The 72,089-nt window shown below is 38.2% G+C and overlaps 1 protein-coding gene across 6 annotated transcripts; it reads right to left on the bottom strand.

Moving 5' to 3' along the window:
* Positions 1–13,527: 13,527 nt before the first annotated feature.
* LOC131073241 (pentatricopeptide repeat-containing protein At1g62910) lies at positions 13,528–68,748 on the bottom strand. 6 transcript variants are annotated; one of them, XM_058009639.2, is made up of 4 exons: positions 68,603–68,728; positions 67,010–68,502; positions 19,582–19,700; positions 13,528–15,210 (listed from the first exon to the last, which is right to left on the bottom strand). In XM_058009639.2, the coding sequence occupies exons 1-2, from the start codon at positions 68,629–68,631 to the stop codon at positions 67,467–67,469; spliced, it is 1,065 nt and encodes a 354-aa protein (XP_057865622.1). In that variant the 5' UTR covers positions 68,632–68,728; the 3' UTR covers positions 13,528–15,210; positions 19,582–19,700; positions 67,010–67,466. The 6 variants fall into 6 exon arrangements, with proteins under 6 accessions (XP_057865622.1, XP_057865621.1, XP_057865623.1 ...); XM_058009638.2 differs by having other exon boundaries at positions 13,529–15,210; positions 19,604–19,700; XM_058009640.2 differs by lacking the exon at positions 13,528–15,210 and having other exon boundaries at positions 15,218–19,700; positions 67,010–68,488; positions 68,603–68,748.
* Between the last annotated feature and the right edge of the window lie 3,341 nt (positions 68,749–72,089).

Below are 72,089 nucleotides of genomic sequence, written 5' to 3'. Positions count from 1 at the left end.
AATTGAAAGAACAAAGCTTCAGAAAAATCTAGTTTGACTCAAGTATATGCTTTGCAGAACTAAACCTCCAACAAGACTACATAGAGCATTCTTGAAGTTGTTCGATTGCCATTGCAACTTGCGTGGTTAATTAATAAGTGATTACAAAATTTAGTTTTGTTTATGTCAACAATATCTGATTGGCACAACAGGGATGCCACTGTTGGATATGCTGGCCAAGTGACAATCAAGGTTTTCTGTCATGCCCTCGAACTGAAAACAGATCATAGACTACATTTATAAATAATGCTTAAGCGACTGAATGAATAGGGCCAACCCAGGGATACCACTGTCGGATATGCTTGTCAAGTGATAATCAAGATTTTCTGTCATGCCCCCGAACTAAAAACAGATCATAGGACTACATTTATAGATAGTGCTTAAGCGAATGAATGAATAGGGCCAACCCACAATCAAAAAGACTAAAAATGAAATACCAAGGGATTATCTATTTGAAAGGCGAACCAGGTTAAAGAAGTATGCCACTTGGAATGCAGCATTTGTTAATTGTAAGGCCTTGCCTTTAATCCAGCGAAGGAAACACAAAGGGCAGCGATTCATCCAAAAAAGGTCCAACATAATTGAAAGGGCAACGAATGGGTTTTGAAAAGGAATGATTAATTTAGAAGGGACGTTTCTCTTGTAGGAATTGTATCCCATGTAAAGGGTTGCACACTTGTGACTCTTCATCCCTTATGAGGATTATAAATAGGGCAGGTCTATTCAGCAGGAAGGCACCAACGAAGAATTCTGATTCTGAGTTTAATTCAGAAAAGTGCAGCCAATTTATAATATTGTAAAAACTGCTTGGTATGACATATGGTTGAACTTAATATTTATTTGCTTATAAATGTGTTTTGTTTTTTTTTAATAAGTAAATAGCTGCAGAGGGGCAGCACCCTTGTATTAATCAAAATAAGAGAATACAAGGCCTGATTCAGTGAGAGCGGTAGGGGGAAAGAACCAGGAAGAAAACCCCCTGCCCTAGCTCTATTCCTTAAACAAAAATACCAGCAATGGAGGCTGGATAAGTACAAAACATCAGATGCCAACCTCTGGAAGTAGCTAACAGAGGCCTTTAAACAAAAAAAACAATAACTAAAACAGAGAAACCGGAGAGAGAGGTGACAACCGGAGTCAAAGGGCGTTTTCAGAGTCAACATCCACAGGAGCATGAGCCGCATCCAGGACAATAGGGCATTCAGTGCCACAGTTCAAGTGAACCGTCGATTCTACCTTCTCCCTAGGGAGTCAGTAATCGTTTCGGAACCACTCCTCGCCAAGCCCAAACCCCCAGTCATTACCATCCACCAAATCTCCATTCTCCAGAATCCCAAATCCATTAGGATCCGCTAAGTCTTCGTCTCAAAGAAATTTTGCCCTCCATTCCAACGTGAAGCCGTTTTCAATGCCAGCCGCCTTAAGCAGAAATTCAATATTCCTGGAAATGGTAGGCCAAGTTGCTTGAAGAGCATCAAAGTCAACAGAGTTCACAATCACAAACTTCCTCACCTCCGCCCCGTTGCCCAAGGACATATAGTAATTTTGGGGAAGCGGAATTCTCAGGTTGGTATCAATATTCTCCAACGCAACATCAATTTCCCCCAACAAGCGATGTTTAAACATCATTTGAGTTAACAGCTTTGCTCTCTACTTGCTAGTTCCCATGTATATCACCATTGCAAGGAAAAAGGTCAGGATATCGACATTGGCTCTGTACCTATGATAAAGCCATAAGGAATTCCTTCCCCAGTATCCTTTTAAGGTTGTGAAGAATAAGAGGGTGTCGAGAGTAGAGGACCTCCTGCAGACGTCTGTCAGTGATTTCGCCCAGGAAGGCCATCTGTCGACAAGTAGCTTCAAGGAGAATTGGGGTCTCCATAGCAAGTCGCTGAGTAAAGAAAGCAAACGTTTGATGGAAAAATGAGGGCATTCCATTGTTAAATAGCAAGTCATCAACTAGGGGATACAACACCAGGCAAGTAGTTCATGCCAATTGAATACACACATGTGAAATGTCAGTGTCCAAACATCTTCTGAGCCAAAGCTCGTCAACTTAATGTCAATTGACTTTATCCATCAAGTAATTATAAGAAAATCTTGAAAGGATCTAGTCATAACTAGATATTAATTAAAGTACACTTATGTCCAATTGCCACAGGGCCCAAACCGGCACAGACCAATAATGACGGCAATGTGCCACATCTCGGGTGACGAAGAAACCTTAACAGGTGAACAAATCAATCGGTCGATCAATCCACCGAAAACCACGACCATTAGGTTAAGAAAGAATAAAGCGGCAACCAAGGAGGCAATGCACCGGTTTGCACCACAACCAATGGTTCAAACGGAGAGAAACTCAACCGAAAGGAGAAAGGAGAACGCAACCGGCAAGAAACTCAACCGGAGAGCACCCCCATCATTGAGATAGTCAAGATTCCATGTCAACCGGTGGAGGCAATAAACCAGTCAGCACCGTCACTGACCGACCAATCAAAGAAACATCATCTGGAAGGAGAAGACAGTCAGTAGAAACCACTACCGACAAACTCAACCGGAAAGCACCATTACTGGCAAGATAAACGGGCCATATCAACCGGTGGAAGTTCAAAAGAGGTAAAAAACTAGTCAGAAAGACCCAGTCAGAGAGCCAAGGGGGGGTCACCAACGGCTATTGCCAATTTAGAGAGTCTATCAGCCTCTCCATTACCTTCCCTATAGATGTGGCTAATTCGAAATTCATCAAAGGTGGCTAGCAGCACCAGATCGGTTGAAGCCACTGGTTAAGGCGCCAACTAGGGATGTTGTTACAGTGGACCGCATCAACCACATTTAATGAGTCTCCCTCCAGAGGAATTCTCTGCACCCCAAGCTCCTTCCCTAGCTGTAGTCCTCTTAAAGCCGCTCTGAATTCAGCTTCATTGTTAGTGGCAACTCCAATCTTTTTTAAGATTTCTTTTATACAGATACCATTGGAGTTCCTCAATATACACCCAATACCACTTTGACCCGGGTTTCCTGCAGAAGCACCACCAAAGTTTACCTTGCTCCACCCAGACTCTGGTGCTTCCCATTTCACACCCACTCTTGGATTGACCTAACCCACCAGGGTTCCCTTGCCAAAAAGCGGTGGAATGAGTAGATTTGGATGAGCCAGCTTAATCTTCCAATCCCAGTCTGTATACATATTTTTCTTTAATGATTTGGGTTGAGCAACCTCATTCAGGAGCTCAGTCAGGTGGTTCTCAATTTTCCCACATAGAGACATTAAGCTCATCTCTTTACCCTGGAAAATTCTGCGATTCCTTTCTTTCCAAATTTCCCAAATCAGAAGAGATGGTAAAATATTAAGCAAATCAGCAAAAATAGCCTTTCCTGCCGATTTAGGCCATTGCAAAAACCACTCATCCAACCCTGATGGGAAGGGGCCAAAGATTCTCAATTTTCCCATGAAATGCCACCAACAGTGGCTAGAGAACTTGGAGTGGAATAGTAGATGATCCGCAGTCTCTTCATGCTTTTGACATAAAATGCATCTGTTGGGTCCATTGATACCCATTGAATAGAGCCTTTCTTTAGTTAGGATCTTTTTTTGACAAGCCAACCAAGCAAAAGAGTCTACTTTGGGAAGGAGATGTCGTTGCCAAAAAAGATTAACAGGCCAATCTTTTTTATCTATAGCCGCTTCTTTCAATTTGTAACCAAAACATACTTTGTATTTACCATCAGAGGAACCACACCACCTAATAATGTCCTTTTCAGGGAAGGGAAAATAATCCTTTAGCTGAGAATGTTGGCAAACAAGTCTTTATGATGCTGATCCAAGTCCAAGGGATCCAAGGAGTTCCATTTCCACTTAGCAATACCATTTTCTTGGATAGGATAACCATAATCACAGACATTGTGCCCCCAAAGGTGACAAGTTTCTACCATAATAGGTTGCAGTGAAGGATTGAGACATAAGGCATCTTCACCGGGCCAAGAGTCAATCCAAAAAGAGGCATCCCTACCATTCCTGACATCCCAGGTAACTTGATCACTTATGATTTCCCTGCTATCCAAAATAGAATTCCAGATGGTCGAACCTCTGGGGGGGTTGTTTATAGTGAGAATCATTTTTGGCTCCAGGGAGTCCAGATATTTATGTTTTAGAAGCCTTGCCCATTTTTGTTTACCACCACTGCAAATTTCCCAAACCAATTTTGCACCCATTGCTAAATTCATAATCGAGATTTGTCGAATGTCAGCACCCCTTGCCTTTTTTGGTTGGCAGATCTTTTTCCAAGCTACCAAAGGAAATTTCCCTTTGTCATCCAAACCATTCCAAAGGAAATTTCTCATTATAGAGATCAATTCATCATCTTCAATTGCCATCGGTAATCTCAGACAAGCCATGGAAAAAACCGGTAGCGCAAAGCGGACCGATTTTATCATAGTGAGTTTCCCAGCAGAGGATAGCCACTTGCCTTTCCAAATTGCAAGCTTGGATTTGCACTTATCAATAAGATGCTTCCAATACTAAGTTCCGTTACTGCCAATGAAGAGGGGGATTCCAAGAAATTTCCCTGGGAAGTTTGCAACTCTGAGATTAAGAATCCTTGATAAGACACCTTGCAAGTTAATCGGAGTGTTGACAAAAAACACTTCAGATTTGTGCCAATTAATTTTCTGCCCGGAAGCCATACAGTAATCATCAAGGCAAGATTTAATTGTTCTTGCCTCCCTCCTACAAGCCGAACCAAACATAATGGTATCATCAGCAAACTGCAAGTGAGTCGTTTTTTCAACCCCTGTTGCCACATTGACTCCAATCCAACTATCATCTTGTTGAAGAGCTCTTATTGATCGACCTAAGGCTTTAGCCATTATGATAAACAAAAAATGTGACATTGTATCACTTTGTCGTATTCCTCTTGTCGAGGAAAAGAAGCCATGGGATGAGCCATTAACCAAAACGGAGAATTTTGGGGAAGATAGACAACTCGTGACCCATGTGATCCATTCCTTGCAAAAACCAAATTTATTTAGTACATCAAATAAGAAACCCTTGTCCACCATATCATAAGCTTTCAGAATATCCAGTTTTAAAATCATGCAGGAATCCTTGGTTTTCCAAGCCGTGTGAAGCGTTTCATGGGCAATGATAATGCCTTCCACAATGGATCTTCCAGGGGCAAAACCACTTTGTTCATCTGATATGATATGTTTAAGGAGGGGCTTCAATCTGTTGGCTATGATCTTAGTTACAATCTTATAGACCGTGTTGCATAAAGCAATGGGCCTAAAATCACTCATCTGTTGAGGGTTTTGCTTTTTCGGGATTAAAGTCAAAAAGGTGTGATTAATAGCACCTAACATAGTCATTTTCTTTCTTGATTCTTCTACTGCAAGATGTAGAGAGCGATGATATCCCAGAATTGTTGGAAAAAAGCAGCAGGGAAGCCATCAGGGCCAAGAGTCTTATCAGGTTTCAGCTGGAAGGTAATTTTCCTTACTTCATCAATTGAAATAGGATTGAAGAGAGTTGTATTTTGACTATCAGATATTATGGATGGGATTGAGTTAAGAATTCTGGCTCTTGCTTCATGATTGATCTAGTGACCACCATTCAATAAAGAATCAAAAAATCTTACAGCTTCTTGCGCAATGTCCTCATAGTTCCTAACAGTGTTTCCATCCGGTCTCATAATCTCCGATATTATGTTTCTATTGCGAATGGCAATGGCCGATCGGTGGAAGAATTTGGTGTTTCTGTCACCTTCCTTAAGCCATAACTCCCTTGATTTTTGACGCCAATGGATTTCCTCACAACGAAGGATTTCATGTAGATCAGATTTGAGAGTATTTTCTTTGTTAAATAAATCCTCATTCATTCCTAAAGTAATAACAGAATTGGTTATTTCGGTGGAAGAATTTGGTGTTTCTGTCACCTTCCTTAAGCCATAACTCCCTTGATTTTTGACGCCAATGGATTTCCTCACAACGAAGGATTTCATGTAGATCAGATTTGAGAGTATTTTCTTTGTTAAATAAATCCTCATTCATTCCTAAAGTAATAACAGAATTGGTTATTTCTTCCAACTCAACCTTAATTCTTAATTTCTCCATATGAATATTCTTGAAATGGCTCCTATTCCATTCTTTGATCTTAACCTTAATAATCTCAAATGGTTCCTTAGAACCGGTTCATTCCACCAAACAGATATAAGATCATATAGCTCAGGCACTATGAACCACATTTTCTCAAACCAGAAAGGAGTGCCTCCCTCCGCTTGTCCCATGGCGACCTCCAGACAGATTGGGTAGTGATCTTATCCAATAAGTGGGAGAATCGATGACTCTAATGCTAGATTTTGTCCTAGCCAATCACCAATAACAAGAAACCGGTCTAGCCATTCAGCAATATTAGTAAAACCCGATCTCCTGTTCGTCCATGTGAAAACTCCATTTTTAGGAACAATGTCTAGTAGGTGATTCTTCTCAACAAATTCCAAAAAGTCCTTCTGGGCCGTACCAATCCTCTGAATACCCCCACTTTTCTCAATGCCGAAAAGGATTGCATTGAAGTCCCCGACTACCACACAACTGCCCTCGGTAATACTGCTAAGTTTGATGGTTAAGAGATCCCAGAGAGCACGTTTATCACCAGCAGAAGATGGTCCGTACACATTACAAAGATTGAAATTATCATTCCGTTCGAGGATAGTTACCAAGCAATGTTGCCAATACTTATCTTCCCCAACAAGAGAGATCCTAACATTCATGGGATTCCAAATGATTCCCAAGCCACCAAAGGCTCCATCCGATTGCCTAAACAGACCATTCCACTGTTTTCAAACTCTCATTTTTGCATCAATCTCAGCCTTACTCCATTTAGTTTCTTGTAGTAGCCAAATATCTCCTTTGGTATCATCTATCTGGCGCTTAATAAAGCACCATTTGTCAGGGGCATTGATGCCTCTAACATTCCAAGATAAGAGTTTCATTGTTCCTGGGGAAGGGCATTTCCCTTCCCTAAATTAAGTTTGGTTTGGCCACTAGCAACACCAGCCATTGCTAGCATTATTTTTTTTTACTTGCGCCCCCGCACTCCTTTTGGCTTAAAATTTGGTTTGTCAATAGTTGAATCCGGCTTCCCAAAACCTTTTGTAGTATCCTCTAATATGAGATCAGAGCCAGGTTCAAAGTCTTCATCCCCCTCCGAGAAGGAAGACTCAATTTCACCATCTTCCAATTCAATACCTAGCGAGGAGCAAATCTTACCTCTCATCTCCCCCAGAGTACTATCCTCTATACCCTGCGTGTGAATTTTGCAATCTTCAATTACCAGCTGATTCCTAGGCACAAGAGGAGAGGATGGTAGCGAATCCACTAATTTGGATTCAATATCCACCTGTAAGGTTTTAGTCTTTTCCAGAAGCATGAGAAGATCTTGTTGGCTCTCTCTTTGACTAGAGGAGGGAAGAGCTATGTTCAAAGGAGTTGCCTCAGTCAATGGAATATTCTCATTATCATGAGTTTCGTTGCAAAAATCCTCCCCGGTATCGGTGGAGATAGGAGGTTCCGGTTCCAGATTTTCTTCAATATGAAATTGCATACAGGAATAACTTCTCTGTATCGTAGCCGAAACATCACAACCTATGCTGGTGTGATCCAAGGAGAAGCATTTAGGACAAATATGCAATTGATCTTCTCTATCAATCTTTTGGATCCAGATCTTCCCAGCACCAATAATTTTGACTTCATCGGGGATCTTGGTGATTTGATCTGTGCTAATGCAAATTCTGAGGAAGCTTCCCCATAATTTATCCTCCAAAATGTCATCAACCGATACAAATGTGCCAAGGTTTTCGCATATATCCTTAATGACATCAATGTGCCAGTAATCCGAGGGACAGTTGTAGAATCTTATCCATACCTTGCTATCCGATAATACATGAGTTCGGGGATTGAAATTGGGCTGCCAATCAATGATGTGAACTTCAATGCCATCCAAGATATATGGACCTTTGTTTTTAGCTTGCCATTTCTCCTCATTGCTCATAAATTCAATCATAAATAAATCATTTGGGAGAATATTGATGTTAATATCCTTTCCCCATTGTGCTCTACACCAGGATTCAAAGTTGTCCTTAACTCGTTTTCCCACCACCCCACTTGATGAAAAGGCAAAACTCAAGCAAACTCGACCTAGCAGAATTAATTTTATTTTCATCCAAAAAGATGGTAGGTCTTGAAGTTTTTCTTACCGGTTTAGGATGACGGGGTCGATGAGGGAGGAAGGTTCGTCTTCGGAAGTTAGGGTTTATCTCTCGGTCCAACCAAGGGTTCCAATTTTTAGGCTGGAAGTTAGATCTCCAAAACCTGGCGTGGTCTGCCCTTGAGTTATCTTGCCCGAAGCACCCATTCCGCATTTGGAAATTACCATGAGCTTTCGGAGGGACCAGATTGGGTTCAGTGTGAGAATTGCCTCTCTCAATTGCCGCGTCGGGGATGCTAGATTCAGGCGATGGTTGCTAGGTTCGGGGGAACTCGAAAGTAGGATGCTTGGCTTTGCGAAACCAACCTTTGTTATTCCAAATGAACCCATTTTCCTTCCATTTATGTGGGTCAATGGGGCACTGATTGCCACTTGAATACGGATTTCCATAATTCATCCGCGGTCTGGGATATCTGTTACCATGGAACATGTTTGCTTTCCCAAAATTAACTGGTTTCTGAGTGGGTTGCAAACTACCTATTTCAATGGGAAAGGCAATATCCGCTTCATCTCTCCATGATCCAACCTTCGTGGCCTGAGCGCCAGAACTTCGCACATCGGTAACCCTGCTCCTATCACCACTGTCGATCCTGCTGCCTTCAAACGCCGCCATTTCGCTCCTCACAATAAAATTTATCTTCAAAATTTAGTTCTTTGCTTATAAATGTGTTAAGAAGCTTTAATTTATTTGATTAAATTGCCAATTCATAAAGAAATATTAGTAATTATTTATTTGATTGGCTTTAGAAGGGAACATGAATACTGCTTTCTTCCATCATTCTGTGAAGGCTCATTGAAATAGAAGTTACGTTTTTTCTCTAATTAATTCTAAGGTATTTGCCTATCTTCTTCACAGGCCTTGTCTTGAGAGGCTAGACAGTTTTATTCTACTCCATTTTCTAAAGATTCTCCTCCTATGGAAGCTAAGGAAAATTGGCTTGTATCCCCTCCCAGGTCAATAATGAGATGAACGATTCCCTCATTCGTTCGCTATCTCTGTGTGCAGTAAACAAATGCTCTGAGCTTTGAACTCTACTTTCCTTGTTCTCATTCCTAAAAAAGATTGTGTTGACCATCTGGATTTCTTTAGGCCTACTGCTCTTTGTAATGTGGTGTACAAAATCATTACTAAATTGATTGCAGTGAGGCTCAAAGTTTGTTTCACTTCTTTGATCTCGGAGCAGCAAGGGGGTTTTGTGACTGGGAGACAAATTTTGGGTGGGGTTGTGGTTGCCTCCGAAGTCATTCACTCTATGGCGACTTCCAAAGAGAAATCTATGTTTATCAAATCAGATATGGCCAAAGCCTATGATAGGGTAAGTGGCGCTTTTTTGCAAAAAGTTATCCTTGCCTTTGGTTTTAGTTCAGAGTGGATCAGTTAGGTAATGATTGTGTTACCTCTTCATCTTTCTCTGTTATCATGAATGTTGAACCCTCTGAGCTCATTGGGGCTTCCAAGGGCCTTCACCAAGGAGATCCTCTTCCCCCCTATGTGTTTATTAGTAAGGCCAAGGGTCTAGGCAGATTTCTTGTGTCTCGGGTTTCCCAAGGCATGATTCACGGTTGGAGTTGGGGCAATGGATTGCCAAGGTTCTCTCATCTTCAGTTTGTTGATGACATTGCTCTTATGGGGATTGCTTGTCTTCAGGAAATTGAATCTTTTAGGCGAACGTTGGATACTTATCATACTGCTTTGGGCGAAAAAGTCAATGAACAAAAATCTTCTATCTTCTTTTTTAATACCCGTGAGGCTATTCAAAGGAGGATCTCTCATATTTTGTGGTTTCATATTGGTTCTCTTACCTTTATCTATCTAGGTATTCCTCTTATTGTTGTAGGCAACTCGGGGCTTCTTGGCAAAATTTTCTTGACAAGCTGCGTCAAAAGGTTACTCATTGGACTCATCATTGGTTTATGCTACTGCTAGAGTGACTCTTTTTCAATCTGTCATTCAGGCTCTTCCTATTTATAGGTGTTTTGTTCAGGCTGCTCCTATGTATTTCCTTAGGGAATTTGACGCTTTCTTGTAACAGTTTCTTTAGAGTGGTAATTTGTAGACTGTTAAGTGGAGTTTAGTGAAGTGGGATTCCTTGTATAGGCCAAGGAAAAAGGGGGACCTTGGTCTTCGTTCTGTTATTTTGAATGGGCAAGTTCTAGCTGCCAAGTTATATTGGCGTTGGTGTACTAGTCAGCACCAAATTTGGGTGTGTATTCTCACTCACAAGTATCTTAATGGTGTTAACTTTCTAGATATTCCTCGATACCCTTTAGAGGGAAGGGGCTCTATGATCTGGCATACTCTCAAGATGGGGGCTCAGTTGGTTAAGGATGGTATTTTTTTGGTTTGTAATTCAGAATCTAAGGCCCTCTTTTGGTTGGATTCTTGGGATGGTAATCCTCTTATCCTGACTATGTATCCGCACCTCCAACCCCTTTGTGATATTTTTACTGAGGTTGGTCGAGATAAGGTTGCACATTATAAGGTGGCTCATAATTTAGGTCAAGTTATTGGCTACAGATGGAAGCACTCTGGTGAATGGCCACCAAGTGGATCGGAGGAGCATAGGAAAGAGTTGGCCTGAATGCTTGCTTCTCATGAATGCAATTCTTTGGTTAGGCATGATGTCTTAGCTTAGGGTAGTGATTCGTCTGGTAAGTACTCTGTTTCCACAAGGTATGTGGAGCTTGATAGACAAATGTTTGGAGGCATGTAGGTTCCTTGGTGGAAACAGGTGTGGAACAAACTCTCTTGGCCCAAGTGTAACTTTTTCATGTGGTTGGTGATCCAAAATCAATGTCTTAACTGGGATAATTTGTGCAAACATGGGTTCCAAGGTCCCTTGATATTTATTTTGTGTTGTAATAGTGAGAGTGCTTTTCATCTCTTCTTCCATTGCTCCTTCTCTAAGGAAATCTGGCACTTCTGGTGGGGCGTGTGGAATCAGGCTTGTTGGCATGCTTCCTTGTTGGCTGAGTTTTTTGCTCGTTGGGGTAAGGCCCCAGTTAAGACTACTTTTCTTCAAATTGTCTAGGCTCTTGGACCTAGCTTCATTATCTGGCATATTTGGTTGGAGAGGAATTGAAAGATTTTTCAAGATGTCAAGATGGTTGTCCAACATTTGTGGTGGAAAATTCTTCATTCTCTTCGTGAAATTGTCTCAGCAAAGTGTGATTTGGCTGAACACGTGGATCCAAGAGATGTTTTTTGCAATCGCCTCAGTCTTCCTCTTCAGGGAAATGTTTTGAAGGTTGTTGGACAGGTCATGCATAATAGATGTCGACATCCTCTTCGGAAGATAAGCAGGGAGGGGCGTTAGTGCCCTCCTCCTCAAGGAGTTCTAAAAATCAACACAAATGGATCATCTCGTGGAAATCCTAGTCATGCTGGTATTGGTAGATTTGGGCGAGATAGCTCTGGAATTGTTCAATTTATCTTTTTTGTCTACAAGGGTTTGCATTCTAACAATTTGATGGAGGCTCTTCCCATTTTATATGTTGTGGAGCGTAATTGTGATCTAGGGTGGAGAAAGATCATCTGTGAATTTGGTTCTCAGGTAGTTGTGACTTTGTTGAACAGGTAAAGGTTAGATGATGTTTGTTGGCATCTAGCTTTGGTTATTAAACAAGTTTCCTTGGAATATGTGACTTTCTGTCATATCCCATGAGAATGGAATGGAGATGCGGATTGTTTGGCCAAATGGGCCTCTGATCAAATGCTCAATTGGAATATTGTAGATAAGGGACAATTATCCCCACATCTATCTCAAAAGTTGGACCAATTACTCAAGATTGACAGGGTTGTTTAATGTTTGTGCTCTGTATTTTTTTTGGTTTTGAATAAATTTTTACCCCTTTTAAGTGTCAATTTTCTCTAAGATTAATTGCAATTATATTATTTATTTATAGAATACACTTTGTAAATAAGTTGTATTGTTGAAATTGTTATTTTTGGGCAAAAATCAGGTATATCCCACAAGGGAACATCACATTTTATGTTCATCTTTAGTTCCTTGGGTATATGGCTAGACATAAAGTTTGGTGATTTTCAGTTTAGTTATACATATACGTCTGGATCTTGAGAATACTTATAATTAAAATCTGTTAGCTCTTCGTAGAGATTCTGCAAATATGTTTTTCTTTTAAATAAGCTCTAAAATGGTAAACTCTATTAGTCAGAAGCTAAATTTGAATAACAAACTAATATGTTATGTTCCAATTTGCAGGCCAAGGATTGTCATTACGTTAGAGACTCAATCAATTAGGCTATGATAGTATTTCAAAGACAAATCTTTATTTTTATTCTTTATCGTCCGCTCAGTGAAGTCAAAGTTTGTAGTCATAGGAAAGGAACATATATCTTTCTATAGATGAATTATATCTCTAAATCAATGGACAGAAAACTATAATTGAAAGTCCCAGTTTGTATCAAAATATTAACAAAAATTTATTCTGTACAGAATCTTATATGCAATAACCTAATTAGTTATTGTGATTCTTATTTTCATGAGCAGTTGAAAATCACCCTTGAAATAATTAATACAATTAGAATTTGGTGGCTATGGGCTGACTAGATTGTTGAACTCTGAAGACTACTAATGAATAAATAATGATGAGAACAAATAGTCAGATCAGTTCTAAGTTCTAACTGGACTGATAAAAAAGAGAGGGGCAAGCTTCAGAATTCCAAATGGTTTGATTTTAAATTAACATGATATCTGTAATGCCTTAATGGTTCTCAGCTATAGCACACTACTCTTGTGCATAAAGTTTGCAGATATATCTCTTAACCATTATGAAAAAGCAAGTCTGGCTATTCCTAGATAAGGCCATATGTAGCCTAGGGATGCATCTTAGCATCCTTATTTCATAGTTGACTCAATCGCTAGTTGCTGGCTGAAATAGTTATTTCATTGGCTTTCATCAACTACCATGCTCAGCTCAATTCCAATTAAACATAAAGGAGGGGTAAAAATTTATTAAAAACAAGAAGTACAAAGAAGGGGCATTACATAGCCCTATCAAGCTCAACTAAGTGAAGCAACTGTTGAGACAAATCTGGGGGTAACCGAGCCCAATACCCCACATTATGAATGTGATCAGAGACCCACTTGGCCAAACAATCAGCAACACCATTCCATTCTTTAGGAATGTAGGTAAAAGTAACAGACTCCAGAGAAGCACAGAGGTTGAGAATCTAATCAACAATCAAAGCCAAATGCCAACTAACCCCATCTAATTGCCGCCTATTCAACAAGTTGACCACAACCTGAGAATCAGACTCACATATGATCAACAGTAGCCAAAAATCACAATAAAAATTAGCCAGAATGTTAGTGTCACATATCAATTTGAGATAAGAATACAATGCCAAACAAAGGGACCCTTGAATCAGTATAACATTTCTTACCAATTCAAACTTTATCAATCATGATAGCATCAGTTACTTAATTTTAACAATCATGCACATGAGAACACGATAACACAATATTTACATGGAAACTCTTAAGGGAGAAAACCACGGCAAATTACTTGCTTGTATAACAATCTCTTACAAACTTCGTAGGCTTAACCTACCAGAGGCACCAACCCTTCATTCAATTTGTGAGAACTTTCACGCTAGAGGCATCAACCCCTCATTCAATTTGTCTTCACAAGATCTATAACTTTCTTCTTCAAACTGCTATAATTCCCTTCTCAAATTTGCCATAAATCTGATCATATATCTGTCATAAAGCGATCACCAACTCCTCTTGAAAATCTGCTATAATCGGCTCATTAGGTCTGCAAATGATCATATTATTCCCTCATAAATTTGAAAATAATATTCATATATTGCTCTTCCTTAGATCTGGTGTATATGCTTGATCTATTTACTTTCTTCACTAATACCACACATTTTTCACACACAATCTATATCTCTTTAAGAATGGAAATGACTCTTCAATAAGGAGGCAACTTTTACAAAGAGACAACTTTTCAAAGTTTATTTTCTCTAAAGAGATCGCTCCTGTTCTTTAATGCTTATTTAACTAATCAAATCGCACCTTTTCTTTAGCACAAATATACCTCTTAATGAATCAATGTCTGAAACTGACACTTGCTGCTTCTAACGAAACATTGCAACTCTTGTTAATGAGTCGGTTTGCATGTTTATTAACATAAACATGAACTGCCACCTTAATGTTTATAAACATATAGACCACCTTTGCTACATAGTCGGCCATCACATTTCTTAAACATAGAATCGGCTATCATTTATGTTTTTTCTAATGAAGTCAGCTACCATATTTATGTCTTTTCTAATCAAACTGCTGCATCAAAGTTGCTGATGTCTTTAGTTTCATGAAGTCGACCATTCAATATTACTGCATATATCAGGTTCAAGACCGATGTACATGCATCACTGACAAACTTTTCAACAATGTCAACGGATATATTTCAATATGTTGCTGCAAAGGACGACCACAGAGCCATCCTTAGCAATGAATTTATAGAAGGCCAAATTGAGTGCCAGCAGCAATTTGCACATTGTATAATCCAAGATATTGATTTACAGAAAAACACATAATAAGTTAATAACCATGGTTAAAGATAACAGTATTGCAGTCAATTTTGAATATTGTGCGTACAAATGAAAGAAGGCAGCCATCTCCAAACATTTGTACACAGTTTCTTCCAGAAGATGTTCTGTCTTCAATCATTATTGCAAAACATTAAAGTCTCTAATCAAACGAATTAACTTCGTACATTACTTTAAAATCCAAATTTGAAATGTAGAATTTTGCACCAGCTTCTGGTCCTGAAGGCAAACCAAGAGCTGTCATGCTATTCTCAAACATGTCATGTTGCCAAATGATATCCTTGGCAAGGCTAAATTACTACATTTGCAACCCACAGATAACACAGTGATCCTACAAAACCAAAATAGTAAGACACTAGAAAAGATATATTAAGATCATTAAGAGATCAAAAAGAAACCTACTGCTAAGCATAATAACACAGCTGAACTGTCTTAAACAATCGGAATATACAGAAAACACTACACAATTTCATTTAACGAAAAAATTATATTGCATTGACACAATTCTACAAAACAAAGATGAAACAAAATACCACTACCGAACCAGATGGTCACATATAAGGATGTAATGGAACAAACAAATAGCATAATAGGGATTGGAAAATGATTGAATTTTAAGAACAAAGATACAAAAAAATATGATGCCATCACTAGAAAAGGAGTCTCCCATATTGTAATATTTAACTAGCAATTGCACCTTGGTGTGCAATGGGTACACCGAAGAGGTATAGATTCATGGAAGGTCAAATATGAAATATTTTGGTCTATATATTGCATAAATTTGTGTAGTACATGAGGTCAATTGGTACGATCTTTGAATATAGAAGATAATTAGGTTCCCTTACCGACAAGCTCGTGTTATTTTTGCAATAAGGAGAGATGGGGAGAGAGAGGAGAGACTAGTATAGAAAAAGGGAGAGATAGGGATAAAAAGAGGAAGATGTAGAGGGGGAAGAGCAAGAGGTGGGGGTAAGGAGATAGAGATAGAGAGGAAGATGTAGAGGGGGGAGAGCAAGAGGTGGGGGTAAGTCGATAGAGATAGAGAGGAAGATAGATATGGAGATGGAGAGGAGAGGAGTGGAGTGGGTGAGGGGGAGAGAGGGGGGGAGAGAGAGAGAGAGAGAGAGAGAGAGAGAGAGAGAGAGGTACATAGATAAAGATAGAGATAGGAAGCGATATATATATATAGATAGTTATAGGGAGGGAAAGATGTAGAGGTGGAGAGATGGAAAATAATGAGGTGGAGAGAGAGGGAGTGTTGGAAGAAGACATATGGAGAGAGATAAAGAGGAAAAGCAATATAAATATATAAGTATAGGAAGAGGAAGATGGAGAGGGGGAGACATGTATAGAGATAAACAAGGATAAGGGAAGATAGAGGTAGATAGGGTGGTAGGAGATAGAAAGAGGAAAAGAAATATGTAGAGGTAGAGAGAGGTCTAGAAGGTGAATAAAAAAAAATTACTCTATTTTTTGCATACATTTGTACAATACATGTGATTAGTTGTTAGGCCATCAGCTTGTATGTTCTTTGTGCAACAAAGGTGTTAATGGAGAATTGATAGCTTCAAATCAGTTATGGATCGACTTATAAGGATCTAAACATTAATTAAAAACTTTTGAATCGGGAAGACAATCATGCTCCATTAGTAGCAAACTCATGTTATGTTTGCAATGGGGAGAGAGGGAGAGATAGGGATAGGAGGGGGGAGAGATTGGGGGTGCAAGATAGAGAGAAAGCAAGAGGGGTAAGGAGACAAAGATAAATGGAATGATAGAGATGGAGATGGAGATGGTGACACAGACTAAGATAGAGATGAGAGGGAGAGATAAAGAGAGAGAGGAGAGAGGAAAACATAGAGATAGAAGAAATAAATATATAGAGATAGTGAGTGATATATTGAGGTAGAGAGATATGGAGAGAACAAGATAAAGACATAGAAAGAGATGGAAGAATGGATATGGAGAGATAGAGAAGCAAATAGATATAGAGAGATAGAGCAAGAGAGGAAGAGGGAGACAAATACATAGAGAGATAGAGGGAGAGATAATTATAAAGATAGAGAGATAGAGAGGGTGAAATAAAGAGGAGGGGGGAAAGATAGAGAAAGATATAGAGAGAGAGGGAGAGGGAGAAGGAGATAGATAAAAAGAGACAAACAAAGAGAATAGAACAAATGTCTATGTGCTCCCAATTTCTCTCTCATTTGATTTCTACAGTATTTCAGATAGGTAATCCAAATGGATGTGGTATTTAACTGCCAGCTTCAAAAATTGAATAGAAAATGTATAATTTCTAGAGGAGATAAGAACTGAATCAATCAAATCTACAATGTAGATTTACTCCCATGGGAATGCATTGCAAGTACACCATTGATGTGGTTTGCACATCCACTTGCAAAGAGATGAACGGGGCGACACCATTAAACACTTGAAGTGAATCAAAGAGAAGAAAGAGGATTTTGAATTGTGGAATCAACTGACATCACATTGTGGCCTCCCAAATCTAGTATATAATTTTGAAGATTGTACTTGATCCACAAATTTTGTTGAGCGATGATTCTCATCTCCACAAGAACCAAATCGAAATTTCTCAATGTGAAGCAATATACCTCTTTGATATACTTCTTTTGATACATTTAAATAAATCACATTGTATATCAAGATAAAAGAAAAATATAAATAAATTTTTTAAAATAAAATAAAAATACTCTAATCAACTCACTCAAGATTTATTAATAAATATATTTTCAGAATAATAATATAAACAATAATCATAAAAAAATTATAAACTATGACTAAATGTTTGACTTATCTATGTTTTGGAACAATTGTTGCTAAATAACGCGCCTTGCCCTATTAGCAAGATTTTTTATTTTAATAAAATTCTAGCATACTGATTTAAGGGGAAAAGATCAAATGCATAATGAAACATCTTTGTAAGTTAAATTAAATTCCAAAATTGTTGCTAAATAATGCACCTTGTCCTATTAGCAAGATTTTTTATTTTAATAAAATTCTAGCATACTGATTTAAGGGGAAAAGATCAAATGCATAATGAAACATCTTTGTAAGTTAAATTAAAGTATAATCGCCTCCCATTTAAGAGTAATGTAGACTATATAGAGTTAAGCTTTTTGTAAGTTAAATTAAAGTTTAACCGCCTCTGATTTATGAGAAAAGTAGACTATATAGGGAAACTTCGGTGGCCCTTGATGTACGTCTATATCAAATACTTGTTTCTCATACTAAATTTAATATCATTTAGGATTAAGCCATTATTACATGCGGTTTAAATACGGTGGTGGGTGCACAGTGGAGCGCAATTTCAGTTTGTGACATGTCTACAACCTTCTTGTGCAATTTATTTGATATGAACTGTATTGTCATAATAGAGCCCGCCTTCCACTGTTAATGGGGAGTCACGCCGAATTGAAAAGAAGAGTAATGCGTGTGACTTGTGGAAGCTATGAGATGCCCATCGAGAAGATGTGACGCTTGCCGGAAAGTCATAGCAGAGATAGAAAGATCCTTTTGAAAATAAAGACCCACTTACATGTATTAGAGCGTTTGACGGACGAACCACAAGGGAGCGAATCGGTGGCCCAAATCAATTTAATCGTCTTGCATCTCTTTTCAACGAAGTTCAGCCGTTGATCTAACAAGTTAGCTTGCACAACTTCATATAAGGAACACCTTCAGTGTAATTACGCATCCAAGAAATGTATGTTACTAGTACCTCTTTCCCAAGCTTGTAATAGAATATAGCCAATCACAACATTATCATCTGAAGAATTTATACTCCCCAATCTTGAGAGATTCACAACATTATCATATGAAGAAATTATACTCCCCAATCCTAAAAATACTCATGTGCCTCAAAAATGTACATAGATTTTCCCTGCCCAGAACTATTATGGAGTATGTGCAGGGAAGCCATTTGAGGATTTCAAATTTATATAGGGTTCCATGGGTGGGAGTGTCCTTGCAAGGAAACAATCTTGCCATGCAGATTGAGTAGAACCACAAAGTTTCCCTTAAATCCTTACTCATAAAACTGAATTCATTCAGGGATGAAGGCTGTAGAATGAAATACAGGGATATACTAATAGGAGTATTGATATAAGGAAAGTCAAGAACTTGTCCATTATCCATGGATCCCAACAGAGATCAGTTCCCACATTTCTACAGTCTCATACATAGACTTCTACACAATCAATTCCTCGATGCTTCCATTCACTTTTCTCCAATAAAGATGTAAAGAAAAAGACCTGATGGGGTTGACACTAGCCAACTAACAAGTAGCTACAGTTCCTATTCCCACAGCGAACACCAATATGATTCGAGTTCCCTGAAAATATTGATCTAGATCATGGTGTGCCTAGTGGATGTTTATCTTATTCCATTTTTAACTACAAAATAAAATTATAAAGCATACCATACCTATTTAATATCCCACTATATCTCAGAAAACAATTGGAATACTTGCACAAGATAAGTTTTCACTACTTGAAGGGAGATGCAAAACTAGGCATCAACTACTTGAGGACATATGAACAAGTTGACGTATCTTCAATAAACAATTTTGCAGACCTGTATCAATACCATTAAGAGATGAAGTGGAAGAGACAACAAGTTGGAAGAAACAACTATGCATAGGTAAACCAGAAGAAATAGGGAAATTGTTGGATGAGCAGATTACCAAGGCCAGATTTGTGACTTACAAACAAATTGAATATGTCTGGCATGCTCTTGCTCTTGTTTACATCTGCAATGAGCCTACAATTTCCTGCTGTTATCATAAGTAGTTCTATCTTCATCCTGTTACAATAGACCAAGTGGATGTTTAAATATACTATCTCTAGCCACTACCACTCATCATTTTCACTTTTTATTTTTTATTGTTTTTGCAAAAACAAAAAAAAGTGCATTTTCTGAATGCTTGTAAACTGAAACAATGTAGGATACTAATAGCTACAGAAAATGTCAATAACTTGAACAGCATGAACATAAAATAATTCTCCAATTTTATTCATCCATGAATCTCTGCTACGTTGAAATTGGATGGGAGTAAGTGCTGTGAAAAGTAGAATAGTCCCACAATAATACTGACAACCTGGTGATCAGATCCAATATCTTCCCTGTACCAGCTCTGTCTTCGGTAATAATACAGCAGGATTTCTAATTGGTAAATATTGTTGGCAGCAATCAGTTAAACTGTTGTCTCAATCAACTCCAATGCTGTGATCAGACATGTGACTATTCAATATGGGCTGTGACCAAGTGTAGTTCATCCCATAGGTGGCATAGTACATGAGTACTCGCCCTTTCTTTTTGGTGGCTGATAACTCGCTAAGTACTCACCGAGCCCATGAGGAAAACTCATCGGACATGAATCTATCCATTTTTTACCATTTTTTTGCATTTTTGTTTTAATTTTTCCATCTCTGACATTGAGTTACAAAAATTTATGAAAACAGTGTGCACCATGAGGTCTATAAAGTTTTGAAGGTCTTCATTTGGGCTTGGTGGTAGGGGCTCTGCTCCTCAACCAATAGGAAATTTGCTAGGGGCCACTGCCTCCGGACTCCATGAGGGGTTCTGCCCCCAAACTCTACTAGGGGCACTACCCCCAAACCCCCATGAAGCTGTGAGATATGGAGCCAAAAAATACTAACTTGAATGCTTCCACTTTCCAACATGTTACACTTGAGTTCAAAAAGTGAGCACACTTTTAATTGTCGGCTACCTATTGTATCAGGATTACATATGATGATGCAAATTTGTACTCGATTTGTATTCAAATTAATCAAACTTAATAGAAAACATTTTTGTATTCATTTATGGACTCATTGGATACATTTTATTATTGAATTTTGAAAAAACCAAATATGTTTTTAAAGAAATTTAAGCAATTTTTAAGTTGCCAAATTTTTTTCCGAGTTTTTGTTGACTCACAACTTTTGGGTCTGTTGAGTTTTCGCCTAGTCAGAGTCTACCAACTATTGTTCATCTAATCAAAGTTCTAAGGCTGCGATGAGTCCAAATGATACTGTTGGGAATGCATCAAGTTCTGAAATTTCTGGATTAGACTAAAGTAGAAATTAATCAAATCTCCACAATTGTGATTTCCATGTGAAATCACTCCAAGGAATTGTGGGTTTTCATCCTCCAATTCCAAACTTAGAAGGTTTTTGTCCTCAAGTTAATTGAACCAAAGTCATTGCTCCAATGAGGAGAAAATATAAGAAAATAGATTAGTTCATCAATATTAAAGCCTCGTTGATTGGCCTCTCTTAAATAGAGTTTACCTTGAATTTTCTACATGATGTTTGATTGATATTTGAGAGGAATTATTTAAAATAAACTATAATTATAAGAAACCTCGAAGCACTCTTTATTATAAATTCATTTTATAATATCATTCAAGCAGACCCGTTTTGTGAGATTATGATCCTTTTAATTTATTATTATAATCTCATTTCCATAAGGTGAAATTCCCAAGGCACATGGGAAATGTATTATGGGTATTTAACTTGACTTATTTTTAAAGAGGCAACATTATAGTCTACCTTTCTCAAGATTGCTTGTCCCCAAGCAATTGGAACTAGGGTGCTTTATAATTTCTTCCCCACTTGATTAAATATTTCTAGAGTTACCAAGATCCCAAATCAATCTTGAAGATTTGTATGTCCATCCAATGTGCTTGACTAAAAGCTATGTTACTGGGTACTACTGATAAAGCCTGGGTCCTAGTAAGGGTACGGTCCAAGTACGGGTATGACCCTAGGTATGGCTAGGGTACTTCTTGAGTGCTCGGGTTTGTCTATGAGTCCTTCTGTGAAAGACCCACAGCAAACCAAGTGCCCAGGCAATACTATGGGTCATACCTAGGCATAGTTTGGATACATTAAAACCTCAGTTTCACTCTTCATCATTTTGAGTATGCCATTTCCTTTATCCATCCAATCCTAGCTGTATCATAAATTTGTAACAGCATTTTATATCAAAATATGCCAAGAAGCAAGCAATTAAATCATTTCAGATGCATTTGTGAATCGTACCTGTGAACACAACATTAGTAAACTTTATATCAGCATTAATGAGATTGATTTCAGTTGATTTACATTGTGCATATGTAGCAGCTGTTTGTTAATGTTTTGTGAAATCACTTTCCTTGTATTGTTAATGATTTGGCATTTTATCAAATGTTTGCAAAATGATATTGAACCAGCTTCTGCACTTGACACAGGTAGTGGGAGTGGCAACCAATTGATTGTGGTTCAAATGAAACTAAACCAAATGTTGATGTTGACCTTGATGCTTCTGATGAAGAAGAATATGGATATTAAATATTGATTATAGTTTGAATTTTCATTGTGTAATGACATTTTAAGACTCCCATGTATTTTCATTTTTGCATACTATGAATATGAGGTATTAAAATATTATATTTTTTGGCAATTATGAGTATCATTGTTCTTATAATTTATATTTTTGAACATACATGCATATATATTCATACTCATACCCAAGAAGGAAATAAATTGACATACCATATAATAACCCTTACGTGCATTTTTATATCAGAATTACCAAAATAACAATAACCCAACTCAGATTTGCAAATTATAATAAACAGTGAAATCAGGAATACCGAAAATTCCACTATTTAGCCTGTAAACACTAAACTTCATAGGAACTCAAATAGAAGATTCTACAGAAATTTTGGCATTATAAAGGACTGCAAAATGATGTTTATAACAGTCTACAAATCTTTCATGAAACTTTACAAAATAGACTCCAAAAACAGAGCTCAAAAGCTACACAAACTCACTGTAAAACCCAAAAACACTCTTCAAAATTCCCATAAAGTTATTTTCAGAAAATATATCTGTTAACACTACTCCAAAAACAGCAAAATATGCTGCTATCACAACAAACCAATTTGGAAATAAACTAAGAACTGACACACACAAAACCATTACAAACTCCTGCAAAACAAGACACACAAAGTAGCTCTTTGATGCACAACTGCAACCCCTGAATGTGATTGCCACTGGAGACTTGTAAACACACTGCAAGCAAGTCTCTATCTCCCTGGTTTATCAGCCTGGAAGATTACTCCTTCAATGGTTTCTCAGCCTTTGAAGAAGAACAGCAATAACCTATTGAAATGACAAGTGAATGAAACACAAATAGCCAAAAACTAATTAAATGACGAACACATTCAAATTTCATTTTGCCTCCAAATCCCACACCAAGAATGGGAAGATGCTTGCATGCAAGAAATGTAACTCCATTTGCCATTTGTCCATTATCTTCTAACATTCTCTTCCAAAAAGTGCCACTCGTCTAAAATTGTCTTCTACCATTACATGCCTTCCCAAAGATAAATATGCTCTTTCCAAAAACCACGCCATATTTTGGCATTTAATATTTGTTCTAACACACACACTATAGGAAACCCCTAACTAGTATGACCATCTAACTAGAAGTGTATCTGGTTCATGTGAATTGACGATTGCATGCTAAATGTGACGCCACCTTGGCCAAGGTTTCAATAAAGTGCACACACGTGCTATCAGACTTCACCACTCTTACTCGACTTGTCCACATTAGGATACAACTGACTCACAAATCTTATATATTCATCTATCCCACTGGATTCTTAATCAAGAGTCTTATGTCTACTGACAATAACAGTTATAACGACCTGTTGATGTGTTTTTTATGCACAGTCTAACACACAATAAAATACCCAAAAGCATCTTATCCTCTCTTGAACAAAGTTAATGAAATGTTGAAGATTAGCTTAAGGATCACTTGAGACAACTCCAAGGTTCTTATATGTCGGGTCACTACGTGTGGATAACCACAATTGGTTGTTGTGATTGTTGTTCCTCCACGGGGCCTTGCGTAAATTCTTAGGATAAATATGCTTAATTTTCAAGGAATTTGGCATTTAATATTTGTTCTAACACACACACTATAGGAAACCCCTAACTAGTATGACCATCTAACTAGAAGTGTATCTGGTTCATGTGAATTGACGATTGCATGCTAAATGTGACGCCACCTTGGCCAAGGTTTCAATAAAGTGCACACACGTGCTATCAGACTTCACCACTCTTACTCGACTTGTCCACATTAGGATACAACTGACTCACAAATCTTATATATTCATCTATCCCACTGGATTCTTAATCAAGAGTCTTATGTCTACTGACAATAACAGTTATAACGACCTGTTGATGTGTTTTTTATGCACAGTCTAACACACAATAAAATACCCAAAAGCATCTTATCCTCTCTTGAACAAAGTTAATGAAATGTTGAAGATTAGCTTAAGGATCACTTGAGACAACTCCAAGGTTCTTATATGTCGGGTCACTACGTGTGGATAACCACAATTGGTTGTTGTGATTGTTGTTCCTCCACGGGGCCTTGCGTAAATTCTTAGGATAAATATGCTTAATTTTCAAGGAATGGTTTCTTTGAATCATATTCAATTAAGCTCTTTCCTACTACTACTAGATGTTTATCAAAAAATTGCAAAAAATGAGGGTTGATAGATGCTAAGCTATTCCTAAGAATAGATGGATGATGGACAATTCAAGTTAAACTTTACTAGTCTTAGTATTGCCATGCAATAACAACTCCACCATAACTAGTGCCATCTTCTAAGGACATTCAAAGATTTTTAAATCGCTACTAAGCATAGACTACACCATCAATTGAATGCATATCCATGATCAAGCAACAATCAAACTTAAGCACTTTCAATAATTCCAGTTGACCACGCACGGCACACTTACAATCAGCAAGAGGCTAGTGGTATGGATTAGGAGTCTCACCACAAATCATACATAACATCCCATCATTCAATCTAAACTAATATCAAAGATTGACTTGAGAGGATGAAAAACCATGCAAGAAGCTTCGGGGATCGAATAGAAACACCATACCTTCAATGTTTTTTATTAACCCAATAGCAAAGTAACAACAATTCTTCAAGTCCTTCTCTTATCTCTCTTGAACACTAATATCTTTTCTAATTCTAGCTCTCTAATTCTCTAGTTTTCTAATTTTCTGATTTTCTAATTTTTTTTGGAATTTTTTGGTTTTTCACTTTTTGGGGATTTTTTGGAATAAAGAGATCTTACAAATCTTGAATTTAGCTTGAAAGCTCAATTGGTTCCAGCTGCATGAAGTGCTTCTTCCCTTCTGCAAGTCCGACTAACGACCCAACAATCAGCGTCTTTGATTGTTCAAGCATATATTCATAGTCGTGCCCTCCTAATTCTGTTGAGCATGGAGGAGAGTGAAAAATGGCTCTAAGATTACTCTTTGCAAATATGAATTGATATGACCTGGAGTTCGGTTGTTCAAGAATTCATCGAGGTCATGCCCTCCTTCTAGCGCCAGTTTTGTTGATGTGTTTTTTATGCACAGTCTAACACAGTTTTAATATACCCAAAAGTATCTTATCCTCTCTTGAACAAAGTTACTCAAATGCTAAAGATTAGCTTAAGGATCACTTGAGACAACTCCAAGGTTCTTATATGTCAGGTCAGGACATGTGGATAAGCTCAATGGTTTGATGTGATGATGTTGGAATCACAAGGGGACTTATGTTGAATTGTTGAATGCTTGAATTGTTGGGACTTTGATCTTAACTACTTGCTTGGAGAATAAAGAAAGAGCAAAAGGCATGGGGTTTAGGGAGTCTATTCTAATCCTAAGAATGAAAGAGAAGAGTGAATGATTCGATAGAATCCTACAGGGCAAGGTGTCTCACCATCAAACTAAACAATTTGACACAAGCTCAGTGCAATCTTGTAAGGTGCAATTCAAAGATGTTCAAATCATTATCATCAAACATAGATTACCATTCAAGTTAATGCATAAACAATGGATATATAACAATTTGAAATTAAGCTCATATCATTCCAGTTGACCACACAAGGCACACTTACAATAAGCAAGAGGCTAGTGGTATGGACTAAACAGATTCCACACAAATGCATTCAACAAATTCTTCCATTTAATCTAATCAGGATGAAAGCAAATGAATTGAGAAGTAGAGACCATGCAACTTGTTGAAATGACACATTAATTCACCATAACTTCAATGAAATCATATGTTCTTTACAAAAAGGTTTTGGCAACAATCTTTGTCTTCTCCTAATCTAACTTCTACTCTAATTGCTATATGCTATTGAACTATTCTCTATTCTATTCTTCTATTATATTAACCTTTACAAATGAAGAGCTTGAGCTTTACATAGAGAGCTCATTTTACAATGAATGGCCTAGATTGATTTGAGATAATTGGCCGAGATTTTACAATGAAACCCTAACTAGGGTTTGTTACAACAAACTTTATTCTGGCCAATGAAATAATTACAACATTTTGACACATGTCATCTCTGGAGTGTTTGATCAATAGATAGTGGGGGTAGGCGCATTGGAGTTTGTGTCTCCGTATGATGAGCTTGGTTCATTGAATCAAGACATGTTGAGGTGGAACTTCTCTGGTTTGGTGAGTAGTGATTGAAATGACACCTCGACTTGCACTTGTAGACTTGGGAGATCATCATGAATGAATATTGAGCAATATCTCTTGATACTCAACATTATTCAGTTTACTCAATGTGGTGATGATGATAATCTTCTAACTTTGATTAACTCTTTTGAAACTACCCTCTTGAATGTCTCAATCATGGAGGTGCAAGGTGTAGATGTTGACTTCCTCTTAGTTTTGGATCTTGTGACTGCCTTGCGTTGAGGTGATTGTATGACTTCCCCTTTTTATGAAATCTTTTGATTATCTTGAAGTCCTTGTGTAGTCACCTTCCTGGATACTCTTGTGCTTGTTGATGAAGTTTTCCTCTTTGAAGTTGCATGGTGGCGAGGTCTTGCAATCCTCCTTTCACATTTGCAAACATAACAAATATGATATGAAACACACATATGATATATAACCTTTATACACCCTCTTAATTTGACAGTCTCTGATTTTCTATGTGTTTTGTAGGTTTGATAAGAGCATCTATAGAGGAGATTGCTCCAAAGGATAAGCAATGGAAGTTGGAGCAATGGGGGCCAAGTTCCCTCCTATGAGGAGCAAAGGAAGTTCAACATCATTCCATCACCTCTTCATCAATTGATCTCTTGTACCTCATTCATTCCTTGAGTTTTTAAGTCTCTATGTGCAAAAACCATCAAATTACCCTCAATGAGTGTCTTGGAAGGGAATTCGCTCTCATGAAAGAGCAAAGGCAGGTGATTTCGCTCCTCTCAGGGAGCAAAGGAAGTAGTTTTCGCTCCAAAATGGGAGCAATGGAAATTTTCCAACACTTAGCAAATTTTGGCATATGCATCTCTTTCAATTGGCAAAAGAGAAATTCGCTCCTCTAAAGTGGCAAAGGAAGTGATTTTCGCTTCAACATCAAGGCAATGGAAGTTCATCAATCGACATCTCCTCCATGTGAAATGCTTGTAATTGTCATCAAAATTGCCTTGCGATGATTTTCGCTCTCAAAGAAGGGCAATGGAAGGTAATTTCGCTCCACTCAAGGAGCAATGGAAGTAACCATTTAGTCAAAATTTCATTCAATATCTCCACTTTATCAACTCAAACTCTAGGTTCTAGTCACCCATGGGTGAAAATAGCTTAGAATAACCTCAAGAATTGTCTTGAAATCAACTTTGCTCCTATTCATGAGCAAAGGAAGAGCATTTCACTCTCAAAAGGAGGCAATGGAACAAGAATTCGCTCCTAGAGAGGAGCAAAGGAAAAAAATTTATACTTAGTCAAATTCTTGTTCTTCACTCATCAATTCATCTCTTCATATGCAAGCTTTGTCAAATTTCTTCCACCAAGCGTCTTGGAGATGATTTCGCTCCAAGAAAGAGGCAATAGAAGTGAAATTCGCTCCCAATGAGGAGCAAAGGAAATGGATTTTGCTCCAATCAATGAGCAAAGGAAGTCATTGCAATATGGATACTTATCTCAATCTTATCCACTTACCTTCATTTCATTGACTCAAACCTTAAGTCTTTTAGCCACCCACACATGAAAACATGTCAAATTGAGGTCAAGGAAGGCCTTAGGAGAAATTTCGCTCCTAAACCATGGCAATGGAAGTGAAATTTTCTCCCACTGAGGAGCAATGGAAGCGAATTTCACTCCAACCAAGGAGCAAAGGAAATTCTCTCTCACTTAATCAAATTTTGCCTTTCATCACTTCAAGTGCATCAAATCAACCTTAAGAAAGGCTTTGAGATCAATTTCACTCCTAGACTCAAGCAAAGGAACACAAATTCGCTCCCAACAAGGAGCAATGGAAGTGAAATTCGCTCTTGTCAGAGAGCAAAGGAAGTAGACCTCAAACTCACCTCTTAGCTAGGTTTTATCAATTCCTTGCCTTTGCATCAACTTAGACCTTGTGATTTTGCCTTCCTAGTGTGTAGATGAGTCAAATTAGCTTTAAGGACAGCCTTAGCAAGAATTCTGCTCCTAGACTCAGGCAAAGGAACACAAATTGACTCCCAACAAGGAGAAAAGGAAATGGCCTCCAATTTGAAACTTAACACTTTCTTACTGATTTTTCTTTGTTCTACCAACTCAAGTGTATCAAATTACGCCCAATGTGAGGTCTAGAGGCAAATTTGTTCTCAATCAAGAGCAAAGGAAGCAAATTTTGCTCCCAAAGGGGAGCAATGGAAGTGAAAATCGCTCCAAAAGAGGAGCAATGGAAATGGACTCTGTTGATCTGTTGCTCAGGCACATGCAAACTCAGAATAAAATACCAAGGTATCTTATCCTCACTTGAACAAAATCTTTTGGATGCTGAAGATTAGGCTTAAGGATCACCCAAAAAAAGACTCCAAGGTTCGTGTATGTAGGATCACTACGTATGGATAAGCCTAGTTAATCGTTGTGATTGTTGTTTCATCTAGGGGCATTTATGGTTCGAAAAAGATCTCATGAAGTGATTAGCAGATGGTATGCAATGGATTTTCTCCTAAAACTACTAGATGATTACTCAAAAAATGGCAAAAGGATGAGGGTTTAGAGGATTCCTAAGCTATTCTAAAATGAATGAAATGAAGAAAATTGACACAAGTGAAACTCAACTAGTTACAGCTTCACCATATACAAACAACTCCACTAGAACTAGTGCAATCTTCTAAGGATGTGTTGACGTGTATTTTGTACACAATCATACACAGAATAAAATACCAATAGGTATCTTATCCTCTCTTGAGAAAATAGTCTCTAACTGCTGAAGATCTGCAAAAAGGATCAGTTAGATGGACTCCAAGGTTCTTTTAGTGGGGTCTCCACATGTGGACAAGCTTTTTTAGTGGTATGATGTGATTTGCTGTTTCCTCCAAGGCGTCTTACGTATTCCAAAGGCTCGAAGATTTCACTAAACTAAAAGGCACTTTCAAAAAAAATGGAAAAAGATAGGGCTTAAGAGGTCTAATCTAGCCTAACCCTATGAACGACTTAGCATGAATGAGATTTGGCAAGACTCAACCAACTTCAATTTTGCCATAAGATAACAACTTAATTGAAATTAGTGCGATCTTCTAAGGTAATAATGGTGTTCAATGCATCAAAGACCAAGGACACTACTACGAAGGTACATATCCTAGATGCGAAAATGCTTGAAGGTTAAGGACTCAAAATGTTTTCCAGTCGACCACGCAAGGCGTTCCTACAATCAGCAAGAAGCTAGTGGTTTGGATTGCGAATCCTACCAAATATCAAATCTCACACTTAGTCTTTCAAATTAACAAATTACTTTGATTGAGCGTGATTCAAGTACATCCAACAACCATGAAGATAACTTAAGAAATTTGCAACAAAACACCATAACTTCAATATTTTATTGATTTCCAAGTCATCATATACAACAATTGCTTGAGTTTCTCTCTTCAAGACTCAATCTTGCTACAAAATAAAAATTGCTTCTAACTCTAATCAACTATTATCTCTCTCACTTATTCACTATTTTTTCTATTCTCTCTAATGAAATGAAAAATGGGGGTATAAATAGCATCCCCAGTTACAATGAAAGGTCCAGATTGAAAGTAAATCAATGGACAAGATCATGACACCTAAACCCTAATTAGGGTTTGTTACAAATGACCTCCTTTTTACTGAACAACATTAAATACATAGCCAAATATTAAATTTGGCACAAAAATCTAGGAGGTATCAACCAATGAGAAATAAGATGTCATGTCATCTGTAACAACCTTTCATCTAGAATCTTATTCCCTTTCCAATTCTCTTTCTTAGCATATGCAATGAATTTTGTCACGATTTCTTCGACTTCTGTGCTTGGAATCTCGGGAAGATTCTTGATACTCTCTTCTAAGTGGATAACCTGATCAAATGCATCTAGAAGAGCTGTGTCCCAAGTAGGTTCAAGTTCCTTTGTTCTATCAATCAGGAGCATGGTGGCATACATCTGATCATACTGCTCATCTGTAACATCTGCGTCCTTGCGAAAGATGATCTTGATTCTATCCTCAAATTCTTGTATATCCACATCTGTCTCGACCTCGATCCTTCTGCCAAGAATGGTACGAAGTACCTCAAATACTCTGTCCTGGATTGGATTGATCACCTCCTCAACTTGACCACATCTAACACTGATGTCCTCAAAGAGAACACTCTTTATATGGAGTAAGGTTGACCACTGAAACAAACTGTGAGAATCACCTTCTAAGATCCTCTCTTGTGCTAAAATTCTTCTGGATGTGTGTCTTATAACTTTTAAGACAGGGATGACAACGTCCTTGGTATGGGCAAATGCAGCTACTGTTGCCATCAATCTGTGAATAATCTCAAGAACTTGGATAGCCTGATGGGTGATCTTCGACATCCTTGTAACAAACTCAATGGCCACCGTGTGAGATCTATCCATCCAACTACATGTACGCTGGACCATATTCCTGAATCTTTCTGCTTCATTGATTGATTGAAGGGGTAATGCCTGCAATGGTGATCTAACTGGATCTTGACGTCCCAAAGGTTCATTGATATGACTGAAATATGTCCTCCATGCACCGACCTCTTTCTCAAGCTTTCTATTCTTTTCTACTTCTTCTCTAAACTTGTCCTTCAATGCCTCAAATGTGTCGGTGGCATCATCTAAAGTCTGCTCTGCTGTGGATGGTCCTAACTCAATAGTCTGTATATGATAGTCCTCTGCTAGGATCTCACCCTCATATTTGTCTGCTGCCGGTGTAGCTATCTGCAGTTTTCTAGATCTAGTCTCATCTCGAACCATCTTGGACATCTTTGTAGCCTTCTTCTTCTCTGTTGTCATATGTGAACGTCCAACAAGGCTCTCTAAATCAATTGCACTGTCCTCGTCCTCAATTACGATCACCTTAGTCAATCTTTCCTTCAACCAATCTGGGATATTTGATCTTGTCTCTTGAACTTGAATCTCTTTATGTACTATTTCTTCTTGTCTGGGAGGAGATGTTACTTCATTATCATTATCTAAATCATAGTCTTGGAGAGATCCATCGGATGAAACATGCTGTGCCTGTCCTTCCTCCTGCCTATCATTCTGTACCATCGATTCCATGGATTCTTCCACTCGAATTGTTCTATCCTCTGGTCTGGAAGAAGTACCTGGTGTTTGATCTTTGTTGGCACCTTGCTTTTTCTTGGAAGGCTCTTTCTTTTCTGATCTTTCCTTTCTCTTCGAACCTCTCGAATGAAGATTGCCCTCACTGGCACATCGAAAGTTACCTTCACCTGAATTCCTAGGATTAGGATTGCCTTCACTAACACTGGCTCCACCTTCGGCTGGCTTTTCTTCCAAAGTAAAAGACATAGCTATGCCTTGTTCTCTCAACTTCTGATGTTGAACGTCTATCCATCTGCGAGTACAAGACAAGACTGGTGCCATCAAATCATTTAAATCCACGGCCTCGGGCTCATTCCAATTCAAACTTATTGTTTTGCTTTCTCTATCATATGAAGATTGGATGTGCCTGCCGTTGTCCTGAGCTTGGTCGGCTACTCTGTAAATCTTACATTTCCTGATGAAATCCAAAGGCAATCTAGAATGTATCTTTCGTTTCACTTCGAGATCATCTAGGAGATTCATCATAAAATCTTCAATCTGGTACTCATGTCTAAATCTTCTACCGACCGTCTCCTCTAAATGTCCATGGGGATCAAAACTATTCCTCCAAGCAAAAGATGAAAAGGGATACAAGGCTAACTCCTTCTCTGCGTCATCCATGGCTAAGACAGTAGGACATACCTCAACTGAATTACCCAAAATAATAGGTACCTGAACTCCATTCTGATGTCTGTGTCTGAATGCCTTCACATATGCTGCCAACTGCCTTGTTACTTCAAGTAACACAATTCTATCTGTCGGGTACCTCGGCAACATGTATGGAGGTAAAGGACATCCATACACTCTGATGTAAGTGAACTTGGGAAACTGAATGAACCAAGCACCGTACCTCTTGATGAATTCCTGGGCATCCTGAGATAATCTGTTGTGAATCCCTCCTTGCAACGTCCTTGTGATGTTCATCGTGAAAGTATCATTGATTAACTTGTAGTTCTTCCCTGGTGGATGATGCAAGTAGGTATAGGATTCACAAACTCTGACCTCGCCGGGTCCTCTTCCAATCACTCCTCTGTGAGGTAGTCCTGCGTACTCAACGCTCCTGATTAAGGCATAGATGACATATGAACTCATGTGGAAGGACTTAGTAGCCCTGAGTCTTCTCAACTGTACGTCTAAGCAATGGCTAATTATCCTAGCCCAATGTATTGTACCCTTTCCTTGAACAATCACCTGGATGAAGTAAAACATCCATTTCTCAAAATAGAAGGCATGAGGTGCTCCTGTAACTCTGTTGAGCATGGTGATCAAATCTCTGTACTCCTCTTGGAAATCAATCCTGTGCGGTGTGTTCGGTACTTTGCTCAGACGGGGACGACTCTTGAGCAGCCAGTTCTTGTTGATTATGCTTAAGCAAGCATCTGGATCATCATCATACACTGATCTGGCTCCTTCAATACTCTTGTATATCATGTCCTTGTGCTCTGGAAGATGGAAGGCTTCACTTATGGCTTCCTCTGAAAGGTACGCCAAAGTGTTTCCTTCGTTGGACACAATTGTCCTGGACTGTGGATTGTAATGACGGGCACACTCGATCATTAACTCGTGGCACTGAATGGCTGGAGGAAAACCGGCCGCCTTGATGATGCCACTCTCTATTATTCTCCGGGCGACAGGTGATGGCTTGCCGATGTAAGGGACCTCTCGGAACTTCTTCGTGCTAAAGTTCCCCAAGTTTGTATCTCCAATGTTGCTCCACTTGGACACGATCTTGGTCTCCACTTCTTCGGTCTTCTGATCTTCTTTCATGAGAGCCGAGCGACTGGTGGATGCTCCCGCCTTTGGGGTCGCCATACCTACACAACATTTCATTATAAGAAATAGATTTTGCAATAAATAACGTAAATAAGAGAGATAAATTTTAGGAAACCTCATGATAAGTCTCTAGAGTTATCATTTCCTAAAATACAACGATTGAGCTAAGGGAAATTCAAGAATCAAAATTTCAAAATTTGAAATATGACGATGAATGAATAAAACAATAACAATAAATCGCCATACCTCGATAGAGAGCTAACTCTAGAATGCAAAAACAAAATTCGCCTAGGCAAAATTGAGGTATAAAGTAATCTTCAATATGATCTCCTCAAAATTGACTTCGCCACCTCTGGACAGGACGTGATCTTCAATTATTGCCTTTGACGTGGTCTCAAATGGATCTTCAAACTCGCACTTTGGCGTGGTCTTCAAGTTCGCCTTGGACGTGGTTTCAAATGAACCTTCAAACTCGCACCACCCTTGGTCTTCAATGTAATTCGCACTCTATATTAGCGCCACCTTTGGTATGAATAAAACTTGCGCCACCTTGGATAATATTCGCACTATCTTTGAACAAACTTAACACTTTCCTTCGTCTTCCTTGATTCGCATGTAGAGAGGTAAAATAATGATGTGAAAATAATAGTTTTCACCCCCCTATATATAGCGCTCTCATCGATTTATCTCTTTGGCCGACTTGATGAAATATAACAATTTCAAACGATTTTTAAATGATTTGCAATGACATAACAAGGCCGACTTCCATATATGAGCGCTTGAAATCGATTTTTTATTAATTAAATAATTAATTATTAATGCCTTGCATTTTTTATTTGCAAATTTCGATTTTAATAAAGGCAAAAAAATAATTAATAAAGATTAACGCCATATTAAATGCCAATTTAAATAGGATTTTCAATTTTTTAAATCGATTTAGCATTTAAGGATATTTGAATTGTTTAATTTGGCGCCAAAAATATGAAAATAAAGGGACGTACCTCATCGCTCTGGTCCCTTGGAGAGGGACAGGAGCGATTCACCATCTTTAGCATGATTCTTGCGTTTTCAACGTTCAACTCCTTCATTTCCACGTTCCAAATCGATCATCTGGTGGTCCTTCGAATTTGAATTTCTTTCTTGTGCGAGCAAATGCATTTTATGACCATTATCGCCCTGGTCCCTTGGAGAGGGACAGGAGCGATCCTAAGTTTTTTGCTTGAAATTCTCCATTTTGGTACGATCCTTTCCTTGTATCATCTTCCAAATGCTATTTAAAACCTTGTGCGTCCTTGCCTTAACGTGATTTTCAAAGAATATCATGTGCTTTGCCTAACATCGCCTTGGTCCCTTGGAGAGGGACAGGAGCGATCCATTATTTCTCCTTGATCTTGGCGACTTTTAAACTTCGATCTCCTTTGCAATGTCCTTCAAACGTCGTCCTTCGCACTTCCTAACCTTGCTTCGCCTTGATCTTTGAAGGAACGCGAGTGTTTTGATAGTATCGCCTTGGTCCTTGTCCAAAGGACAGGAGCGATATGAGCTTTTACCTTGATTAGCAATGTTTGGACGTTTAAAACTCTCGTATGTTATCATCAAATGATGGCTTGAACCTTGTTTATCCTTATGGAGTCTTGACTTAGCACGTACTTGAAGCAAAACGAAGGATCCAAAGCAAATCGCCCTGGTCCCTTGGAGAGGGACAGGAGCGATATGATCCCTAAGTCAATTTTGGTGATTATTTAACGTTTGAAATCTTCATGCATCACCCTTCTACCTTTCTGTGGACCCTCTAAGACCTTGCGAAATCTTGTCCTTACGTAAATCTTGCTCAAAATGATCAATACATCTAACATCGCTCTGGTCCCTTCCTGAGGGACAGGAGCGAAGTTCATTATTATGTGCTTGTTCTTGTTTTTATCAATTCGCCATCATCTTCATTGCGTGAAATGACGTCCTTTCGACCTTCTTGGTTGCTCGAAACTTGTTTGCCTTTTGAAATTTACGCCATTATGTAGGTATCGCTCTGGTCCCTTCCCATGGGACAGGAGCGATCTGGGTCTTAGAGTGCACGTTCCCTCCATGTGATGACCTTTACAACCTTGCACTTGATAGAAATGCTCTAAAATGTCTTCGCCACCCTTTGTCTTGACTTGGATCGGCCTTGAACTTTGGAGGAACGACCTTGAACTTGCATAGAGAGTATTATCATCATCATCGCCCTGGTCCCTTGGAGAGGGACAGGAGCGATCCTTCCCTTGTGGCCACTATCTCACTTTGCCTGATTCCAAGTTTATATTCAACGGACTCGTCCTTCTTCCCTCTATTCGTTCATGCCTTGACATCATTTGTAACTTTGCAAGAAAAACAATCATATCAAAAATCGCTCTGGTCCCTTCCTGAGGGACAGGAGCGAACTAGGCATTTAATACTGGTATGGACGTCCAAAAAATCTTCAAATTATATTCAATGCGTTCACCTCATGTTTTCCTTTGTTTTTTGAACGTAAACTTGCCTTGACCCTTGTCTGGATTTTGCAAAATGAAGGAAATCGCTATGGTCCCTGGGAGAGGGACGAGAGTTGCAAGGTATTTCGCCCTGGTCCCTTGGAGAGGGACAGGAGCGATTTGGTCAATGTAGGTCATTCTCCTTCGTTTTTTGCATATCAAATTATATTCATTTGGCAAAGTATCTTCCTTCGGACGTCCTCAAATCATTAAACTCTCGAAATTTTGCAAGGACAAGGCGAAATTTGAATTGTAGCTCCGGTCCTTCACTGAGGGACAGGAGCGATTTTCCTCCTGGAGGCCTTTCTGTGCTCATGAAAATCTTCAATTTATATTCAATGAAAAGATCTCGTCGTTCTCCATCACTTCAAACGTAAAATTTATCTGAACTCTGCAAGGATGAAGAGATATTTGAAAATGAGCTCCCGTCCTTCACTGAGGGACAGGAGCGATTTTGCTCCAATAGGCCAAAATAACAAGATTTTTCACATTTTAACACTTCACGAGGCGAAAACAAATCAATTCCAATGCCCAGGATCAAAATTCAAAAAGGTCAAAATTTGGTCAAAATATTCAATCAGACAAAAATTCATATTGACGGTCAACACTTAGACAAGTTTAAGCTCTGTATGAACATTCTAATTGAAAATTAGACCATTTTGGCGAAATCATTGCATTCAAAAATTTGCACTCTAGAAAAGAAGCTCAGAAGCTCTCAAAAATGACTGGATTTTGGCTTGAAAAGGCAAAATTTAAAACCCTAAGGCTTGGCCCTAAATCCAGACAACCAACCAACTAGCAAAAACCTAAAAACGAAAGCGAAAACGAGCGAAAAACAAGCAAAAAGAGGGGGTCCCCATTTGCGATGGGGCGATGTGTGAAATGGTCACAACAGGATGTTTGTAGATTTTCAAATCACCGCTAACCACTAGACACCAACAATTGAATGCATATCAATGATTAAGCAATAATCGAACTTAAACACTTTCAAATGTTCCAGTTGACCACACAAGGCTCGCTTACAAATCAGCAAGAAAGCTAGTGATATGGATAACGAGCTTCACAATATATCAAATGCAACATTCCATCATGTAATCTAAATACTAAAGCTAACATAAAAGATTGACTTGAGATGAAGAAAGAACCATGCAATAGGCTTCAAGGATTGAGCAAGAACACCAAAACTTCAATGTTTCATTCATCCAAAAGCCAAACATCAACAATTCTTTGAGTCTTTCTCTTGCCACTATTACTCTCTTCTACTCTATCACTATTCTCCAACTATTAACTGTTACAAATGAAATGAGTGGAGCTTATAAAGGACTCCTAAATACAATGAAGGGCCAAGATCGAATAGGGATCAAAGGCCAAGATTTTGCCACCTAAACCCTAATTAGGATTTGACATAAATGAAAACCCTATATGGATAATTATCACCATGAATGAACCAATAAGAAGACATGTACTGACACGGAAATCGAGGAAGCATCCTCCAATAGGAACGCGAAATTCCACATGGGATCATAACAAACTATCTTCTAGAATCCAGTTCCCTTTCTCATGTTCCTTTCTAGCATATTCGATGAATCTAGACACCATCCCCTCTATCTCAGTCATCGGGATCTTAGGTAGAGATTTCAGCTACTCTTCCATATGCATGGCCTCATCGAAAGCTTTGACGATGGCATCTTCCCATTCAAGTTCGAGCTCGAGTTTTTCTTACCAAAACTGCGAATTCATACATATCATTCATTTGCTCTTTGGTTACCATACCATCTGCACCGTAGAAGATAATGTTTATTCTTTCTTGCAACTCATTGGATTCTATGATTGTCCCGAGATCAATCTTTCTTCTCAAGACAATTTGTGCTACTCCCACTATCTTATCATGGATTTAGTGCATATCATCCTGAACTTGACCACATATGTTTTCAATCTCCTCGAAGATGATCTTCTTTGTGCAAAGCAGGCTACTCCATTGTAGAAGATTAGGAGTAATTCCTTCTTTTCTAACCTTCTCCCTTGATAGGATCTCTCTTGGTGTCTTCCTTATCACTCGAAGCACTAGGATGACAACATCTCTAGCATGAGTAAATGAATCGGAGGCCTCTATGAGTAAATGAGTTCTCCCAAGGACCCTTATGACTGTATCAAGTGTTTGCATGATGTCCTTAATTGACTTGCTCACTCTAGTGTAGGAATCCTCTATCCATGTATCCATCAATTGCATTGAATTCCTCATTTTCTCCGTATGATCAACCGTTTCTGCGAGAAGCAAGGGAGGTGGTGTAGCTGCTGGACTTTGATGCGTCAAAGGTTGCTGAAATTGTTGGAAGTAGTTCTTCCATGCACTTATCTCCTTGTCCAACCTTCTATTCTTCTCTATTTCAGCTCTCAACATGTCATTGACGGCCTTCACTGAATCAATCGCATCACCTATAGCCTACTCAGAGGTGAGTGGACCCAAGTCAATGGTCTCCATATCATACTCATCAATTGTAATCTCTCCTTCATATTTATCAACTCTTGGAGTGGATATTTGCAGCTTTCTCGATCTTGAGTCATCTCTGATCACCCTTGACATCTTCGTAGCTTTCCTCTTTTCAGTAACTTCTTGAGTTCGTCTTAGAAGACTTGCTATGTCATATGTTTGTTCTTCTTCTTTGGCCACTATCACCTCTTGAGCTAATCTTTCCTTTAACCACTCGAGAATAGAAGATCTCCCTTCTTGAATTTGTGCTCCTTCGATCAATTGCTCATCTCTAGGTGGTGAAGTAGTTTCATCATTGTCCTCTTCGCCTTCTTCAATCTCCTGAATGAGGTGTGCGAAATCATCTTGCTCTTAAAATGCCTTTTCTTTGCCTTTTGCATTGTGGGCTGTAGACTCAGCTGATTCATTAGCTCCTTGACTCAATTCCTTTTCCATCCTTAACTCTTATGGTCTAGAAGAAGGATGATTCACACTTGATTTATGCTTCTTCTTTGTGAGTTCCTTCTCACCATGATCTTCTTTCCTTTTTGATCCTTTTGAATGAGATGGTTGAGGTGCACTGCCACTTGCACTAGCTTCATCTTCTTCCCTTCTTTCTTCTCTCCTTTTTGATCCAATAATCTTCAATATGCCATCGATGCACGTTGTTCCTTCCCGAAACATCCTCCACCTTGCCGTATGGATCAAAGCACTCTCTCATTGTGAATAGCTTGAGTGAATGAAGTGCCAACTCTCGCTTGGCATCTTCGGCTACATGAACGAATGGGCATGACTCAATGGAATCTCCAAGTGTGATGGGAAAAGAAGTACCGGCTCCATGTCTATGTCTATATGCTTTGATATATGCCAATAACTTTCTCACCACCTCGAGTAGCACAACTCTGTTGGTTGGGTATAGCGGCAACATGTATGGAGGAATAGGAGATCCTTGAACCCTGATGTAGGTGAACCTCGCGAACTGAATGAACCATGCACCATGTTGTTCTACTAACCGTTGCGCTTCTGGAGAGAGTCTGTGTTGTGATCCACCTCAAAACTGCCTCGTGATATGCATAGTGAATGCATCATTCACTCTCCTGTAGTGTTGTTTCGGTGGATGTTTGAGTTGCGGATAACAATCATACACCTTGATCTCTCCAGGTCTCCTTCCAATTATGCCTGTATACACGAGTCCCAGATATTCAAAATTTCTCGCAATGGAGTATATGACGTAAGAGCTCATATAGAATGTCCCAGTGCACATTAGCCTCCTTAATTGCTTATCAATGTTGTTGCTAATAAGTCTTTCTCAATTGATCGCCTTCTCGTCACGGGTGACAGTTTCAATGTAGTAGAACATCCACTCCTCGAAGTATGAAGCCCCAGGTGCACCAACGAATCGATGGAGCAAGGTGATGAAATCTCTATATTCATCATGGAAGTCAATCCTGTGCAGTCTATCCAGCCATCTGCTTCTTCCTCCTCTACTCTTCTTCAACCAAAATTTGTCAATGATCTTCGCGCAAGCATCAGGAACATCATCATAGGCTGATTTAGCTCCTTTCAAGGTTATGTAGATCATTTCCTTGGGCTCGAGTAGATGGAATTTCTCGCTGATAGTTGTCTCTAAGAGATATGCTAGCACCTTCCCATCCTTCGCCATGATTCTCCTCAATTATGAGTAATAGTGTTGAGCACACTCCACGATGAGTTCATAGCATTGCACCGCGGGAGGAAAGCCAGCTGCGTTTATGAGTCCACTTTCGATCATCTCCTTAGCTGTTGGTGTAGGTTCGTTGATGTATGTTGGGTGGCGAAACTTCTTGTTGTCGAACTTGCCAAGATGAGTGTCTCCAACTTTGCTCCAATTTGAGGTGATCCTGCTCTCGAATGCACTCCCCTTCATATCTTCCTTGATGAGTGCTTGGCGGGAGAGAGTCTTGTTTAGTTTGGGAGCCGCCATATTTCACCTATAAGAGATGTATAAGTTAGAGTAATGGTGAAAGGGTAGGTGAAATTCAAATTCAAATCAATCTTCTTGATGAATATGATCTTAACGACTGAAAAAGATTGATTTTATAGCTAATGTAGATCTGATTCAATGAAATTCAGTCAAATTTTAAATATAATCAGACCTAAAATGACTCCTCTATCAAGCAAGATGTTATACTTCACTTCAAATCTTACTGATTTCACCTTATCTAAAGACTAAGTAATGATAAATAGGTCTGCAAGAGCTAGGTGACGATGAACAAATTCACCCTCCAAAGAATACACTTGCTGATCTCTTGTATGAATTCGCCTTCTTGCTGATAAATTTGCCTTGTTGCTGATGAAATCTGCTAGCTGCTGATGAAATTCGCTCAAGAGAGCAGAGACAATTTGTTTGATTTGATGTTGAAATGATTGTTTCAATCCTTCCTTTATAGGTGATCTAGGTGAATGGTTGTTTCCTACCCTAAGGTCAACTTGCCATGAAATAAAAATTAAATCAAAACTTACCCTGGCCAACTTATTTCTAAATCAATTTTGAATTTGTCTTGGGCACTCAAAGTAATTGATTTTTTGAAAACATGAACTTCGCTTCAATTTGTTAATTCATGAAGTTCGCTTGTAGTTTTAAACTCATGAAGTTCATCTTGTATAGACTTCGCTCCTCCTTGATTAATGAACTTCGCTCCATAACTTCAACTCCCGAAGTATGAGCTTTGCTTCACTTCTTTAGTTCATGAAGTTGTATTTCGCTTTAAAGGCCTAAGTCATGAAGATGTTGAATCTCGCTCTTATCCATCAACTTGTGAAGTTTGCTTGAGAAGTGTAACTCATGAAGCAATGATTTCACTCCAAAACCTTCAAGGATGAAGTTTGCTCCTCCACTTCAATTCATGAAGTTGTAAAATTGCTCCAAATCAGTAGTTCATGAAGTAACAACTTCGCTCCAAGTCTCAAAATAAAGAAGTTGGAAGTCTGCTCCAAAACCTCAACTCATGAAGTAGGAAACCTTTAATTATTTCACCTATTTATACCCAACTTCACTCTTAAAAATCGCTCCATTATGAAAGATCATGAACTTCACTCCTTTACCCAAACTCATGAAGTAGCAAACTTCACTCCAAAACATCAATTCATGAAGTTGGAAGTCCGCTCCAAAACCTCAACTCATGAAGTAGCAACTTCGCTCCTCTTGGTCAAGTCATGAAGTGTGTGTTTAGCTCCGCCTTAGCAATTCATGAAGTAGAGGATTTCGCTCCCATTTGCTCAAACATGAAGTTGTTTCTCTTATAGGCTTCGAGCATGAAATTCATTTCGATCTCCTTGCATCTTCATGAAATCATGAAATTCGCTTCAAATCCCTAACTCATGAAGTTCGCTTCACTTCACTAACTCATGAAGTAGACTCAAGCATGAAGTTTATTTTGATCATCTTGCATCTTTAATGAAATTGTAAAATTTGTCTTAAATGTGTAACTCATGAAGTTGATTCTTGATTCCCCCAAACATGAAATGAGTGTTCATATCCTTCCCTACTCTTCCATTTTCACAATGACAAAGTTCGCTCCAAATCCTTCAAGGACGAAGTTCACTCTGAATATCTCCAAGATGAGGTTCGCTTCAATCTCCTCACACCTGAAGTTCGCTCCAATTTCCTCACACCTGAAGTTCGCTCCAATTTCCTCACACCTGAAGTTCGCTCCAACATGTGAAGTCATGAAGTTGAAACCTAAGACAAACTCAAGGATGGGAGGATTACAAATGATCATTCCATTACGCATTCAAATGCTCAAACTCATTCTTTCACCACTTCTCAAGCAAAAGACTCAGTGAAAATTCGCTCATCAAGCATTCAACATGAAGCAGGCAATTTCAACGAACTTCTTAACTAGACCCTTAATTATCTAACATGGAATGCAAACCATAAACTCGCTCATTTCATCCTGAAAGCAGAGAGAGGCAAGAGCAAGCGGCTAGAAATCTAAAAAAAAGGGGGATCCCATTTTGATGGGGCGATGTGTGATGTGGTCACAAAAGACTCCAAGTTGAAGTTTATCTCCTTTTTACTCATCAACCTTCATTCTATCAACTTAAATACATCAAATCATGCTCAAGTGAGGCTCTAGAAGCTAATTCGCTCTCAACCAAGGGCAAAGGAAGTGGATTTCGCTCCAATCAGGGAGCAAAGGAAGTCATTTTCACCCTCAATCTTGACCAATGGAAGTGACCTCAAGATGTATCTTCTAGCTCAATCTTATCACCTTATACCTTATGTTTTGCTTTATGCACAAAAGGATTATCAAAAGACCTCAAATTTGCTCAAAATGTCTCCATCACTCCAAGGTAGGGGCAATGGAAGAGGATTTTGCTCCAAGAGAGGAGCAAAGGAAGTTGCTTCCTCAACTATCCCAATTCAAGGTCATCGATCCTGCATTGTATTCCTTGCCCAAATTAAGACATTTCATGATGATTAGAAGGGATTTTAGATGATTTGGGGAGCCTAGAGAGAGATTTTGCTCCTAAAGGGGAGCAATGGAAGCAAAATTCGCTCCTAAACTGGAGCAAAGGAAATTTTAGCATACTTAATCAAATTTTGCTCCCAGATCTCACCTGTCATTGAAGTATAATTGGGTCTAAGGAAACATTGCATTGCTGATTGAGCTCAATCTAAGAGACTCCTCCATTCATTCGCCACTTCACTTCACCCTTCACAAGAAAGAGTATCCTCCTGACTCCTAGCCTGTTGACCAACTATACCCTTCCAATGCAAAGGTTAATAGCCAAGACTCTAACCACTACCCTAGAAAGTAGAAAAAAAGTGGGGGTCCCAATTTGCAATGGGGCGATGTGTGAATACGTCACAACACAACCCACATAGAAAACATGGCAACCAGTCACACATTAACTGAAACCAAATAACTGTGGAAGGTTCTAACAATCTAATCTTTGATCTCAAGACTAACTGATCAATTATCACAAGACTCATGGTAACAGATGTAAAAATTCAGATATTTAAACATGGTTCCATCAAGATTCTATTTTTGGAAAAGCAAACTTTCCCAGTTAATCCATAGGTCCTGACTTACTATTTTTGGATAACTGGACTTATTATTAATTGGTGATTGCTATTTTTAGAGAGGGAACATAACATACTATCATTCCTGATTCTGATCCCCGTACTCAACTGGCAATTTAGACTAAAAGTCATCTTCAAATATAACATCCTCAAATTGCCTCTCTAATTGTCTATAAATCTTATGCAAAGATTTCTTAAGTTCCTAAAAATCCTATTTTGCTCCAGCTGCTTTTTAATGTGCCACTCTGATGTGAATTGAACAATTTGTACAAAGAGTTTCTATAGATATGAGAGGCTGATGTGGACACTTCCATAATTTTTGCAGTAATCAAGTTGGTGTCATGCCCCCACCAGACTTGGATTGGCAGCCCTTTAAACTAACACAAATCAGTCTTTATAAATAAATAAATTTAGGCAATAAGATTTAATAAGGCAGCCAACTAGCATAAATATGAAATACTTCCCAAGTGGCGAATTCCAAGGGAGGCTGATCAAGGTTCAATATAAGGCACCTAGGAAGATAACAATTCAATGAAATATTAAGAACAGTGCTTAATGAGGCTGGCCAGAATTAGAGGGATTAAATAGGAAAGTATTTAAATGGGCTGACTGAGATTTATTTAAAGAAGAGGCCGACTCAGATTAATTAAAAAATATCATGGGTAGCACTCAGCTTGAAGGGGTGCAACTCTTCAAAGGCAACAGGTGTTTATGAATTGATGTAACCCACTCCACATGAAGATATAAATAGGAAGACAATTCATTTGATGAAGGCATCCATGAAGGAACAAGATGGAAGGGGAAACAAGAAAAGCACAAAATAAGTAATCTGAGCTACATTACGAACAGAAATCTGAATTATTATTATTAGCCTAGAATAAGAGAATCTATGTGTGGAAGTGTGGTATGAATTTACGAATGCAATTATTATTCTTGCTGAAATTATATAGCGATAATTGTAAGAAAAATTAATTGTATTTCTATTTGATAAATATGTGATGACATATTCATATAGTTAATCTATTCTAAATTGGGTAGAAATGTTGCAAAACAGGAAGGTCGATCAACCTTTTGAGTTCACGAGAGGTGAAGACCCAACATCCCGCCATCAAGTACGCTTCTCATAGGGGGTTTGTTGAAGTTATAGCAGTGATAGAGATCTAAGATTCATGCTATCTCTGGTCTTCTTCTATACTTTATGTTCCCAGGTTGATGCTGTGTTCGTATTCATATATTTTTTTCATGTTCGAGAGATGCTTTGTTGGTTCGGAGTATTACCTAAGCATATCTATTTCCTCTCCGATGTCTCTCATTTATTTCATATCGTAATCTTCTATATTATTATTTTGTCTTCGTCTTAGTGGCTTTTGTTACCTTTATCTATCTTGTACCGCTTCAATGGCTTCCGTTTTCCTTTAGAAATTCTTCATTCTATATCTGAACACTATGGTGGTTGTTAGTGAGATATCTATGTGGCTGTCGATGACTTTTCCTCTACCATCGTGGAGTCTTCTTCACATGCTATCCGATTCATTATATAGATCGCTCTTCTATTTTCGTTGAGCTTCTTCTTCTTCTGCAGATTGATAATCATATTACTGGCTTATCATTTTTGTCTTGTAGCAAGTCAAGCGTGATGTGTATGGATTCTGTCATAACAGTAATATCATATGTTTTCTGTGTTCAGAGTTTTCAGACTTCATTAAGTCTTATAGAATGTATATGAGATGTATCGTTTGACTTCTTTGTCATGATTGATTTGTAGGTTGTGATTGATAGTAACCTGAAACTATCAATAATTGTATTAATTTTCAGAGATATAATAAAATTCATTTTGAGTGGGCTGGGTTTTTCACCCTCAGGAGGAGGGTTTTCCGAGGATAAGTTTCTTGTGTTTGTGTTGTTCTTAAGTTTAGTTTTCTGCTATCTATTTATTCTGGTTCAAATTTAACATGGTATCAGAGCGGGTTTAGAAGATTGATCCAAAACCAGAATCTTTAAGTTCTTTATTTCTTTCTTTTGTTTGCCTAAGTTATTCATAATGGTGAACAGACTAAAAGTAGAAGATAGACTACATGGGTCATCAAATTTCTCTTCTTGGAAATTTAGAATTCTGATTACTCTAGAAGAGAATGATTTCCTTGACTATGTCTCGAAAGATGTAGAAGAACCTTTTGTTGATGCAGAGAAAGTTCAATGGAGAAAGAATAGGACCATGGCTAAGAAAATTCTGATTGATTTTGTTAAGGATCATCTGGTTCCTATCATCTCTAAGTTGGATTCAGCTAAGGAAATGTTTTAGGCCCTAAAGGATCTTTATGAATTCAACAACACTAGCAGAGCTCTAGCCCTGAGGCGTCAACTGCTGCATGTGAAAATGGCTAGAGGAGAATCTGTTGCTTCTTATTTCATGAAAATTTCAGAGTTAAAAGATCAGCTTAGTGCAATTGAAGATACTTTTGTTGATAAAGACTTGGTGATGCTAGCTATATGAATGGACTTCCCAACTCTTGGGAATCCTTCATTCAAGGAATTAGTGGAAGAGATGAACTTCCTAAGTTTGATATATTGAGAGCAGATTGCATTCACGAAGAATGCAGACAAGAAGCTAGAGGCAATGGTCGCAAATCTCATCATGAAGATGATCATGTGCTAGCTGCTCACACATCTAAGGGGAAAGGAAAGAAAGGTAACTTCAAAAGATTTAGATTTAGAGATAAGAATTTTGAGTCTGTCTCTGATGCCAAGAAAAAGAGGAAGGAGCTTTCTAGAATTCGGTGCTTCAGATGTGACAAATTTGGTCACTTTGCCAAAGATTGTGTATCAAGGTCAAAGCCTCAAGCAGCTGCTACAAATGTTAAGAATCCTTCTCCTCAAAGAGAGTCAAGTGAAAATTCCAAGGGATTCTTGTTTATTTCTGCACTTTCTAGTAATGTTCCTACTAACAGTGATACATGGTTGATAGATAGTGGAGCATCTCGTCATATCACTGGTTATTGTGAGCATCTTTCAAACTTGAAAGAAAAAGACTCTCATCTTCAAGTTATCATTGGTGATGATGCTTTCTATTATGTGAAGGGTGCAGGTTCTACTTCTTTTCAGTTGGACTCCGGTATTCCTCTTCATTTAAGTAATGTATTGTTTGTTCCTGGTATTAAGAGGAATCTGATTTCTATTTCTGCATTAGAAGACAAAGGTTATCATGTTGTTTTTGCTGATGGAAAAGTACTTGCATGCAAGAACTCAAGTATTCAATCAGCTCGTGTTATTGGTGTTCGTCATGATAGTCTTTACAAACTTTCAACTCATCTCATTCAAGTCTTAGCTCATGATTCTTCAAGTTCAAGTGAGTTGTGGCATAAAAAATTGGTCATTTAAATTTCAGATCTTTGTCTTCAATGGAGAAGGTTGTCATTGGTCTTCCAAAGCTGAACCAAAATCACGAAGGTGTTTGCAAGGGGTGTGCTTTAGGTAAGAACATTAAGAGTACCTTTCACGGTAGTGAAAGTAGGGCAAAGGATATTCTAAAATTAATTCATTCCGATTTATGTGGACCTATGTCAATTGCTTCACTTAGTGGTTTTTGGTATTATGTCACCTTCACTGATGATTTTTCACCTAAGTGTTGGATTTACTTTCTTAAGTCTAAAGAGTCTGATGAAGTGTTGTCTAGATTTAAAGAGTTCAAAGCTCTAGTTGATATTTATCTAACAAGAAAATAAAAGTTCTTAGATCTGATAATGGAGAAGAATATGTTTTTGGTGTTTTTCATAACTTTTGTGTTGAAGCTGGGATTAAGAGGGAGTTTTGTGTCCTTATAACCCTCAACAAAACGGTGTGGCTGAAAGAAAGAATAGGACAATTGTTGACGTAGTGAAAACTATGATTCATGACCAAAGTCTTCAAACATTTATTTGGGCCAAGGCTTGCAAAACAACAGTTCACATTCAGAATCGTAGTCCTCATCAGATTCTAGACAACTTGACTCCAGAAGAAGTTTTTACAGGTGTCAAACCAGATGTTAATTATTTCAGAATCTTTGGATGCCCTGTTTATATTCATGTTCCAAAAGATAAAAGAACTAAATTAGAACCTTCAGGCAAGAAAGGCACCTTTGTTGGCTATAGTGAATCTTCAAAAGCATATAGAATCTACATTTCAGGTCAAAAACAGATTGAAATCAGCAGGGATGTTTCTTTTGATGAAGATGTAGCTTGCAAGAAATCCAAAGAGTCTAACTTGGAATCTAATGAAGATTTTGAGCATCCTCAAGATATAGATACAACTGATCCGAATCTATCTTCAGACATTCAGAGGGAGTATACTGATTTAGAAGATCCTGTTGATTCAGCTGATCGAGCTGATCCAATTAATCCAGTTGACTCTATAGTTACAACAATGGGTCCCAGTAATAGTTCAGCTCATAAGAAAACACCTATTTGGGCTAGGCATACTATGGAAGAGGCTGAAAAATATGCAGCCCCTCATGGTACTTTCAGAGAAAGTAAGAGGCCTCATAAGTTTGTTGGTTGTGTATCCTTGATGAGTCACATTATAGCATTCGAGCCTTCCAGTGTTGAAGAGGCTTTAAATCAGCAAGTGTGGAAGGATGCCATGATGGAGGAATATCAATCTATTATGAAAAATGATGTATGGGACATTGTTCCAAGGCCTAAAAACAAATCAGTGGTTTCTTCTAAGTGGTTGTTCAAAATCAAACACGCAGCTAATGGGAGTATAGAAAAGTACAAGGCCAGATTTGTAGCCATAAGTTTTTCACAAAAGGAAGGCATAGATTACGAAGAAACCTTTGCACTTGTAGCACGTTACACTTCTATCAGGACCATCATAGCTGTTGCAGTTGTTAAGGGTTGGAAGCTTCATCAAATGGATGTGAAAACAGCCTTCTTGAATGGTATAATTGAAGAGGAGGTTTACACTAAGCAGCCAGAGGGCTTTGTTATTCATGATAGAAACTCACATGTATGCAGGCTGAAAAAGGCCGTACATGGCCTTAAACAAGCCCCTTGTGATTGGTATGAGAGGACAGATCACTATCGTTTGAGCTTGGGCTTCCTAAAGATTGATGTTGATCCAAATTTATACTTCAAGGTATGTGATGACAAAGTGTTGATTTTCGTTCTATATGTTGATTATTTATATCTAACTGGTAATGATGATCTCATTGTCAAATGCAAGGAGGAGTTAGCTTCAGAATTTGAAATGAAAGATCTTGGTTTGTTGCATTATTTTCTTGGACTTGAGGTATGGCAAAGTTCAAATGGAATTATGTTGAGTCAAGGTAAATATGCTATTGATATTTTGAAGAGGTTTGGTATGTTAAAATGTAAATCTATGGTGACTCCTATGGAAGCAAATCTGAAAAAGTTACATGAGGTTGCAGCTACTTCAGATTTAGTAGATCCTACTACGTACCGGCAATTAATTGGTTCTTTAATGTATTTGGTTAACACAAGGCCTGATATATGTTATGTTGTTAACACTTTAAGTCAGTTCATGTGTGAACCAAGACAGATTCACCTTGTGGCAGCCAAACACATATTGAGATATGTTCGTGGTACAGTGGGATATGGTTTAAAATATTCCTCATGTGTAGAGCTGAACTTACAGGGGTTCTCTGATTCAGATTGGACAGGTTGTGTGCCTAACAAGAAGAGCACTTCAAGATGTTGTTTCAATCTAGGTTCAGGCATGATTTCCTAGTGCAGCAGGAAACAATCTCGTGTTGCTTAGAGTACAACTGAAGCAGAATATGTTGCAGCTTGTGTGGCTTTGCAAATTGCTTGCAGGATTGTTTGGGGAGCCTTTGGAACCTACAATGATTCTTTGTGATAACCAAAGTTGTGTGAAGCTTTAGGTTAATCCAGTTTTTCATGATAGAACCAAACATGTGGAAATAAAATATCATTACTTGAGAGATATGGTTCAAAGGAAAGCAGTTAAGCTCAAGTACATTTGCACTGAACAACAAACAGAAGACATTCTAACCAAGCCACTTCCGAGAGTGAAGTTTTGTTACTTCCGAGATAAGCTTGGCATTGTGGAGAATGAAGCTCCCACTGAGAGAGAGTCTCGGCTTCATTGATTCTTTTCTTATTGTTAATGATTTCTTCTTTGCGAGAGAAGTTTGAGGTGAAATCCCTTGATTAATGAGTTCTTCTCTGCGAGAGAAGTTCGAGGTGAAATTCCTTGTTCCACCCTTTGGGAGTAGCTATGATGGAAGTCATGTGTATGACTTTATGATTTTATTTTTGTTTTCATTCACCCTCTAGGAGTAGCTATGGTGAATATTGTTATGCTGAGATAACGATTTTTATTGAATAAAATCTGTGATGAGACTCTGTTGACTTTCTTTGATTGCAGAGGTATGTACCTGTCATGAGATGACGAAACGAAGATCTCTATCTTGCTAAGAGGGAGTGTTGAAGTTATATCTGCGATAGAGATCTAAGATTCATGCTATCTCTGGTCTTCTTCTATACTTTAGGTTCCCAGGTTGATGTTGTGTCTGTATTCATATTTTTTTTCAAGTTCGAGAGATGCTTTGTTGGTTCAGAGTATTACCTGAGCATATATATTTCCTCTCCGACGTCTCTCATTTATTTCATATCGTAATCTTCTATATTATTATTTTGTCTTTGTCTTAGTGGCTTTTGTTACCTTTATCTATCTTGTACCGCTTCGATGGCTTTCGTTTTCCTTTAGAAATTCTTCATTCTATATCTGAACACTATGGTGGTTGTCAGTGAGATATCTATGTGGCTGTCGGTGACTTTTCCTCTACCATCGTGGAGTCTTTTTCACATGCTATCTGATTCATTATATAGATCGCTCTTCTATTTTCATTGAGCTTCTTCTTCTTCTGCAGATTGATAATCATATGGCTGGCTTATCATTTTTGTCTTGTAGCAAGTCAAGAGTGATGTGTATGGATTCTGTCATAACAGTAATATTATATGTTTTCTGTGTTCAGAGTTTTCAGACTTCATGAAGTCTTATAGAATGTATATGAGATGTATCGTTTGACTTCTTTGTCATGATTGATTTGTAGGTTGTGATTGATAGTAACCTGAAACTATCAATAATTGTATTCATTTTCAGAGATATAATAAAATTCATTTTGAGTGGGCTGGGTTTTTCACCCTCAGGTGGAGGGTTTTCCGAGGACAAGTTTCTTGTGTTTGTGTTGTTTTTTAAGTTTAGTTTTCTGCTATCTATTTACTTTGGTTCAAATTTAACATGGTAGCAGAGCGGGTTTAGAAGATTGATCCAGAACTAGAATCTTTAAGTTATTTATTTCTTTCTTTTGTTTGCCTAAGTTATTCATAATGGTGAACGGATTGAAAGTAGAAGATAGACTAGATGGGTCATCAAATTTCTCTTCTTGGAAATTTAGAATTCTGATTACTCTAGAAGAGAATGATCTCCTTGACTATGTCTCGAAAGATGTAGAAGAACTTTCTGTTGATGCAAAGAAAGTTCAATGGAGAAAAAATAGGACCATGGCTAAGAGGCGTAGGTATCCTTTAGGGCTTCGTGGAGGGAGGTAGTCTTCATACTCTTATCAAGCACGCCACCCATCAGAGGTTAAGCCTCATGGTTTGGGAGGTTGATTAGTGCTCCTAGGCTTGATTGAGGAGGATGGAGCACCTCTAAGGTGGACTAACAGATGGAGTGGACCATTTTCCACCCATGCTCTCACAAAATACAAGGATGACTATCCTTGAGATTGCGCTTTGCAAAGTTTCTATGTAATTCCTAATATGGTTGCTATAGGAATATGCTTTGGATAAATTATTAATGTTGTTGATTATGAATGCATTTATATGTTATTGAATTCCTAACCCTTATGAAGATAGTTGACCTCATGGATTACTTTTCAAATGTTGACTAACATGATTGCAGGACCTAAACTTGGATTTATCTTGTTAAAGATGTTGAAGTTTTATAGCTTTGAGAGAGAATTTTCCGTGCTTCGTTCAAGCCTCAATTTCTTCATGCGAAGCTTCACGTCTCCAGCTGTTGGCAAGCTTCGTTTACTTATGTGGAGTTATTTTGAGTTGGCAGTCGTTTCTTTTCTGTTTTGGAGTATGTTCGTTGTCCTTCCCTCCTGTGTCGGTTGTGTAACTGATCTTCTTCTTCATGCGCAGCGTTTGATTTTCTCGGGGAGTATTTTCGTCAGTTTGCGGGTACGCGAACATGTTGATTCTTTTCGTGCTTATTATATCATCCCGTGTGATGTTCGATCTTTTGTTGGAGATCATATTATGCTGCGATCTTACATCATTTTCTGTCTTTTCTGTGGTATTTCTTGGAGTGTTGTGATTGTCATAGATTGAAGACATGAAGTTATTCAGTGAGAATATTTTGTTCTTTTGTATCTGCAGTCTTTGATTCAAGGAGTTTCTCATAATTTATATGCTATTTGTTTTGTAGTAGATTCAGTCACTCTTGAAGAGTCTCAGATTATACTGTGGATTGTTATATGATAACAATCGTGTTTAGTTCTGAGCTTACATAATCTTTGTATCAGATTTGTGGCTGGGTTTTTCACCCTCAGGTGGAGGGTTTTCCCAGGATAATTTTTGTGTATCGTGTACTTGTGAGTTTTCTGAGTTTCAGATTTCTGAATCTTGTCTTTCTCTAGTTAAAACTTTAACAAAAGACAATTCAATTGGTAAATTTATACTCTTAAATATATTACATTTATTATTTTAATTGAACTTGTGGTTTTAGGGCAGAATATAAGAATATCCCCCAAAGAGGACATTGCAGTTGGTTTTCCAATTAGGAAGTCCCTTAAGTGTTCCCTCGAAATGGAACTTAAATTCCAACGTTCAAAAGTTTTGAGTGATTTTCCCAAGGGAGCACAGCCATTGAATACCTAAAATTAAGTTTCTCCTGAATTAACAATATAAATGTCATCACACACCTTATGCAAGGGATTATAAATCCATCAACAACTATCAAATCAAGTCCTTCCAAGTCTTCCATTTGATAATCCTTTCTCATCTACCAAATCTTCATTAATGTAGTTATGAGTAGCCCCACTATCAAGGAGTACTAAAGCTTGGCTTCCACATAGAGTCACTTGAAATCTTAAGGGATGCTATCTCGGTGTTCCTAGAAGAGAAGCAAGTGTTCCTCCATTATTTGTTAAGGGATGCTATCTCGGTGTTCCTAGAAGAGAAGCAAGTGTTCCTCCATTATTTGAATGTGGTTCAGGCTCCTCTTTTTCTTCCTCATCAAAAACTACCTCAATATAATATTTTTTTCCCTTTTCCCTACACCAACGACTAGATTGTCAAAGTTCCCTACAATTATAACACAAGTCTAAAATCTAAAATCTGGCTTCAGCGCCACTGCAGTCCTCAAACCCTAGTAAGCTTCACTGCTTACAAGCCAAAGGAATTGACGGAATGAAAAAGCAATATCAAAAGGAAAAAATGAGAAAATGAAAGAAAAAATGAAATGAAATGAAATATCAAAATTGGCTAATGGGAATATGCGAGTAACTCCATCGAGACTATGGACACCCGGTTGGCAATGGAGCAATGTTCGTGAGATAGCGGCGATAACCTCATCGGGACTATGGACGTCTGGCTCGCAGTGAGGCTCTATCCAGGATGCTTATGAAGTTTAGATATACTACGTAACCGATCACAGGAGAACCTGAAGGTCATAATTGTCTTGTCGAGAGGAATGAATACACTTGCACACACTTGGGTAATCAAAGACTAAGTGTATTGATCTGGTTAAGGATTCTCCTTCCATTTTGAGTACAGTCTCTTGATAAGATGGGTTGAATTTTCCGGAGGTTTTAAGGGTCGACTGAGTCTTTATCTCTGAAATGTTCAGGAACATTTATTCAAGGTGGCGCTAGATGTTGTGACATATTCACACATCACCCCATTGCAAATTGGGACCCCTACTTTTTTTCTTTTTTTTGCTTTCTGGGGTTTGCTTTCTAGGTTTTTAGGGTTTTGTCTGTTAGCCTCTGCATTTTGAGTGTCGCCGGGGGGATCACTAGGATGGCAGGCTCTGCTTGAGCTAGGGGGAGTTAGCAGGTGCTCCAAGTTAGGGTATCTTTGAAAGTCTCCCTTAGGCAAAGTTTTGCTCTTGTTGCTAATTGTGTCTTGTTTGAGTTTAAGGAGGTCAATGAAGCATGGTGAGTGAATATCCTCTTTGAAGGTCTGAGTTAGGTTAAGTTGGTGAGTGATGAAGTCTTGAATGTCATCCTAATCTTCAAATGTCCTGAAATTTGGCTGTCTGGAATGTCATCCTGATCCTGAAATTTGACTAAGTCTGGAAAATTGAAGAATCCTCCAAAAACTAGATTTTGCATTATAACTCCTGGAGGTCCAAAACCACTCTCAAACATCCTGACAGTATATATGGAATATAACTTAAAGTATAAGTGATATCTTATACTTAAATGTTATACTCCATACATGAATCTTGACGGAGAGACCAAAATGTCAAATTTCGCTCCTAACCCTTCCAAAGGGTCCAAAGCGAATTCCTCTATAGGACATTCTACTTTGATCCAAACTTAGAACTAACTCATTCCTAGGCATTATTGAGGGCAAAACACTTATTTGGAGTGACGAAATATGAAAATGAAGTTAGGATTTGAGCATAAGGAGGAATTTCGCTCCTAACCCTTCCAAAGGGTCCAGAGCGAAATTCATATGAGACCCTTTTTTCTTTGCAAAACCTTGAAGTGAATGCTAACTTGGACTGGAGGATGATCGGGAGAGGCCTAATAAGTTATATCCAAGCCAAAGGAGGGAGGAAAAAGGTGAAAATGAGCCTAAAATAGAAATTTCACTCCTGACCCTTCCAAAGGGTCCAGAGCGAAATTCACTTTTCCTCTATTTTGCTCTTTGATATGGCCAAGTTTTGGATTTTGAGGCATGGTTGAGGAGGCTTTGATGCATATTTGCCTTTGAGAAGAGGTTTGAGGCAATGAAGTGGTAGAAATCAACCCAAAAGGAGAATTTCGCTCCTGACCCTTCCAAAGGGTCGAGAGCGAAATTCCCTATAGGTCCCGTCCTTGGCCTAGGTCCAGAGCGAAATCCTCAGTTTGACACCCTATCTTGCCTAAAATGATGAAAACGACCTTGTCTTGAGCTAGTTTGATGGTGGATTCACTTAAATGTGGAGAAAGGAGCTTGAATTTGATCAAGTTTGAAGGAGAATTGGATGAAGGAAGTGGAAAACCAACCAAGAATGTGGATTTCGCTCCTGACCCTTCCAAAGGGTCCAGAGCAAAAATCCCCATAGATCTCATTTTCTTCCTTGTTTTGGCCAAGTTCTTAGTTTCTAAGGCATGTTGGAAGGTGGATTGACATGTTTTTTGCCTTAGGGAGTGACTCAAAGTGAAAATGTGAAGGATTTTAGCCTAAAATAGAAATTTTGCTCCTGACCCTTCCAAAAGGTCCAAAGCGAAATTCTTGGAAACTCCTATTTTCTTTTTGGATGAGGTCAAGACAGAGGTTCCTATGGCATAGGTGCAAGTAGAGTGGTGTATTTTTGCCTTGCAAGGAAGATTGGAGTTGAAAAGATGAAGAGTTAAGCCTAGAATGTGGATTTCGCTCCTGACCCTTCCAGAGGGTCCAGAGTGAAATTCCCCAAAACCTCCCTTTTTTCTCAATCTTGTGCCAAGCCAAGTGTGGGTTAGGGTGAATTAGGATTGGAGATGTCCTTAAGCATGGCTTTGAGTTGCTAGTGATCACCAAATGTGAAGGATTTTGGCCTAGAAGGAGAATTTTGCTCCTGACCCTTCCAAAGGGTCCAGAGCGAAATTCTTAAGAGCACCTATTTCCCTTTCAAAACAAGTCAAGTTCTTGGTTTTTTATGGCCTGGATAGGAATAGATTGATATGTCCTTGCCCTTTTGAGGTGAATTGAAGTGGAAAAATGATGAAATAAGCTCAAGAAGGTGAATTTCGCTCCTTACCGTTCCAAAGGGTCCAGAGCGAAATTCCTAAAATCCACCTTTTCCTTTCATTTTTGTGTCAAGCTAAGTGTGGATCAAGGTAGATTGAGCTTGGAAGGACCCCTAGGCATGCCTTGGAATGGATTGTGGCCACCAATGGCCAAGATTTTGAGCTAGGACAAGGATTTCGCTCCTGACCCTTCCAAAGGGTCCAGGGCGAAATCCTAAATAGGCCTGTCCCTGGCCAGGATTCTTAGCGAATTCTCCTTTCTAGCCATTTTGAGGGTCAAGCAAGTTTTGTCACGTTCAGAGAGGGATCCAAGAATGAAAGTCCGGGTATGAAAAGTGAAAAGAGTAGACTTAGGTGAAGGAAAACAAGCAAGTCAAGAATTTCGCTCCTGACCCTTCCAAAGGGTCCAGAGCGAAATTCTCAATTTCACCTAATTTGCTCATGATGAAGGTCAAGGGATGGATTCTCGGGCCTTGGTGGAGAGAAGACTAGTGTATGCTTGCCTTGGAAGACATTTTGGAGTGGAGAAGTGATAGAACTTGGGCCTAAACAAGAATTTTGCTCCTGACCCTTCCAGAGGGTCCTGAGCGAAATTCCTAAGTGGTCTAATATTTTGCCTAGGTCCTTGAGCAAAACCTATTCCTTGGCAATTTTGGAGGTGAATGACTTGATCTTGGTGAAGTAATGTTGAAAATGAGGTACGATTGAGCAACTTTGTCAAAATTCGCTCCTGACCCTTCCAAAGGGTCCAGAGCGAAATTTTTATAGGGCCTGTCCCTTGAGAGGATATTGAACGAAATTCCATTTTGATGTCTTCTCATTAATGATTTAAGGTGGAAAATGCTATGTTGAAATGAATATGTCATATGTGCTTAATCATCCTTTGGTTTATTTTGCAGATGGGAGGAGACCAAGCTAGGACAAGGACGACCTATTCCAATCCATCCTCATCAAGGACATTCCAAAGGCACAAAGATGGACTCAAGGTGTTTTGAAACATTGGAAAACTACAAGTGTTCAAGAAGTTGCCAAAACCTTCACTTCACCACGCTAAGGGACCACAAGGTGACAAAGAAAGGCCTTGCCAGCACTTCAAGGCGAGATATGCTACTAGAGAAGGAAGACTTGACAATAAGGAAGCCTCATCAAGCAAAGGAAGTACATCATTCATCATATCAAAGACAAAGGAGGATCAACCAAGTCACAAGCGTCAAACAAGGTGGCATCTCAGTCATCATCCCTCCAGTCAGATTGGTCCACCTCAGCATGTCCAGATTCAATGTATTTGACTCATCAGAGGCGGCACAAATTTCGATGTACCTACCCCTGCTTCCTATTGGTCCTCACTCCTGGAATGTAATTTTCTTATTGGCTAGAGAAAGTTTGTTGTAACAAACCCTAATTAGGGTTTCTATCTTGTAATCCTAGCCATTGATTCTAAGTCAATCAGAGCCGTTTGTTTGTAAAGGGTTCTCTATAAAAGCCCTGGCTCCTCATTTGTAAAGGTTAATAGTTAATAGTCAGAGAATAGGAAATAGTTAGAAAGAATAGTCAATAATTCGTAGCATTTTAGAGTAGAGTAGAAAGAGAAGGCAAAGATTGTTGCCAAGACATTGTTGCAAAAGACTTGCAAACTTCATTGAAGAAATGGTGAATTCTATGGGTCGATTCAACAATTTGCATGGTCTTTATACTTCTCAAATTTGGTTTCATGTTATAGGTGAATGGAAGAAATTTGTATGATCAACGGTGAAATTCGTATATCCATACTACTAGCGGTTTGTTGATTGCAGACTTGCCTTACGTAGTCAACCGGAATCATTCAACTTAAGCTTAACTTCAATTATCACTTCTTCATTGATATGCATCAACCTGACGGTGTCCATTGTTGATACAAATAGCATCGGTCAGATAAAACTGATACAAACCCCTTTTCATCAGATAGCATTAATGCAAATATATATATATATGTTCGATCTTGAAGATGTATAAATATGTATGAATATATATATGAAGTAATAATAATTACTTCATATGTATATTAATATATATTGATATATCATGATCTATCGAACTCCTTCATAACTATCTATTTGCACTTAATAAAGATGCCACCGATATATTATCGGATGTGATTAGTAACGCACCAATTAATATATCAGGCTTGTTTAACTGCCACCGATTGGGAATCGGTTAAGGATGCCTTAGTTACCGATACATATTATCGGGTTATGTATTTACACGGATAACAATCGGTTAATATGAATCACGTAAAGGCACCGATTTATATCGGGTTAATTAGCATCATGTCGATTGGGAAATGATAAGATGCGATCAAGGGTTATCTTGATCGGTTATGTCCAAAGGACATAACCGACCAAGGCAACTCTTGGTCTTCCCCATTATCTTATATAACCCGATTCATTTGCTTGGAGAAGGATATTGGAATCAATTAATGTTCTCTCTCCATCTGCAGGAAATAACAATCAGACATATTACATTGTGAATAAAAGAAATAAATACACTATATTGTATTTCATATATAACTTGTTTTCAAATTGTAAATTGCTTATACTTTTACATCCATGCTTGTAGCGGTGATCTAAACATCATGAAGCTTTCCTTAAAAGATCGCACTAATCTTGTGGAGATGATCCTAGGATGTCAAAGCAAGACTTAGTTAGAATTTCATCAAAGGCCATTCATTGCTCTTACGTTCTTAGTGTTAGAAATAGATCCCATTCCAACCCTTATCCTTTTTCCTTTTTTTTCAAAATCAACGGCTAGTGAAATTCCACGTTCCAGTAATATCCAAAGCATATCAGACGTTCAGGTCATCGAAAGTAAGTCCCCTTGTGATTCCAGCAAAATCACATCGTACCGCAAAGAGCTTATCCACACGTAGAGAACCTACATATCAGAACCTTGGAGTTACTCCAACTGATCCTTCGGCGAGATCTTCAGCAATCGGGAAACTTTGTTCAAGAGAGGATAAGGTACCTTTAGGTATTTTATTCTGTGTTTGGTCATGTACAAAAGACACATCAACAATACTCTACATATTTCATCTTGCATTGAATGTTGTGCTTCCACCATTGAAACTTCTCCTTCCCTCTAAATGAAAGTAGGACAAAGAGGTCTATCAACAAACCCAACCATTGTTCTTCGTTCATGACAATTCTACTTATTATTGTTACAATTATTGGCTTCAGAAGAACTTGCCTTACCATTTTGATTGTTGGTATCTCCTACATTATTTTGTGTTTTCTGACTGTTATGAATCATATGTGACATCTGCCTCATCATATCTAACATAAGGTTAAACTTCCTTTCAAACTTATATGTAGGATCTTCTAAAGCTTTCTTCTCTCTTTCCAAAGGAGTCTTTTGTTTATTTGTTCTTAAGAATTTGATGTTGATTCTTTCTAAGTTCCCTTTAATTATACCGCATGGCTCTGTCATTTGACTGCATAAGAAGGAAATCTCACAGGCTCACAAAATCCAACTCTGATACCATTGTAATGTTCCCCTTTTTTTAATTATTTTTAAAAAAATTATTTTTGTATTTTCTAAATGTTTGTATAATGAAACAATGTAGGATACTAATAGATACAGCTAATGTCAATAACTTAAACAGCAAGAACATAATATAGGACTCAAATTTTATTCATCCATGGATCTTTGCTATGTTGAAGTCAAATAGGAAAGAGTGCTATGAAAAGTAGAATAATCCCACAATAATACTGACAGATTGGTGATCAGATACAGTATCTTCCCTGTACTAACTATGTTTTTAGTACTGCTGCAGCCAGATTTCTAACTAACCAATATATCAATTAAATGGTTGTTTCAATAAACTCCAATGCTGTGATCGATTGTAATTCATCCAATCAAAGTTTTGTGGCTGCTATCAGTCCAAATGATGCTGTTGGGAATGTGGCCAGTTGTGAAATTGCTGGATCAGAATCAACTAGAAATTAATAAGATCTACACAATGGTGATTTTCGTGTGAAACCACTCCAAGGAATTGTGGGTTTTCATCCTCCAATTCCAAACCTAGAGCGTTTTCATCCTCAATTGAACTAAAGTCCATTGCTCCAACAAGGAATAGATATCATAAAATAGAATGGTTAATCAATATTGCCTCCTCCTTGCTTGGCCTCTCTTAAATAGAGGTTTCCTCCTCAAATCTTCTTCGCGACCTCGATTGATATTTGAGAGAAATTATTTAACATAAACTAAAATTATAAGAAACATTCTTATTATATTTTAGCTTTACTTTAGGAACTATTATAATTTCATTTTCTTATAAGATAGACATTTTAATGATGGATTTCAATTATAAGAGGACTACATAAAGGGTATGTTAGGGTGTCTGAAAGTTCCTCTACCCTAGGCCCAAGAGTAGATCTCCTATCTTTCTTGGCCTCATAGGACTATTCCGTCACCACCATTAAGGGGCATACCTAGTGCGGAATCCCATAACCGTCCCCTCACCATCCCACCTTTATCATCCGCCCTAAAATATGAATTCCTGAACTCCCACAGCCACTCATGATACGGAAGTCAGAACAACTATAGTAGGGTGTCCTAAGAGAACTTCCCTCCTAAGCCCAAGGGCAACACTCCTTGTACTCCCCTAGCCTCATGGGACCATTCAGTCACCACCATGAGGTGGCATACGTAGGAGAGGACCTCATCACCATTTCCCCTCCCTATATCCCCTTATCCCTTAACCATGGTTGATAATCATTAAATCAACGTATGAGAATTTATGCATCATAGTCTTAATTTAGTACATAGAGATTATACACTATTGCCCGCTAATATACACATTAGAGATCATATGATTATATAATTCTAACTAACTCATACATCGTTTAGAGGGTAATTCAAATAAACATTATCATCACATTATTAACTAATATGTTTCCCATACCAAATTGCTGTGAGATTATTATTACTGTATGTTGGTCGTCGATGTCTAAATACTGTTTTTCTCTTCCTTCGATGATGCCCTCTTGGCTGCTTGAATGGCATTATATATCCTTCCTAAACAGTGGAGGGTCATAATCTTCCCCACGGGTTGTAACTATTGTGAGAGAGACATCTCCTACTTGATGAATGAATGCCGCCCCTTCATAACTAACCCTTGCTTAAAGTCACCTTGTTCTATTAGAACCATTCCTCCTTAATTCTTATTTAATTAATTACTTATGTGATTGCTGCCAAAAGGGGAGAAGAACAATCTGTATAGGCAAAAATGCTATTCGATAAACACATACAACAATCTTTATTCCACAAACTGGTGCTGTCATTATGATTAACACTAGGGGATGAGAAAATTGTGTGATGTCCCCCATGGTTTAACTCATTTATAAATTTAAAATGCTGGCCTATTTTATCCCATGGGCCCAAGCAAAGAATGAATAAAGGGGTAAATTATTAAATAAGTAATAAGAGATTTATGAGTGGGGGCCACATTAAATAAAATGATAATCTTCCTCTCCCAGGCCACGTAACCAATAAAGGGGGCCCACTTAACTGAAGACCCCAGCTTCTCCTCTCCTAGGCCACGTATCCAATAAAGTGGGCCCACTATGGTGTTGAGCGCCTAAATTACTTGGGCAAGCTATAGTCCCAAGTCTTAGTTAAAGTGAATAATTGGAGCGGCTTCAGTTTAAGGAACCGTAAATCAGTATATGGCATGATAAGGAAATCAAAGGAAAAAGAAAATAAAGAGAGATCGGGTTTTTGGAAATCATTCACGATTTCTTGTTTTGACAATTATAATTTCTCTCTGCAGATTGAGGATGGTATACAGGACGAAACCCCTGTGAATTTCCAGATTGGACGTAGCCCCAACTCTGGATATTTGGTGATATTGTGCATCATTAGCCCATCAAACGATTTCCAGTTTTTCAACTGTAGTCCATCAGAAATCCAGCCTTATCAGAGTTCAGTACTTTTAAATAAATAGCTCTACTCAGGGAAATCAAAGACAGAATTAGGAGCAGCAGCCTATCAAGTCTCTAGTGCTGCATTTTTACAGACTGAAGACCTGAAACGCAACCTGCAGCTAACAGCCATACTGGGATCATAACCGTGGGGAGCTGGGACTGTCATTCAGGGGTAAATCGACTTAAGCCAGCAAAGAAGAATATTGGTCTTGACATGGGTCGATTGGATTGGGTATGTGAATTGCTCACACTCATTGTGAATTCTGGAATTTGTTACAGCAGTGTGTTTATTTCTGTTATAGTTGTAGAGCTCTGAATTCAATAAAATTCAAATCTTCTGGTAGTTTTTAAAATTGTTAGTTTCCAATTGTTGCAAATCAAATCAAATTATATTGTATGCACCAAAACTAGCAATGCCCTGAAACAAACTCTCTGGAAAACCAAAACACTCAATTCTCAATAAATCTGAGAAATGAATCTTTCAAATTGTGAAGTCTTACTAATCATAAGACAATTTCCAGATTTTATTTGATGATGTTTGTAGTGTCGTGGCGGGGGCATGATAATTAAGCAGCCCCTTTTGTGACACTATAATTATTTTAATTTATTATTTTATTCCCATTTCCCAGTGCAAATTTCCCAAGGCCCATAGGAAATGCATGATGGCTTAATTTCAAAAAGGGGAAGTTAGACGTAACAAACTGAGCCACCCATGACAAATCCAAAATTACTATTTTCCTCAATGACAGTTACTGATTCGATTCAAAAGATGAAAAAATACAAAATGATAAAGAATAAAGGGCCTCCTTGCCATAACATAAAGCATAAATATTTATAATAATAAATGTATAACAATCCACAGACATGTAAAAATACTACCAAGAAGGTGTTTGGCATAGTTCTAAAAATAAATATGGTAGGTCCCTCTCATTAGCTATTTAAAAAATAGAAGATGATGGTTATTTTCAAGTAGAAGAATATAAGAGGACAGCTTAAATAAATGTGATTGGTTCTCAATAATATTTAAACTACTTAAAAACTTTAAAAAATGTTTTTTTCTGTAAAACCAAGGGCTACCTTAGTTTTGGAAGTTACAAGATGTGTTCATCTTAAGAATGGCCAACTAGCCAAACGATGTGTCTACATAAAACAAGTCAAAAAAAAAATATTAAACTTTCATAAAAGTATCTTCAACGACTCCAACTTTCAGAAAAATTCTAGAGATGTCTTGTGACACATGATAAATCATAAATATATGAATTCAATGTAGAATTGTTGCATCCACTCAATCTATTTGCAAGCTTGTGCATTACCCAGTTGAGTGAGTAAACAAAACATTGTGTCCATATCTCCTCTTAAACAACCTCATGACTCTACAATTTTGAACATTGTATATTAGAGCTTGGACAACATTTAGAGGCTGTGTTGCCTCGATGGACTCTATGAAGATGTTTGCAATAAAGTCCACATCCTTCACTTGGCCTTCACAATCAGCTAGCCTAAAAACATTGCCTCTTTAGGGCACACTACAATTACAGTGATAGGAGGCATATTTTGCAATCTTTTCATCCATCAAAAATGGACACCCTAGTTTTGGCCCATGAATCCTCAATGGGCTATAATGAGTATCTACAAGCCCCTCTTTACTTGGTTAATAAGGTGGCCGGTAACTTTTCATAAACATTAGTTATATAGCCTATAGGTGCCTTATTTATTATCTCTCTATTTTAGCCAATATGCTAACTTTATAAGGTTGAAATGAAGTCCATTGGTATAAATACAACATATAATGTGCTTATCGATATTGTCTCACTTCATTCTAAAATGCCTTTTTTAATTAACACAAATATTTGGTTCTTTTGCAGAAAGAGAGAAGCTATTTACTGTCTTCTTCTAAAGACAATATTGCAAAAGATTGATGAGTCGCAACCACTACTAGAGTACTTGATAATGGCCCTAAAGGTTACCTACAAGATCTTTTCTTGGCCAAAAGATTAGACTTTGATCTATATTTCTCGGCTGTATTGTTTGCTTCCTCTTGCTCTTTGATGTAAGTAAGAAATTGTCTCTATGGCAATTTATATTTTGTCAGCCTGCCAAAAGCTCTAATTCATTGGCCAACAATCACACACAACCATGCTTTCACTCAACTGTAAGAGCTCCTATGATCATTTTGGTACTAAAAAGAAAACCTTTATGGAATGGAGCTTTTTCCCTCAATCAACTTGCACAAAAACCTCAACATTAGAATTGACTTCTTTTTCTGGTGCACTTTTAGAGAAAGGAAATTAAGTTGCATTGAATCATCTGCATGTAAGCCTGCAAATGTTCAGGAAGAATCATCTTTCTCCTTTAATTCTAAGATTTTTCATCTGTAGAAGAAATCAATATTGACAGGTTTAGAGATGAGGAAAATGCATTGGAAGGGACTAGCAGAGCTATTGAACAAACATCTGTTTCGTATTGTGATGACGAATGGAATGGTATATACTAAAATTCTCATATCTCTAATTCATTTGTCAATGCAAAAGAAAAAATATCTAGGGTACAAAAAAGATTGATGAGAAGGCTACTCGACAGTTACTAGCCAAGAAGAATTAAATAGGATTCTTTTGAGACAATACAGCAGCCCCAGTCAAAAAGTTCACATTGAAATAGCTAAACATCCCTGACTTAACCCTGGAATTTCAGACAAGAACAAAACAGAAACTTCATAAGAGATGATACTGTCTGTCAAAACATGATCCCCAAAAGACTAGACTACTAGGATTGTGAAAATGTAGTAGGTTTCAATTTTATATCTTTCTTCTTTTAAAAAGAGGATGAAACAAAAGGGATATTGAGTGATATGAAATTATGAATGAACACACTTTTTTGCTGCTGGAGAAGAATAAGATTAAAATACCAAAATCACTCAGATCTGTCAATCACAAATTAGATGAATAAGGCCCCAAAGACAATCGAGGCCCTGCAGGATCTAGAATTTTGACTATCATGATCTAATTTCTACTGTCAGATCAGTTAGATGTTAACATTATATTTGGCTCCTTAAAAATAGATGTGTAAGAATTATATTTAGCTCCCTAAAAATAGACATGTATACACTGACCGTTACCCCAGCATATTACATTACTCATTGGAAGTTATTTTCATTCTACAGACTCATGTTTACAAAGAAGTGTGATGCAGAAACTTCTTATCTCTGGTCTGCAACCTGTTAAACTCCCTTTAGATAAAACCAAATGCAGCAGACTGAAAAGAATAAGGCAGAAAGAACATACAATACTCCATAAATATCCTTTTAAAAACAGAGCACTTATAGATCTGATTTATATGCTGACAGCAAAGTTTTATATATCCTAACTCCCCACCATCTAACAAACATGTGTCCCTCTTTACAGCCTTCAAAGGCCAGCAAGGAAAAGACTCCTGTTTTGAGTCTCTACATCTAGAAATAGCTAATAAACTAAACATGTTCGTTTATCCCACAAAACCTGAGCAATTACAAACAAATACTATTTTTAGAAAAGACAATTTCCAGCAATTTCTATCATTATTTATTACACTATATTTAGTTCCTCATTTGCGGCACATCACCTTTCCTAATCTATGGTGAATGGTTTACATCACAGCACAGAGTCAGGTATCATCCACAGAAAATATCTTGAAAGAAAAGTTTAATAAACAGTTGACAATTCTGGACTGCCACAACTCATATTTTAGATTTGATACATATTTTAGATTTGATACACTTCTTAAGTTGCTTATAAGGCACCCTTGTAGATGCCTCACTTGAAATATCAGAAAAAATAATGACCTGAATAGGACAGACCCCCTTACAACTATCTCTATAAGTTAACATTTATTATGCTAACCCTAAAATATTCCATACCATGTACAACACTATAAAAATGTTGTAACATTGATGATAATTTTATGAATATAATTCTGAAATTGCTTGCTATTGTAATGGGTTGACAAAATTATTTTCTGTTGATTTTCCCAGGTTTTATTGGATGTATTTTAATGTATATATCTGATTCAATCTGATACTTGCATTCTTGGAATTCTATGTGTTCTCAAATTGAATAACATTATACTATATATATATTCCTTTGGAGAGGCATGTCCTTGAACGGACATGTCTCTCCTTTAATTATAATAATTTAATCAATATTATAATGTTTCATCAATCAATTATTAATTTAGAATAATATAATAGATTAATATTCAATATTAAATTTTATATGATTAATAATAATATAATAATATAACATAATAATATATTATTATTAATCAACATATATTATATGTATTCTAAATGATCATTCAACTGAAGCTACAAACATTAACATTTTCAATAATTGGAACAAACAATTCAACTATTCTTCAAGCTAAACCATCATAGATGAATGAGGCATAGTTTGCGGAATCCGACTGAAGAAGAACACGGAAAGCCAAGAATTTCCAACGTGGACAGCACTCAACAAAGACTCAGCAAAACTTGGCAACTTAGCAAACACTTTAAAAAAATTAGAAACACAAATTTTATACAACTACAAAATGTATCAAATGAGCTTGTTCAGGGTTCTCCGGGCAACACCCCTAAAGAGTTTAAACAGCAGCTTCCCTCATGGGGGTCCAGAGGTGGTACCCCTTGCAAGGGTTTGGGGACAGAACCCCCAGCGGAGTTGAGAAGCAACACCCCTTGCAGGGGTCTAGGAGAAGCACCCCTCACAGGGTCTGGGGCAGGATCAAGAGGCAGAGCACCCACCAGCAAGTTAAAATGAAGAACTTCAAAACCACACAGACCTTTATGGCACACACCATTCCATTAGATTTTTAAAGGCAAAACACAACGCTTATAAAGCCAAAAATAAAGATTTGGGGTGTTTAACCCACATTTTTTTCTGAACCTTTGACATATTGCTGACACAGCAAGTCAAGTCATCAAACTCACCAGAGTTTTTGGCGAGTACTCACTAAAAACTTAGTGAGTTCTTCAAAAAACTCAGTGTCAAATCTGGCAAGTTAAACCTGCAATCACTTGGGGGCATGAAAAACTTACAAGTTCTCAACAAGTCACCAAGTTTAGAATCTATGGATTGGAGTTTGTGACTGTAGAAAAATAATATAACTAACATTATCAAAGTAACTTTTCCCATCCTTGCACAACAGTATGGCTCTGTAGACGATTTAAAACTGAAATTAGTGCATGATTATCAATTTCTAGAGCTGGAAAACTATACATTCCAATGGCAATTTTGCTATGGCTAGCACTCACCAAAGCATAAAAGTTATGCTCCACTAAAAATAATAAAAGAATCATCATTTACAAAGTTTTTTATTTTTTTCATTTGACCAACATCAACCAGCCAATTCAGTATCCAGACAGTTCATCACTCGGACACAACTTTATTTTTTCATTTGATCCATCGAGAAATAGATTTTTCAAGATCATATCTTGGCATTTGATCTATCAAGAAATAGATTTTTCAAGATCATATCTTGGCAGAAGACTCAAAATAATATACTACAAGTGACAACACTTTGAATCAAACCCTTTGCTCTCATCTTGTTGAGCATTGAAAAAGCCATGTCAAGTTTATTTTCCTTGAAAAAAGAATCAATCAACACGCTAAAGGTTACAACAGTTGGAATAATGTCAACCACTTTCAAGTTTGCAAAATAATTCAAGGCCTCATCTACTTTACCAATTTTGGAGTGGGTGTACATCAGACAGTTACAGGTGACGGCATCAGAAGTCAAGTCTTCAATTAGCATCTTTTTGATCGGTGAAAGTGCTCTGGAAAGATCTCCTGCTTTGCACAGACCACCAACGACTGTGTTGTATGTCACTTCATCAGATTTCAAATCCCTCATTGCCATTTTCTCTAACAGTTGTCCTGTCATGTTAATGCCTCTTGTTGTACAAAATGCACATATGAGAATAGTATATACCACTACATCGGGAAGACAGACCCCATTTTCCCTCTCAGGAATAAGTGTAAATGGTTCCCTTTCCCCGTTACTCTCACATAAACCAACAATCAGAGTGTTGTAAGTCACAACATGTGGGAAGCAGCCTTTTTTAATTATCTCTTTAAACAACTTTAAGCCTTTTCCACGTTTACTGATTCACATATACTGCATATCAAAGAACTAAAGCAATCACAACTGGTTGGAAAACTTAAAATATTCCAAAGCCATATCCATATTGCCATCTTTGCACAGTCCACCGATAACTGCACTAAATGTTATTTCATTGGGTAAAAGGCCTAACTTCTTCATTTGTGCAAACAGATTATAGCCTTCCTCTGTTTTTCCAGCCTTGCAAAATCCATCTATCAGGCTAGTATAAGTGTAAATATCAGGAAAATAGCCATCTTTTATCATTTTAGCTACTATTCCTAGAGCTTCGGCTAATCTTTCTACTTTGCAGAGACCATCAATCAGGGCGCTATATGTAACAATATTTGGAGAGCATGTGCCATATCGCATTCTAGCTACTAATCTGAGAACTTCATCTTCCCTACCCACCTTGCACAGACAATTTATCAGGGTACTGTATATAAAGTTATCAGGAGAAAGGCCATCTTGTATCATTTCAGCTACTAAAACAAGAGCTTCATTTATCTTGCCCATCTTGCTGGCTCCGTCTATCAAAGTGGCATATGTAATGATGTTAGGAAAGCAATGAGCCTGCCTCATTGTGTGCAACATTTCACGCGCTTCCTCAATTTGATCCCGCTTACACAATGCCTTTATGACGGTGCTATAAGTGATAACATTTGGATGTATTTTCATTTCTTTCATTTCATCAAGAAGAAGGTTGATTCTCCGGAGGTCACCTTCATTCGCAAGACCATTCAAAAGCACGGTGAAGGTTACAACAGTGAGACGAAAGCCTTTAGTTCGGGCTGAATGTAAATCATCCCAGGCCTTGTTTGTGTTGCCTGATTTACAGAGGGCATTAATGGACTTAGTGAAGAGCATAACATTAAATCTGCCCCTCTTGCGACGAGTGACTTGTTCCGCCTGTTTATGTTCGTGTATCTGTTGAGATGAGGTGTTGTATTGTTTTTTAGAATGAGAAGAAGCTACCTGATTAGACAGAGAACGTATGTATTTCCAGTTTTGCACCATCTTCATCTTCTCGTTGATGCTGTTGGCAGAGCATAGCAGATAAAACCCTAAAAAATATGGCCTTCTCATCAAGAAAGAAAATAAAAGAAAATAAAATTCCTGAATTGAAATAAAACTACCCGACATCAAATAAAAAATGAGTGCCGTTTATAAATATTTACCAACATGGCGTTTGCAGGATGCAGTCCATTCCATCCGTTCTGGAAAATTAGTATGATGGAACAAAAAATACTCCGCAGAAATTTTTGGCTATCGAAATTATATTGCAATAGAAAGTAAATGTTCGCTCAATTTATTTTGGTTCATTTAATTTTTATTTACTTGGGAGTGAAAATATATCATGAGTTTTCTTATTAATATTTGTTTATTAGTACTTGCGTGAGTTTTTCTTTTTTTACACTTAATTAGTTATTAAAAAATTTAACTTGAACCAATTACAAATAAGGTTTTATTTTTGTTTTTAAAAGTATTTTTATTTTCTAAAGTTACTCTAAAACAAATAATGTTTGTGACAACCATTTAGGCGGGAATATAGGTACCAATTAATTTTTATGGCTGCTTTGAAACTACTTCTTGTAATTTTTTATATTCCAATAGTCCATCAATTGAAGTTGCTTCCAAAGGATTCCCCATAAAACAAAAATTTATAATATAAAAATTTGTCAATTAAAACATATCACAATGAGTGCAACTAGATTAATCATTATATTAATCAGTATATCAGTAATTTGGTATTAAATATTTAGATTAATTAATTTTATTGATGTTTTTTTATAAAAACATTATCATATGGAAAGTTCTATTGTTTGATAATGGGATGTGAATCTACTGACTGGATGCAACTGGGCTGACTGGTGGTGTGTGTGTGCTGGCGACCTCATCTGCGGACCCTTCCTGAGGTGTTGGCGTGGATCTAGAGGAGGCCTCCCTCCTCCATCTGGTTTGCGTTAACTCTCCCTTCTTTACTCTGCATTTATGGTTTTTCTTTGCTTCTGTAAGCACGTAATTGCCCTTGCCCTTGCCACCCCCTCTTGGGCGTACGTCAACTCCGCCTTTAATGGAGGTAGAGACTGATGGAGGTCCTCAATCCCAACCCTCGCCACCATCTTCCCAACCTCCTCTGCAGCCGAAGTCGTTCTGTGAGGACGTTGGTGGAGGCTCGAGCTCTGTCATGAAAGACACTAGGTTCGTGGCCACTACAAATGGCGATGGAACGGATCCACAAGGTAAGGACCCTGGCTCCAGCCTCAATCCCTTCACCATTTCCCCAAATGAAGCCATGGCAAATGAAATTACCTTGGAGAAAAATAGGTTAAAGGATTATGCCATTTTCTTTGCCTGTGTGGATATAGATAGATGCCCTCCGCGAAAATTCATGGATTACTGGTTTTATAATGATTGGAACCTAAAATTAGGGCTTCATTTTTTCTTCTGTAGACAAATTCAAAAGGGATTGTTCATCATATTTTTTAATTCTCATGAAATGCAATCAAAGGTTCTAAATAAATTATACTGGAATGTTGGGAAAACGGCTTTTCGTGCCCTAAGTTGGTCCCCTGAAGCTAATCCTGAAGAAATCTTGGCTCTTTCGAGCCCTCGATGGGTAGTTCTGAAGAATATCCCGCCCTTTTTATGGAAATTCATCCCCGAAATCGTTGAACCCCTCGGTAAATTCATCCGCATGGATGAAAGCCCACGCCTTGTTCCCCATCTGGATGTCAGAGTGCTCATCTCCATTCTTCCTGGGATTAATTTACCCAATTCCCTTCAGCTTAAAATTGCAAAGGATGCGTTCTCTTGCCCGCTGGAATTCCTGGGAGGTTTGAACACATGTTTCCTTTGTAAATGTGAGGGTCGTGTAAGGAAAAATTGCCCCATTTTGAGGAAAAATGCCTCAGTCGTGGATGCTACAAAACTGAACTCCGCCTCCAACTGCCACTCTGTCCCGCCCACTCAGCCCTTGATGGAGTCCGCCCCTTCCTCCCACCCTGAGCCTCCCACTCCCGCCTCGAACCCCCAGCCCCCTACCTCCGTCGTGGCTCCACCTCTCCAACCTTCGGATGCCGCCTCCCCTGCCTTATCGGATGATGGCTACCAGGTAGTGATGAATTCTAAAAAGTGTAGAAGGAAGAATGTGCAGCAAGTAATCCTTAATAAGGGGGGAGCTTCCCCTAAGCCTCCCCAGCTCATCTTGTCGCACACCCCCTCTAAGGTTAAAAGCATCATCAATAGTTTTGAATCCCCCCAAGGATGCTCTAGCGGTATCGTTATTGGGGTTGGTTCTGCTAACGTCTCTAAGAAAATCGAAGTCACCCTCGGTAATGATAGTGGTAGTGGCTCCAATAAGGACTTGTCTGCATGTTCTACCATGGCTCAGGCCATCAATGCTAGCACTAGTGTTGCTAGGAATTCGACTTTTTGCTCCTCTAGCATGCTCCCCCCACAAGAGCCCTATTCAGAGGCTATTCCCTCACCTACAAAACTAGAAGAGCCTCTCCCAGAAAATACCTGTCTGGAGGAGGATACACTTGGAGATGACCTTGAAATACAAACAGATGGCACCTCGAAACCTACTAGAAGGGGAAGGCCCATGGGGTCTAAAAATAAAGTTAGCTCTGCTAAAAAAAAGGACAAGGGCTCCCCTGCCTATGATAGTAGCCTTCTGGCTGCTGAAGGTCCATAATTACCCCATCTGTTTACCATGAAAGTCATCTCATGGAATGTGAGAGGTCTGGAGGCTCCAGACAGAAAGAGGATTGTTAAATGTTTTCTGGATTCCCATAAAGATCTGGACTTCCTGTTGCTTCAAGAACTAAAATATGTTAATTTTACATTGGAAACCAATCTAAATGTCATTTGGAAAGACTCTATTAAATTTTGCTCTAGCCATCTCAAGGGTAGGGGAGGAGTTGGTTTGCTTGTTAGCCCCAGATGGGCGAATTTCATCACCGCTAATGGCTACTCCCCTTGCAACAAGGTTGTTTGGGCCTCGGTTAATATTAACAATACCCTCCTTGGGATTTGTAACATCTATGCGTCTAATAACTATAACGAAAGAATTTCCCTTTGGGATTGGATTGCCTCCCTCCCTGACATACCCTAGATCATAGGGGGTGACTTCAACATGGTAGAACATGGTGAGGACAAAATGGGAGGCACAACCTTCTCTTGGAAGGGTTATGAGAAAGCACATTGGGATAGAATGAAACAGGTCAGAAACCTATTTGACCCGCTGCTTGGAAAGAAGGGTGATTCCAAGGGACTATGGAACACATGGTGCAATTCCCAACTAGGTCCCAACAGAATCTATTGTAGGCTCGACCGCCTTTATGCCAATAAGGACCTCCTCTCATTTGCCCCTAACGCTTATAATAACCCTATCATGGTCTGCCCCTTCACTCTTTCTGATCATCACCCCATCTCTGCTAATATTAGATTAGCTGCCCCTCTGCCCCGCCCCCCCCCCCCCCCCCCCCCGCCAATAGGTTAGGGCCTAAGAAGTTCATTCTCAATACTCGCCTCCTCCAAGATACGGATGTGCTCTCTGCCATCAACATTATCAGACTGATCAATAAAAATAACAAGGAGCTCACCTCACACATTGACAGATGGAACTTTAATATTAACTCCTGGCAAAAACTCCTACAA

The sequence above is a fragment of the Cryptomeria japonica genome, chromosome 2 (assembly GCF_030272615.1).
Source record: "Cryptomeria japonica chromosome 2, Sugi_1.0, whole genome shotgun sequence".
Lineage (NCBI taxonomy): Eukaryota > Viridiplantae > Streptophyta > Pinopsida > Cupressales > Cupressaceae > Cryptomeria > Cryptomeria japonica.
Note: the sequence above shows the minus strand (reverse complement) of the source record. Positions and strands in the feature narration are given on the sequence as shown.

Bases quoted from the DNA above. Each gene is read 5' to 3' on its own strand.
- LOC131073241 (XM_058009639.2), bottom strand. From the start codon at position 68,631: ATGGACTGCATCCTGCAAACGCCATGTTG. The intron at 68,503-68,602 runs GTAAATATTTAT...CTTGATGAGAAG, and splicing joins ATCCTGCAAACGCCATGTTG to GCCATATTTTTTAGGGTTTT.